Raw genomic sequence first — 60,010 nt, 5'->3', positions numbered from 1 at the left:
ATGTGAACAAAATGAGCTGTAGGGCACACCAATCATCATAGACCCAAAAGAAAAACTCCGGTATGTGGCATAGGAATTTACATCATAGCATGGTTATAGCAAAAGTGAGCCCCAGGTAGAGCTCCCCAGATAGAACATAGAAAGCAACTGGTTAACAAGCTAGTTAGTACATTTGCAAGGAGCCACGATAACCTGCTTGTGGTCCGGAGTGCGCAGTGGTAGACAGATGTGGGTGACTACGAATCGTTGGAGTGTACAGAGGTAAATCAAGAGTGGGGTGTACAATACAAATAGGGTCTAGGGCGGGAGGATGCCAACGTTAAGGAGTTTCTGTTAGGGCTAATGACTTACAACAATAAAGTCAGGTGAATATCACATGTGGGCAATTCAGCTTAGTCGTAATATGGGTCGTGATCCCCTTTTACATGAGCGTAGACTGTGACGATCAGCACACGGGGTATGGGGTACAAAATGATGGGATAGAGGCGTGCGCCTGTTTCGCGATACCCGGTCGAGAAACGGTTACGGGGTAGTCTGGCGGGTATGGGCATGGGTCATCCGTCACAGCGGTCTAGGGATCTGGTTAAGTCAGAGTCCGTCAGGCCGGTCAGCTAACGTGAGTGGGGTAGTATAGTCCAAGATGCGAGGGGTCAGTGACCCTGTGTCTGAAGTCTGGTTATGAATGACAGGTGTCCAGGGTAGGGCAAGGTCTGAGCGGTATCTGGATGGTATTTCAATGTAGGTGAGCAGGGAGAGGAGGGGAGGGGAGAGAGGGTGGGGACGAGGGGGGGGGGAGAGGGATCCACGGTTCCCGGCCCCGTCCATCATGAGGTACCACAGCCATGGCATCCAGGTACGGTCGCACCTCTCCAATCTGCCCTGTAGGGCTGCCGTGAGTGATTCCATGTGGTGTATCTCCCCTATTCTGTCTAGCCACCGCTGGAAGGTGGGTGCACCCTTTTGTCTCCACTGGGCGGGAATCAACGCTATGGCTGCAGTCAGGAGGTGTCTGACCAGGGATAGCTTTTTCTATATCCAGACTGATGAGTGACAAACAGAGCCAGCCCTCTGCCAGGTGGCGCCCATGACTGCCACTATTGCCCTCCAGACACCAGTGACCATCTGTCATCCCATTACAAAGTCCAATTGGTGAGCTGTGATTAATAAGGGCAGAAATGCCTGCTCTCTCAGTGCAATGATTTGAGGAGTTTAAGATCATGGTAAAAAAGACACTATAGGCTCCCAGACCACTTCAGCTCATTGAAGTGATCTGGCTTCATATACCATGTCCCTTAACCCCTGCAAAAGTAATTATTGCGGTTTTTAAGAAACTACAATAATTATCTTCGTGGGTTAACTCCACCTCTAGTGTTCGCTATGCATCAGGACTTTCAGTGTCACCTGAAACCTGATACATTGTATAATGCTTTCCTATGGGGGAAGTACTAATACATGCACGGCGTAAAGTGACCTTTTTTGCACCACAAGAGGGGGGGCTTGACATAGGGGGGGCACTAAATTAACTTTGTTCTCCTGGCACTATAGTTTTCCTTTAAGTAGAGATATCAGACAATATGATGCCAAAGCTTCAACTTCTACCTGGTTTGGGAAGAACAGTGCGTGCCTGATGAAGGGTGTCTATTGGAAATCCCTCCAAATAGATCTAAATAAATAGGGCACTGAGGGTAGCACTAATCTGTTGTATCAGGAGTTTATAAAATTAATCAGTATAGCAAACTGGGCCCGGTGCTTTGCCATGTTTAAGAGATGCAATAGCTATATGATTCTCTTTTTCAAGATATATTCATTAAGGATCTCCCCACGGTCCTCATCCAAATGACTCAGTTGTAGGATTTTTAAGAAGGCCATACCCTGTTATTGACTGTATGTCGGTGCTGTTGTAAGTTTTCAGAAGTGATTGTAGAAAATGTTACTAATGGCTACATGAGAGGTAAGTCCGATCCCTCAGGAGACACAAATGGAAACAGATACATTTATTTATAGGATTGGCCATATGGGTCAGTAATCTCCCAGACCTTCCACATCATCTGAAAAAGTGTTATGTTTGGAAATATATTCTGTTATTTTGTCGATGAATCCTAGGAATCTCACTATGATGGGTCATGGCTTGGAGGCTCTACAAGATCTGTCCGGGCCAAGTCCATGTGCCCGTTCAGTAATGAGAGTGGAAGCGGGTGTGGTGGCAGTCTGGAGAGTGTCTTGTAACCAGGTTGAATGGTAGAATGAATGTCAGACACTTTCAAGGACTCAGGGAAGCTCATAAATCTTAGATTGTTTCTTCTACTTCGGTTTTCAAGATCATCTAATTTGTCTTGTAAAGATGCCAAGGTATATTGTTGTTGTCATATTGTGGATTGCAGTTGGTGTAATTCGTCTTCAGTTGTGCTCTGTCTAGTTTCCAGTGAGGTGATCTGGTCGGAATGAGATTTAAGTAAATGGACTGCACTATCAATAGATTCTTTAATGTGCCTAAATTGTGATTCAAAGATCAATTTAGGAGGTACGAAACCTCTTTAGCTGTTGTTGAGAGTTGAGGCTGAAAAAGGTTGGGAAGGGTTCTCTTCCACATCAGAGTATGCTAGTGAATGGGTTGACGTGTTAGAGAGGTGAGCATTTATGTGTCATGAGAATGGGAGCAGTTGCGAGGCTGGTGCAATCTGGCTGTTGAGGATTCGTTGGGTCAGTGTTATGCTGAAAAGGTTGAGCCTGTCAGTATGAGAGGATGTGGCCTAGAATGATGGATCGGGGTCCTAGGGGTAAATATCCAGGCAACAATTTTAACTATGGGTCATTGAGTAAGGAGCAGTATAGTCAGTATGCTAAGGGGAGGGAAAAATAATCCAAAGGAATGTAAGAGGTATGAAAATGAGGAAGTGCAGAAGCAAGAGATAGGTATGTGTGAAAAAAGAGGAAAGTCATGAAAGAAAAATAGTAGGAGATTGAAAATTGCAGAGGAAACCAAGGTCCAACAACCGGAGTGTGCGGAATTGGTCATTTCCATAAACCGGGTGAAATAGAGGTCTATAGTACTTACCTGTTCATTCACATCTCCAAGTTCAGCACTCTTTATCCGGATAGTGTTTCCATGAAGATGTTAATCCCCCTAGTTGGAACAGGTGGAGAGATAGATGATGATGAAGGGCAGAGATTAGTCCGAACTTAGTAGAAGATAACCAAGATATATACACTAGAGACAACTGAAGGTCAGGACAGCTCTGCGGGTAGAGATAACCAGACTGTAGGCTGGGTCAGTGTGTGAGGGCCACAAAGCGAAATAAAAAGAACAGCTTCAGTTTTGGCCAGGTCAGTTGACATAGGTATTATTGGTTAGGGTTTTGTAACAGCCATTAAAAACTTGATCTGTATCAGGCCATAGAAATAAAGCACTGTGTATGTGTTGTGGGATTGTGGTCACCCTGACAAAACATCCACAGATCCATCAGTGACGGAAGGGATTCACCCTATTTAAAGAACATTGGGGAGAGGGGAAGATAGTCTGTATTTTCATTCAAGGGTGTTTGCTGCATGGTTTTATAATATATTACTGTCCCTGAGGAAGTCCACATTCCATGTTTTATTGATTTGATTGGCATTATTTCTTTTTTGTTATTTTTTTTTTTTTGTAAATCTCTTTTTTATTGAGGCATAAAGTCATGTGGGTACAGAATGTAGAAAGGGAGACAATAAGGTTTTCAAACAATATGGGGGTAATACCATGCAATACATATCATCTCTGTACGGTGTTAGCCTCTTTTTTTGTAGATATTATGTTCATTATTTCTTTTCTGTTTGTTTTTTGTTTTTTCAATCAAGACGTTTGTAGCTGTGAGACTCGCAGGTCTCCATAATGAGTTATACACAATTTAAATCAACATTAACAGTTTGGGCCCGCAGGCCCGCATTGTTGTAGGTTTCGCAAATCACTAATGTCAATTCAGTCACGTTTCTGGTTGGGTAAGTAGTCAAGTGTGTGTTAGCTGTTGTCTCCCCCAGTGTCTGTGTGGTTTGGTTGTGTTTGGGAGTCAGGTAGAGTGAGCGCCACCATAAATGTTGGAGCGTAGTTTGTGGGTAACTTTCTTCAGTAGGTGTGTGAGTTAGCTCCTTCCCCTCCTTGTTTTCCTTATTCCCTTACTGCGGTTGGACCCTCCTATGCTATGTCTGTCCCCCCGAGGGGTTGAGTGAGTTGGTAAGTCCGAAACTTGTTTGGTTCCTTAGATTTCAGGGTTGTATGTAGTGTTGGCGGGGGGTCTACGGTGGCTGGGTAAGCTCTTGTTTAGGGTCTGTCGTTTTCCCTTGTGTTGGTGCGTTCCTGGGGGCTGAGGCAGGAGTGTAGCTAGGTCAACAGGGGGGGGGGGAGGTGGGAGGGGGGTGGGTTGAAGGTGTGTCGGGTAGAAGAGGGGGGTCGGGTGCGTCCTTCGTCCGTCGTCCTCAGTCGTGTTTGTTGTGGGTTGGTCTAGTCTGGCTGTGTCTCAGTTGGCGTTAGTTCTGATGGTCTGTTGGAATCCTTCTTTTGCTGTCTCAAGGATCCAGTGTGTCCAAATGTCCAGGTAGGTCTTATGGGTCTGGTTGGCCGTCATCGTCAGTTCCTCAATTTTCCTAAGGTCTTCCATTTGGCTAAACCATGTCAGCAGCGGGGGTGTTGTAGTTTGCTTCCAGAATTGGGGGAGCACCTGTTTGGCTGTGTTAAGTATTCTAACGGTTATAGATTTTTTGTATTTGGAGTGTGGGACAGTTGTATGGTGTAGGAGCATTGCAGCCGGTTCCAGGGGGGGGGGCGCATCCGAGAACTTTTCCAGGACCTTGTGTATTCCCTCCCAGTATGTTTTGATTTTCTCACAGTCCCACCATATGTGTTTAATGGTTCCCACCTCTTTTTCGCATCTCCAGCATTGGTCAGAGTGTGTTGGGTCAATTTGGTGTAGGAGGTGTGGTGTTTTGTACCATTGTGTTAATAATTTGTATGCTGTCTCTTGAGTTTTACTGTGTGTTGAGCAGTGGTGTGTTAGGTAACAGATGGACTCCCATTCCTTATCCGTGAGTGTGGTGCGTAGGGCCGTCTCCCATTTACCCATGTAAAGTGGTGTGTCGGATGGGGTTTCTAGTTGTAGCATGGAGTATAGATAGGATATTCCATGCGGGAGTGGATCTGGGCTTGCGCTGACCGCTTCTATTGTGGTCAGGCCCCTAGTAAGCGCCGGGCCTTGCGGTAGCGTTCGGATAAAGTTAGTCAGCTGGGTGTGTCTGAACCTGTGCATGAATGTCATAGGTGTCTCCCCTAGTAGGGCTGTCAGTGGTTTACATTCACCTGCTTGGAGGATGTGGTGTAGGCGAGGGGTCTCGTCCGGAAGAATGTTGCGAAGTGCTTTCGGGTCTAGTCCCGGGGGGAAGTCGGGATTATATGTAAGGGGCAGAAGGGGGGAGGGGAATGGCGACATATTGCCGGTCTTGGAGGCTCTCCTCCATACTTTCAAAGTGTGCCATGTGTATACGGACATGTCTTTCCCATCCGCTGCCTCCCGGCCCCAGGGTAGTCCGGAGAGCGGTCTGCCCACTTCTGCCTCCTCTACTGTTTTCCAGAGCTTCCCGACGGTATCTTTTGACCACTCCACGATCCGCAGTAGGTGCGCCGCGACGTAGTATTGGTAGAAGTCTGGGAGGGCTATTCCCCCCCTGTTTTTGGGGCGAGTTAGTGTGGTGAATTTCAATCTAGGTCTACCCCCGTTCCATACGTATTTGGTCATCTCCGATCTAAGGGACCCGAAGAATGTCTTTTGGATCGCTATGGGGATGGCCTGGAGGAGGTAGAGGAGACGTGGGAGGAAGTTCATTTTCAGGACCTGGACTCTTCCCAGCCAGGAGATGTATGGGAAGGACCATTCTCGCATGTCTCTTTGGAATGATTGTAGTGTGGTCGTGAAATTTTCTTTGTATAGGTCCTCACTATGTCTTGTCAGCCATATCCCTAAGTACCTAATTTTGTGTTCGGCCCATTGGTATGGGAAGCTGTTTCGTAGGGGCTCTGCTTGTGTAGCATTTAAACTGACGTTGAGAATGAATGATTTCCCGTGGTTGATTTTTAGATTTGATATGCTCCCGAATTCCCTTAGTTCTTTCTGCAGGTTTGGAAGGGAGATCTCGGGTTTGGTCACCACAAAGAGCATGTCGTCCGCGTACGCGGCGACCTTGTGGTGCACTTGCCCTGTTTCCACTCCGGTGATGTCTGTGTTGTGTCTAATGTGTGAGAGGAACGGTTCTAGTGCGAGAACAAATAAGAGTGGGGAGAGGGGGCAACCCTGTCTCGTGCCGTTGTGTATGGTGAAGGTCTCCGTGGGTGCTCCATTAACTATTACCTGGGCCGTCGGTTCCCGGTAAAGTTCCTCTATCCACCTTCTCAGGTGGGGTCCTAGTCCTGCTTGGGCCAGCACTTCGAAGAGGTACACCCAACAGACCCTATCGAAGGCCTTCTCTGCGTCAGTTGACAGGAGAAGAAGGCCTTCCCTCTTACCTGTGCTACCGTGCATGAGGGTAAGCGCTCTGATGGTATTGTCGCGGGCCTCGCGTCCCGCCACAAACCCCACCTGGTCCGGGTGGACCAGCGATGGGACATGTTTTGTGAGCCGTGTGGCCAGGATCTTGGCCAGTAGCTTGATGTCGCAATTGATGAGCGATATGGGCCTATAGTTACTACATTGTTCCCTGTCTTTACCGTCTTTGGGGATTATGGAGATATGCGCCGCTAGGGCCTGTTTAGGGATATTGTGTCCCTCCCTGACTGCATTAAAGGCTTCTACCATTGGTTGGTATAAGTCTTCAGCATAGGTCTTGTAGTATTTGGTCGGTAGGCCATCCGGCCCTGGGCTTTTACCTGTCTTAGTTTGCTTAATTGCCATCGCTAATTCCTCTATCGTGATAGGCACGTCTATCATGTCTGCTATGTCTGGGTCCAAGGTCGGCAGTGGGTGTTCAGCTAGGTATTTCCTGATCGCTTCGCGCAGGCGGGTTTTCGCCTTTTGAGTATGTGGTTGTGGCAGCGTGTACAGGTCCGAGTAATATGTGCGGATGGTGTTTTGTATGTCTTTCGGGAGATGGTGTAATTTCCCTTGTTTGTCTCGAATCTTGTCAATGTAAGTGTGTTGTCTCTGTTTTTTTAGCATCGCGGCTAGGAGCTTGCCGCTTTTGTTTCCCTGTTGTGCAAAGAGGGCCTTATGTCTTATTGCTTCTCTGTGGTGTTTGGTGTGCAGTAGGGTGGCGAGCTCTCTCCTTAGTTGAAGAAGTCGTGATTGGTGTGTGTTGTCAGGTGTTAGTTTGTTTTGTTCGTCAACCTTGTGGATGTTGGACAGTAGGTCGTTTAACCGTGCCTCGGTCCGTTTCTTCAGTAGTGCCCCCTGTTGTATGTAATGTCCCCTTATCACGCTTTTGTGCGCTTCCCAACGGATTGTCGGGGAGGTCTGTTCGGCCGTGTTGAGTGTGAGGTATTCTTTTATTTTCTCGCCTATGAAGCCCGAGATCTCCTGGTTAGCTAGGAGGTACTCATTGAGTCTCCATTTCGGGTTTGTGGGGCGGTAAAGTGGTGATGTCAGGGTCAGTAATACTGGGGCGTGGTCCGACCAGGTGGCCCCACCGATTGTGACTGTAGTCACCAGGGGAAGGTCGTGGTGCGTGGTATAGACATGGTCTATCCGAGAGTAGGAGTTATGTGGTTGGGAGTAGAAAGTGAAGTTCCTTTCATCTGGGTGGTGGGCTCTCCAGCAGTCAACTAGGCGCTGGCTACGGAGAAGGGATTTGATGTGTTGTAGGTGTTGTGTGGGGACATGGGAGACGCCCGATGAAGTGTCCCATGCCGGGTCTAGCGCAATATTAAAGTCCCCCCCTAGAATGAGAGTCCCTGCCGTGAAGTGTTGGAGCTTGCGTAGTGTCTGTTTGAGAAAGCGCGCTTGTTGTTTGTTTGGTGCATAGATGCATGCGAACGTGTATTGGTGTCCCGCAATTGTCCCTTTGAGGAATAGGTATCGACCTTCGTCGTCGGTCATGCATCCCCCCTCCTGGAACGGCAGCCTTTTGTGTAGGAGTATCGCTGTCCCCCTGGCCTTGCCACCATGGTAGTCGCTGTAATACCCTTGGCTATAGTGATGGTTTGTTAGTTTGGGTCTTGCCCCTTTTTTGAAGTGGGTTTCCTGAATCATGACTATTGAGGCCCTGTGTCTGTGGAAGTCTCGTAGGGCCCCCGTCCTCTTTTCCGGTTTGTTTAATCCTTTAGCATTTATTGTGAGGACACGTAGTTGGTCGGGAGTCAGCGTCATGTCGTGTGGTCGGTTCGTGTCCGGACGGGTTTAAGGGGGGTGTCTCCGTCCGAGGTCTCTGTCTGTCGGGTAGGCACGTCGAGTCTCGGGTGTGTCGGGGAGGGTACGGTCAGAGGAGTGGGCGTTAGGGTGGGGATGGAGGTGGTATGGGGGTCCGGGTGGAAGGGTGAGTGGTGGAGGTGTGGAAGTGCCTCCGGGAGTCTCGTCACTACCTAATGACGATGAGGTATAGGCGTCGGTGAGCCTCACTCCACCGCACCTCCAGAGGTGTCAGTGGGCGGTTCGTTACCTGGTTGGCGCCTCCCTGTAGGGCGTCGGTTGGGCGTCCGGTGTGTCGAGTCGGTGTCCCTGTGGCGCGTCGGGTCACGTGGCTTCCCTATGTGGCTCGTCTTTGTTCGTTTGATATGTGCGTTTCTGTCGTCCCCGCCTCGGGGTGTAGTGGCCTTAAGGCCTGTATGGGTGCGTGTCGTTGAGTGCCTTAAGTCAGCGTGTGGCTGGTCTGTCATGTGTAATAAGGTCGCATTAATATAGCAGTGGTATAACAGGTTACATATCACAACAGGTGAAAACAGGTCTAAACAGTTCTAAACAGTTTGTAAACTTCACTAGATCGTGTACATTTCGCCCCCCCCCTCCCCCAAAACCCACACAATTCCCCCACCCGGTGATTGAACATAACAGGGACGTCTGGGTCAGGTAGTGCTCGAGGTTCTGGGCCTCTCTATCCCGTATCGTGAGTGGCACCCCCGACTGGGTCTATGCGTGTGGAAGGTTGGGACCGAATTATGGGTGTCTGAGACCCAGGGCGGTTTTAGTAGGGAAGCAGTACGGGTGGTTTGGCCACGCTAAGAGGATAATCACCAGGGTGTATGCCCTTTGTTGGCCCCGTCCCCTTCCCACATTCATAAAGCAGATATTCTTGCAATCCCCCCTTCTAGGTCTTCCGTATCACCCGTCTACTCATCGTCTGTTCTACAGAGTTTGGTCGTTTGTTCCTCCCCTCCCAGGTGTGCCCCACCAGCGGAGCCCCCCGCCTGCTCCCCGAGGTTCGTCACAGGTCGGGCAGGCTCCGGCGGTGGGGCCCAGCCGGGATACGGGGCTGCCCTATGTTATGCCATCTAAGGTTGGATAAGTTTGCGAGCTTGTTCTCTTCCCAATAGTGGCCCTCCCCAGTTGGACCCTGTTGTCCCTGACTATTCAGCTAAGTGGTGGAATCTGGAGTCCGGAGCAATGTCCTGGTATCGCATTGTCCTTTATGCTCTGCGGGCAGAACATGTCCGCCTGTGTCTCTAGTTCCCTGTGGCCCTGTAAGTTCTGATTGTCTATCGCCCATTGGGCTGTATACTTGCGTTTCAGACGTGTGGGGTATCTTTAGTCTCTCGAAGTGGGGGTGGGCGACTGTGAGCTTGGTTGCGGTCGGTCTCCCGTGGGTTCCGGAGGTGGAGGGTTGCGGTTGTCTTCTTATGCGTTGGCTCCCGAGGGACGAGTAGCCTGTTGCCTCGTCCTCCGGGTTCTGGGAGGTTGCTGTGCCTGGCGGTGTGTCTCAGGAGCAAAGTTATAGAAGGCCAGTGGGTCCGGCCAAGTCATGTGTAGTGGGGGTAATTGTAGTTCCTTCATGAGGTCCCCTAGATCTTCTTCTTTCCTCGCCGTGAGAGGGCCAGTCGGTGTGGCGATTTGAAGTCCTGTTGGGAAGTTCCAGCGGTATCTGATCCGGTTGGCCTGTAGCACGTGTGTGAGTGGGCGCATGGCCCGCCTGTACGCCAATGTTGCCGGCGATAAATCAGGGTATAGCTGTATGTCGTGGCCATTATGTGAGACTTGTTTCTTGTCCCTAGCGCTTCTCAGGATGTCTTCCTTTTCTTGAAAGTGTTGTAGGCAGCAGATAACATCCCTAGGGGGGGAATCTGGAGGTCCCCTAGGTCGGAGGGCTCTGTGGGCCCTGACAAAGATGATGGGCGTCTCGGTTGGCCTCTGCAGGAGGGAGTTAAATATTTCAGTTAGGGTGTCGCGTATTGGGGCAGTTTGGTCTAGATCTTCTGGTAGGCCCCTAATTCTTATGTTTTGCCGCCTCCCTCTGTTATCTAGGTCTTCAACGTGGAGGGCCATTTGGCGGATTTGGGCTGCTTGCTTCTGTATGATGTCTGCGGCTGTGTTTTGCGCCGCCACCACTTGGTCACACTCTGCCTCCAGTTTGTTTAGCTTGTAATGGATTCCCTGTATATCCTCTCTTAGGGCTTGAAGTTCACCCTTTAAGGAGTTATGTAGTGCCGTGTTGGCCTCTTTTAAGTCGGCTTTAGTGGGTAAGCTGCTAATTAGTGCTACCCAGTCTGGCTGGAACTGGGCCTGGGGCGGATTAATTCCGGGCTGTACCTGTTGTGAGTGTTCGCCCTGCGGTGAGGACGGGCGTGGTAGGCCCGAGGCTTCTGCGCCGCCGGAGGCCTGTGCGGTGTGGTCGGCCGGGGCAGTAAGGTATTGGCGCATACCTGCCGGTTGAGAGTTCCTCGGTGTGCCGGTGGTTGAGGCAGCCTGCTGTTGCTTGGTGTTTTTCCCCATTTTTCCGTTGATTAGTGCTTGTTTAGCGGGTTTTAGCTGCGAGCCTGAAGGGAGCCCTCGTTTCACGCCGCCATCTCGTCCGGCGTCCAGGCCACGCCCCCCCTTTTTTGTTATTTTGTATACAATAAATCCTTTGGGAGTTTCTCTGAACCATAAGAAGGTCAAGACGATGCTGGCCCCAAAACTTTGATCAGGGGAGGTCCCCTAAGGTGCCAAACTCTTATGTTTCCTGTGAGTGCATTTCTGGAGTGCAGAGTTAACTGTGTTTTTACTGTCCGTCACTTATATGGTTTCTTTTTATCCCTTTACATATGCATAGCTGAATCCTAAATATTGTGTGTATCTGCTGATCAATAGGGGGTGGTAAATTGGGAAAAGCCACCTGGGAAGCTGAATCATTTACATAAGTTGAGTACCACTGTATTTGGGTGTGTTTATGGTAAAATGGAATAATACACACCTAATTTGTTTTGTTTTGCATCAGGTAAGTAAAAGTCACCTTTTGCCTGCCCCTTCCCGTCCACAGGACCCCCAGCTAATTCCTTTAAAATAAGATACACTGTATGAGCAAAAAACCCAAACAATACGAATCAGGAGAACTATATAGAAATGCAATTAAATGACCCTCTTTAAAAATACTGAGAGCTTAAAACCAGAAACACATAAATGATCATCACTTATTCGGCAAAACGCGTCTGTCCCTTTTTAATTTTTTTTTTGCGGTTTATGGATCACGGCCAAATCTATGTTATGATGTTCAAGTGTGTTCTTGTTAGATCGAATCTCTGGAAACAACCTTGAATACATGCTGAGAAGGCTGCGTTCACACAGGCCCTCGGTGATCTGCAGGAGACAGTGGATTACCCGCTCGCACAGTTTAGCTGTGAATGAAATTAAACAAGCCGTGGAAATCTGACACTAATTGCTATAGGAATTACAACTTGTCCACCCACCATCCAGGTTTTTTTTTTTTTGTTTTTTTTCTCTCTCTTTTTTTTTTTTAAGTCAAGGTATTTGAAAATAATAATTCCTTGTAAACTCGCTTGAAATCAGTCGGAAACCACACATTACTGGTTTACAGAAAATGCTGGCAAAAAAAAGTTAACTTTTACTCTGGAACAAAACCGGAACAGTTCACGCAACTGTCACTCAATAAAATCTTTGTATTTCTTGAGAATAGATGTAAGGCTCATTCACTAAACACAAAATTCTGGTGAAAGCTGAATTGCAAAAACTAAGCCCAAAAAAATAAAATAAAAGAGTTTATTTGGTAAAATTCTCCAAGTCCGCAGTGGTCACCGCTTGATACTTTCTGCGAGAATTTTGCGTTGATTTTCAATTCACTACAATTTACTCTTTATATATCAGCAATAATTGTTTGTCCTCTCCAAACTTCCTAAAATCGCAACTGCTAAATACTTTGTAACCAACGTCTCACTTTTAGAAGAAGCGCAATTGGGGTGATTTATCAAAGTGTCAAGTTAGAAAATGTGGGGCAAAGTTTCAAAATTGGAGCAAACAAATACATTCCAGTGGCGATTTCCCTCTGTTTTTCCACATTTTCGCATATTTTCTAATCTCAGCACTTTGCCAAATTTCCACCAACTGATCAAATATTTTTGTCACATCAGTTAAAAAAAAAATCCTTAGAATGAACTGAATTCTGCAAATTTCATAGTTGCCAATATTTAAAAAAAAATATATATTATCCGTACTCTTTGTGGCAAGTACACATTCAGATGCACACAAACACACACATGCACTCACAGAGGTACATGCACAATGATACACAGTGGCACACACAGTTATACACACTGACATACTGACACACAGAAAAAAACAAAAACATGCTTCTATGCGCCTTCCTCTGGGCCCTGGGGCGGCTGTGCTGGCTATGGTTCCATTCCTGGAATGCGTTAGAATCCCTGGAACTCATTGTTGTTGGGACAGGAGCCCAAGCCATGGATCTATCCCGGGAAATTCAGGCCAGTTGGCAACTATGTAAAAATCAGACCTCAGGGACGGGTGATGGCATGCTTATTTAGGGGATAAATTATTTTGACGTCACCGATTCAATTACACCATTAAAATGCACTTTCACATGCATGCCCCCATTGCCTTTTCTGTTTTGTGGTCATGTCACCTCTCACATGCTGTGAAAAAGATTAGTTGGCCTGTGGAGGGGCTTGAGAGCTACCTCCAATGCCCAGTAGTTACAGGCCTTCCTATGGACTCAGACACTCAGACAGCCAAACCCAGGGCCGTGTAAACACTACGCCTGACGTCTGTATGAATATTGTGTTGCACAGCACCATCTGCTGGTGAAAGGTCACAGCTATGTTCACTGTGTATATATTTGCATGTTGTGAATGCTGGTAGAATCATATTTGATTTTTATTTGATTATTATTTGATCCGAATTCCCCTACCCTTCCAGATGGTGATATGTTCTTGTATTTTGATATTTTATACTTGTCCCCTTGCTCTGTTATATTTTATAGATTGCTTTGATTGTGTCACTGTAAGATTAACCCTTGGGTTCAATAAAAATATTGTATGGGTATTCTGAGTCATTTGAAAATTATTTATTTCTAGCAAGAGGTGCGACTATTCCGACTATGGCCGCTGATATAGCCTTGTTCTAAGCAAGGGTGTTGATTGACTATGAATACTAGTTTTAGGTTTTTTTTTTTTATTCTCTCTTGTGTTCCTTATTTTTTCCTGTTAATATTGTCTTTTCTACATCCCAGTTGTTTTGAATACAGTTCTTAAAGGGACACTTAAGGCACCCAGACCGCTTTATCTCAATGAAGTGGTCTGGGTGCCATATGTCCCTCTCATTTGTTAACATTGCAGGGTTTAACTGCCACTAGTGAGTGTCATACTGATTGAAAATGCTTCTGCACAAATAGCAGAATGACAATTTTAATCAGATGGTTCTCATAGAGTTTTGCTGCTCTCTTATTAGAAGTAGCAAAGCTGTGAAAGATTTTTATCTGAAAAAGGAAAGCAACTGAACGACCACAAAATATATGTTCACAAGTGGCATGTCAAACCTGGTCCCAACGGTTAAATCATTTTCCACATGGAAAACAAAAATAGATATTGATAAAGATTTTTAAGACATTTGCATATACGGCATCAGATTCCCACACGTAAGTTAAAAATAAGTGCCAGAAATCCGTAGGCACCCTGTACGGAACGTCTTAGAATGACTAATAGAAATTGTTATAATAGATTGCACGCATAGGGCATGGTTTTTAACCCTTTATGTCCTAGATGTTTCACTATTTATCACTTTACTTTGTGTCCATTTAACCACTACTGCAGTGGCTCTTAACTTTTAAGAGATGTAGTAGAAGCATGGAACGGCACTCCAGAAGACATGGTAGGTGCTCAGGGTGAGTTCTAAAACAAAGCACATATATGCATACCGCACTCTTTTATCACTTAAACAAATGTGGTTTGGTCACTCCCATATATGCTATCTTTTATGCAATACATCATCACCTTGATGGCAAACTCTTTATTATCATTTTCTGGTGGTTTCAAGAGCGCGGTATGGATATATTAGTATTACTGTTTATAAAGCGCCAACAAATTCCGCAGCGCTGTACAATGGGACTAACAAACAAGTATTTGTAACCAGACAAGTTGGATTCAGAGGAACAGAGGGGTTAAGGGCCCTGCTCAATGAGCTTACATGTTAGAGGGAGTGGGGTATAGTGACACAGTAACAGAGGGATTGAGACCCTGCTCAGTGGTGTTTACATGTTAGAGGGAGTGGGGTATAGTGACACAGTAACCGAGGGATGGAGGGCTCTGCTCAGTGAGCTTACATGCTAGGAGGGAGTGGGGTATAGTGACACAGTAACAGAGGGATTGAGGGCCCTGCTCAGTGAGTTTACATGCTAGAGGGAGTGGGGTATAGTGTTATGTATTGAGGTTTATGCAGTCCACCTTCCAGTAGATGGCAGCATAGTGAAGTTATGCACTTGTTCTATTGTGTTTAGTCTCTTTGGTGTTATGTCATTATATGTGTGTGTACTGAAGTAAAGAGAAGTTTATTTTACTACAATGTCTGAGAGCCATTTGTGAATATATAACATGCTAATACACTAAACTGGCGACGAGGATGGGATTATAATAAATGGACACTGCAGAATATATATAAAGGAAATGAAATCAGCCTGAGTGAGGAAGTAAAACTTTTTTTTGGAATTCTTTTATCTACAAATATTTCCAGCATGGCTTCTCTGGGACACATGAGGAATTTGATCTGGCTAATCCAGCCTCATGGGACTCATATGCTGACAGGTTAGTGTTTTTCCTGGAAGCTAATAAGGTGGTGGATGCTATTCATAAGAGAGCTGTGTTACTGAGTGTTATTGGGTCCAAATCATTTGATATTGTCCGCTCACTGATATCTCCTGCTAAACCACAAGACTACTCATTTGAAGAAATACTGGCACTGTTAAAACATCATTTAGCACCCACCCCATCTGAAACAGTGAGGCGTTTCCATTTCAATAGAAGAAATCAGAAACCAGGTGAAAGCATTGCAGCATACATTGCAGGACTGCGCAGGCTGTCTGAAAATTGCAATTTTGGTACCAGCTTAGAATCCTTGTTAAGGGACAGGCTTGTGTGTGGGGTGCAAGATGAAGCACTGCAGAGGAGACTGCTTGCAAGACAGAATGTAACTTTTATTATTGCACAAGAGGAAGCGCTCGCAAATGAGGCTGCATATGTCCATTCAAAAGAGATACAATCCTCCAGCAAAGATAACTCACCTGAAGTAAATCTAGTGAAGAAGACTGATGTTAAATCAAAACACTGTTCACCACACACTGATGTCACAGCTCCAGTTAAAGGAACTTGTTAGAGTTGCGGTGGAAAACACAGGCGTAATACATGTCGTTTTCGAAATGCAGTTTGCCACACATGTAAACGTACAGGTCACATACAGACAGTTTGCCAAAGTCAAGCCAGTGGAATTCAGACCAAATATAAGAATGTGAATAAAATACAAACCACAGCGCACTCTTTTAATACTCCACAAACCGTTTCAGATAGTGAAATGACTGCAGGTGTTTACTCAAATGACTATGTGAATAAAGTGGAAAATTCACCATCAGGACTGAAGATTTACACTGAAATTGTGCTTCAAGATGTTCCGTGCAAAATGGAAGTAGATTCTGGGTGCGCATATTCTTTGATTTCAGAAGAGACATTTACATTGTTATGGCCTCATAATTCTCCTTCAATAGTACCTTGTGATATTCATCTCGTGGACTACAACAAACAGGCTGTGGATGTTAAAGGGGTTTGTTTTATACCAGTAAAATATGGTAAATTCAGAGGACATTTACGTTTAATAATTACTAAGGGACAAAGAGCAAGTTTGCTAGGTAGAGAGTGGTTTGAACCCTTAGGAATTTCATTAACTGGAGTTAATAATGTATCCACAGATATTCTACAGAATGTGATTGATAAATTTAGTGCAGTCTTTGAAGAAGGTCTTGGCATGTTTAAAGGCCCTCCTGTTTATTTTGTATTAGATTCAAAAGTACCCCCAATTCGTATGAAGCCTCGCAAAATTGCATTAGCTCTCAGACCAAAAATAGATGCTGAGATTACACGTCTTGTGGAACAAGGCATACTTGAACCCATAACACACCCAAAGTGGTGTACACCCATAGTTCCGGTCATGAAACCAAATGGGGATGTCAGAATCTGTGCTGACTACAAATGTACAATAAATAAAGCGTTGCAAGAGCATCCCTATCAAATTCCAGCTGTTAATCAAATTCTTACTACTTTGGCAAAAGGAAAAGTATTTGCCAAGTTGGATATGGCTCAAGCCTACCAGCAGTTACCTGTGGATGATGAGGCTGCTGATGCACAAACGATAATAACACACAAAGGAGCTTTCCGAGCAAGACGTTTGCAGTTTGGAGTTTCCATTGCTCCTGGCATATTCCAGAATTTAATGGAGGACCTCTTATCTGGACTTCCAGGTGTAGTGCCTTATTTTGATGACGTTCTTATTGGAGCAGATTCTATACAGTCATTGGCTGCACAGTTACAACTTGTTTTACAACGTTTTCTTGATGCTGGTCTAAAACTTAAAAAAGAAAAGTGTGTTTTTGGTGTAAGCAGCGTGGATTTCCTTGGTTACCGAGTTGACGCACAGGGCATTCATCCAACTGATTCTAAGGTTGAAGCTATCCATAGAGCTCCGGTTCCAACAAACAAACAAGAACTGCAAGCTTTCCTAGGGTTGCTTAATTTTTACCATTCTTTTCTGCCTGATAAAGCCACTGTTGCTGAACCTCTGCATCGTCTACTAGATAAAGATGCTCCATGGAAGTGGACTGACGTTCATACTACCGCTTTCAGCGCTGCTAAAAAACTGTTGTCTTCTGACAGTTTGCTTGTACACTATGATTTGGAGAAACCGCTCAACCTCACCTGCGATGCTTCTCCGTATGGCATAGGGGCTGTATTGAGCCACACTTTGAGAAATGGGGTTGAGGCTCCTATTGCATTTTATTCACGGACTTTATCTACTACAGAGAGGAATTACGCCCAAATTGACAAGGAGGCTTTAGCTATTGTGTCCGGTGTAAAAAAGTTCATGACTATTTGTATGGGCGGAGGTTTACTATTATAACAGATCATAAACCTTTACTGGGTCTGTTCACCAGCAATACTCCCACTCCTCAAATAATTTCACCACGCATGCTCAGGTGGTCCCTTTTGCTGAATGCCTATGATTGTGAGTTCAAGTATCGTCCTGGCAAGGATATGACACATGCTGATGGATTAAGCCGATTACCTTTGCCTTCTGACTTCCTTGTTCCTCCTATGTCTGAGGTCCTCATGTTGGAATCCATTCCAAACCCTCCGTTACATGCAAGTGACATTGCTTGTATGTCTGCCAAGGATCCTTTGCTGTCCCGTGTGCTCAACTGGGTTTGGAGGGGGTGGCCAAAATCAAAAGTGGAAGACAAGTTCAAACCATTTGTAGTGCGCCAACATGAACTATCTGCCTATAAAGGGTGCCTATTATGGGGAAACAGAGTGGTAATTCCAAATGCAGGACAAGCTCGAGTATTGCATGCTCTTCATGAAGGACATCCTGGAATAGTTCGCATGAAAGCTTTAGCCAGAAGTTATGTTTGGTGGCCTAAAATGGATGAAGTTATTGAAAAGTGGGTGAAGAACTGTGTACCATGCCAATCTACTCGTCATGCTCCACCTAAAGCCTCAGTACATCCTTGGGAAGTGACTAGGTCACCTTGGTCCCGTTTACATATAGATTTTGCTGGCCCTTTTCACGGACAGATGTTTTTTTAGTTGTTGACTCCTTTTCAAAATGGTTAGAAGTTGTTCCAGTTACATCTGCTACCTCAGTCACAGTCATAAAGATTCTAAGGAGGTTGTTTGCTACACATGGGTTGCCAGATACAATTGTGTCTGATAATGGAACACAATTTACCTCATCAGAATTCAAAATGTTCATGGCAAGTAATCTTATTCGACATGTTACTATTGCACCATTTCACCCATCATCAAATGGTCAAGCTGAGCGTATGGTTCAGACTACCAAAGACTCATTAAAGAGAATTATTGAAGGAGATTGGAATCGTAGACTTGCAAATTTCCTTCTGCAACAACATGTGACACCTTGCTCAAGCACCGGTAGTAGTCCAGCAGAGCTCCTTATGAACCGGCGTCTTAAAACTTGTTTGGATCGTTTACATCCTGATTTGACAACTGAGTTACAAGAGAAGCAAGAATTGCAATTCAATAAGAACTATAATGCTTCTACTGTCAGAGTATTTGCACCTGACAGTGATGTCTATGTCAGGAACTATGTTTCTGGGCCTAAATGGATACCTGCAAAAGTACTTATGGCCACAGGACCTTTGTCATACAAAGTACGAATTCCTGATGGTAGAATATTACGAAGGCATGTCGATCAGATTCGGGAACGGAGTGATGAGATTGTGCCTGCTGCCGGTCCCAGTCATACTGGGTTTTCTGTGATACCAAATGATGTGGAACCACTGGATGATACAGGTCTCAGTTCTCCAGGAGTTGTTATTGAAGAACCAGTTCTGTGCGGTCCATCTGACAGAGCACAGGAAGAAGGGATGGGCACAACTGAAGGTCCAGGTGAAGCAGTTCCAAACACGGTTTTGGGGCGCCCAAGATGAAATATTAAACCTCCCAGTTATCTCAAAGACTTTGAGGTCTAGGGGGGAGGAGTGTTATGTATTGAGGTTTATGCAGTCCACCTTCCAGTAGATGGCAGCATAGTGAAGTTATGCACTTGTTCTATTGTGTTTAGTCTCTTTGGTGTTATGTCATTATATGTGTGTGTACTGAAGTAAAGAGAAGTTTATTTTACTACAATGTCTGAGAGCCATTTGTGAATATATAACATGCTAATACACTAAAATAGTGAAACAGTAACAGAGGGATTGAGGGCCCTGCTCAGTGAGGTTACATGCTAGAGGGAGTGGGGTATAGTGACACAGTAACAGAGGGATTGAGGGCCCTGCTCAGTGAGTTTACATGTTAGAGGGAGTGGGGTATAGGGACACAGTAACCGAGGGATTGAGGGCCCTGCTCAATGAGCTTACATGCTAGGAGGGACTGGGGTATAGTGACACAGTAACAGAGGGATTGAGGGCCTGCTCAGTTTGTTTACATGTTAGAGGGAGTGGGGTATAGTGACACAGTAATAGAGGGATTGAGGGCCCTGCTCAGTGAGTTTACATGCTAGAGGGAGTGGAGTATAGTGACACAGTAACAGAAGGATTGAGTCTCTGCTCACTGAGTTTACATGTTAGAGGGAGTGGGGTATAGTGACACAGTAACAGAGGGATTAAGCGCCCTGCTCACTGAGTTTGCATGTTAGAGGGAGTGGGGTATAGTGACACAGTAACAGAGGGATTGAGGGCCCTGCTCAGTGAGTTTACATGCCAGAGGGAGTGGGGTATAGTGACACAGTAACAGAGGGAGTGAGGGCCTGTTCACTGAGTTTACATGTTAGAGGGAGTGGGGTATAGTGACACAGTAACAGAGGGAGTGAGGGCCCTGCTCAGTGAGTTTACATGCTAGAGGGAGTGGGGTATAGTGACACAGTAACAGAGGGATTGAGGGCCTGCTCAGTGAGTTTACATGTTAGATGGAGTGGGGTATAGTGACACAGTAACAGAGGGAGTGAGGGCCTGCTCAGTGAGTTTACATGCTAGAGGGAGTGGGGTATAGTGACACAGTAACAGAGGGAGTGAGGGCCTGCTCAGTGAGTTTACATGTTAGAGGGAGTGGGGTATAGTGACACAGTAACAGAGGGATTGAGGGCCTGCTCAGTAAGTTTACATGCTAGAGGGAGTGGGGTATAGTGACACAGTAACAGAGGGATTGAGGGCCCTGCTCTGTGAGTTTACATGTTAGAGGGAGTGGGGTATAGTGACACATATCAGAGGGATAGAGGGCCCTGCTCAGTGAGCTTACATGTTAGAGGGAGTGGGGTATAGTGACACAGTAACAGAGGAATTGAGGGCCCTGCTCTGTGAGTTTACATGCTAGAGGGAGTGGGGTATAGTGACACAGTAACAGAGGGATTGAGGGCCTGCTCAGTGAGCTTACATGTTAGAGGGAGTGGGGTATAGTGACACAAAAGGTAAGGATGAGAGTAGAAAAGTAGGTTGGTAAGATAGTAGTATTCACTGGGGGGGGGGGGGGGGAATTATGACTGTTGCAGGAGAGGAATCAGGGTGTGGGGGAGTGACAGCTATTAACAGTTTAATTGATATGTTTTTCTGAAGAAGTAAGTTTTCAATGATTTTTTGAAGGAATGAAGACTGAAATCTAACAGAGAAAATATATGACGTTTGTATCATTTTATTGCTTAAAGGGACTCTCCGGACAGAGTAGTTTACTCACCTGGTGCCTTGTGAAGTCAAAATTCCGAAATAGGCGGGTGCGAGCAGGGAGCAATCAGACCATTTGGAAGCGTCATTGCGCCCTTGTGCGCATGCGCGGCTTCGCCGCACATGCGCACATACTTCATAGGGCGGCATTCATGTAATTTTGAAGTCCTGAGCGCACTACCGCGCATGTGCGCGGTTTGCACGGCCGCGGGCTGAGCTGACTGACAGCTCAGCTCGCGGTCTTTGCCCGCCCCCTCTCCTCTCTGACAGGCTGGAGAGAGAAGGCGCGCACACATGGGCGTCCGCAGGGGGGGGCAAGGGGGGCCCCCCCCTGGATTTTTCAGCTTGTTCTGCTAATTTTCGTGTGAGATTTAAAATGACTGCAATACCGGCGCCGGCCAGTAGGTGGCGCTGTGTATGGAGAGAGACAGGGATAGGAAGCTGCATCTATCCCTGTTTCTCTCTGCTGAGTGAAACCTCAGGAAAACAACACATGCAGCCAGAGACAGCCTACAGATCAGGTAAGTGAGGGATGGGATGAGGGGGGTTTAAAATAGCCTATAGATTAGGGCAGTAAGGCATGGGGGGGGCAGCCTATATATTAGGCAAGTGAGGCATGGGGGGGGCAGCCTATATATTAGGCAAGTGAGGCATGGGGGGGCAGCCTATATATTAGGCAAGTGAGGCATGGGGGAGGGCAGCCTATAGATTAGGGGAGTGAGGGATGGGGGGGGGCAGCCTATATATTAGGGGAGTGAGGGATGGGGGGGGGGGGAAGCCTATATATTAGGGGAGTAAGGCATGGGGGGGCAGCCTAAATATTAGGCAAGTGAGGCATGGGGGAGGGCAACCTATAGATTAGGGGAGTAAGGCATGGGGGGCAGCCTATATATTAGGGGAGTGAGGAATGGGGGGGGGCAGCCTATATATTAGGGGAGTAAGGCATGGGGGGGGCAGCCTATATATTAGGGGAGTAAGGCATGGGGGGCAGCCTATATATTAGGCAAGTGAGGCATGGGGGGGAGGCCTATATATTAGGCAAGTGAGGCATGGGGGAGGGCAGCCTATAGATTAGGGGAGTGAGGGATGGGGGGGCAGCCTATATATTAGGGGAGTGAGGGATGGGGGCAGCCTATATATTAGGGGAGTAAGGCATGGGGGGCAGCCTATATATTAGGGGAGTAAGGCATGGGGGGGCAGCCTATATATTAGGGGAGTAAGGCATGGGGGGCAGCCTATATATTAGGCAAGTGAGGCATGGGGGAGGGCAGCCTATAGATTAGGGGAGTAAGGCATGGGGGCAGCCTATATATTAGGGGAGTGAGGCATGGGGGGCAGCCTATATATTAGGCAAATGAGGCATGGGGAGGGCAGCCTATAGATTAGGGGAGTAAGGCATGGGGGGCAGCCTATATATCAGGGGAGTAAGGCATGGGGGGGGCAGCCTATATATTAGGCAAGTTAGGCATGGGGGGGCAGCCTATAGATTAGGGGAGTAAGGCATGGGGGCCAGCCTATATATTAGGGGATTAAGGCATGGGGGGGCAGCCTATATATTAGGGGAGAAAGGCATGGGGGGGGGCAGCCTATATATTAGGGGAATAAGGCATGAGGGGCAGCCTATATATTAGGGGAGTGAGGCATGGGGGGCAGCCTATATATTAGGGGAGTAAGGCATGGGTGGGCAGCCTATATATTAGGGGAGTAAGGCATGGTAGGGCAGCCTATATATTAGGGGAGTAAGGCATGGTAGGGCAGCCTATATATTAGGGGAGTAAGGCATGGGGTGGGGGGGGCAGCCTATATATTAGGGGAGTAAGGCATTGGGGGGGGCAGCCTATATATTAGGGGAGTAAGGCATGGGGGCAGCCTATATATTAGGGGAGTAAGGCATGGGGGCAGCCTATATATTAGGGGAGTAAGGCATGGGGAGGCAGCCTATATATTAGAGGAGTGAGGCATGGGGGGCAGCCTATATATTAGGGGAGTGAGGCATGGGGAGGCAGCCTATATATTAGGGGAGTGAGGCATGGGGAGGCAGCCTATATATTAGGGGAGTAAGGCATGGGGGGAGCAGCCTATATATTAGGGGAGTGAGGCATGGGGGGGCAGCCCATATATTAGGGGAGTGAGGCATGGGGGGGGGGGGAATGAGGCAAAGGGGGGCAGCCTATAGACTAGGCCAGTGAGGCATGGGGAGGGCAGCCTATATATTAGGGGAGTAAGGCATGGGGGCAGCCTATATATTAGGGGAGTGAGGCATGGGGGGGGGGGAATGAGGCAAAGCGGGGCAGTCTATAGATTAGGCCAGTGAGGCATGGGGGGGGGGGCAGCCTATAGATTAGGCAAGTGAGGCATGGGGGTGGGGTGGGCCTAAATGAAGAGTCAGCAAGTAGCAGGAAGGGTCTGCAAGGAGCAGGGGCAGCATGGAGCATGAAGGGTCTGCAAGGGGCAGGAAGGGTCTGCAAGGAGCAGGGGCAGCATGGAGCATGAAGGGTCTGCAAGGAGCAGGGGCAGCAAGGGGCAGGAAGGGTCTGCAAGGAGCAGGAAGGGACAGAAGGAGCACAAAGGTAAAGGAGCAGAAAGAATCAGAAGGAGCACAAAGCTAAAGTAGGAGAAGGAGCAGAAAGGAATCAGAATGAGAAAGGAGCAGAAGGGCGCAAAATAAGCAGAAAGGAGTAGAAAGGTAAAGGATCAGAAGGAGCCAAATATAGAAGACAGTGTCAGAAGAAAATAAGACTGTCAAATGAAGGAGAAGAAAAGGAGATTGGAGCAGGAAGGACAAATGAAGTGAACCCTCCACTTTATTCTGGACACCACATCATAAGGCTTTGGTACCTGGGGCTGGCAGGGAAACTCTGGACCTTCTCATCTCTCCAGGTAAAAAAAAATATAATTGTTAATGTGTTCACTTTTATTTACTGAGTGTCAGGAAGCACAGAGTGCCGCTGGGTAGGGGTGTTGCTGATTGGCTAGAGCGGTCAGCTGGCACTCTAAGCCAATCAGTAGCTCCCCATTCATAAAAAAGTTTTAAAAAAGTTATGAAACGGGAACTGGCGATTGGCTTAGAGCATCAACTGTCAACTCTAGCCAATCAGCGGCACCCATGCCTGACGTCAATCTGCACTTCCTGACACTCCGTTTCAGATGCTGAATACCACTGAGGGACCTGGAGCTGGAGGAAGCCTTTGGGGTTAAACCATTTGAGAGCAGTTTAACCCCTTAAAGGAAAGAGCACCCAGGGGCTTCCTGGCATCATAGCATTTTCATTTAGATTAAGTTGTTATGGTGACTAGAATGTTCCTTTAATTTGCTTAAAGGAACACTATAGTGTCAGGAATACAAAGAATGTATTCCTGACACCATAGTTGTGAAAACGCTATTCACCCTGGCTTTATGTGATAATGACTATGCTCCTCCCCTTCATGACACTGTCAAAAAGGGGCCAAGTATAGATGTCATTACAATTATGCCCTCCCCCTGGAAAAATTCCTGCGGACGCCCATGCGCGCACACAGTGCCTTCTCTCTCCAGCACACGTCAGACGTATTTTAATATGTCTGACGTGTACAAGGCCTTTTTAGGGCCCTACATGATAGGAAGTCCCTCTGGTGGCCGTCTGAGTGACGGCCACTGGAGGTATTCCTATCAATCAATGTAAACACTGTATTTTCTCTGAAAATACAGTGTTTACATTAGATTGCCTGCAGGGAGCTATAGATCTCACCTGAACAAATGCATTAAGCTGTAGTTGTTCAGGTGACTATAGTGTCCCTTTAAATTATGAAACAGAGACAGCTGAACCGAAGACTTCCAATGTACACAGCAAATGAGTGAGTAATGCATTTAACTTTCATTCATGTGGATTTATCTCATTTTCATTTGGGGTAGCAGCACATTTTTTTATTTCGATATCCAGAGTAAGTTTTAGAGTAGCAACATCTCGTTTTAAATAGCAGGTCTCCTCTTGGGGTGTTAAAATACAATTCCTCAATTTTCATTGTTAACTCTGAGAAGGTTATTAACGAACGTGAGAATTGAAGTGCATTCAAAATGAATTGAAAGGGAAGTTCATATTTAAGGCCAAAGTAGCCAAACTAGACTAGAGAATAAATCCAGTTTGGCACTTTTGGCTTGAAATTTGAAATTCCCTTGAAATTCGATTTGAATTTTTGACAATTTTCCCTTTTGTAAATTACCCTGTTAAGACTGTCTCTTTTTCTCTGTGACCGGTGTCACTTTTAGTCCGGTGGAGGAGGAGAGAAGGACAGCACTTGGCCGAGGCTTGACTGTAATTAGGAGTCAGTGAAGATGAAAAACAACGACTTGACTTAAATCTTAGGAATAAGGACTGTGGAAGAACAAGGGATAGCTACCTTTGGTTTCCTAGATAAACTACATTCCATTCATTAATGGCTGGTTACCTTCAATTGGAAATTTAGTTTAAACGATCTCGGAGGTAGAAGCTTTGTTAAGGTCCAAAAATACCCAAAATGTGGTGACCCCTCCGAAAAAGGAATAGTACCGCATGATGGCCCCATACTCTTCCAATGATTCTCAAAGAGAATGACTTGATTAAATGCTTCTGATTGGCCAAGTGCAGATACTGTCACGTACCCGCTATAGGTCTCCAAAACTTTTTTATCAGACGCATTTGATTGGACTGAGGAGAGAAGACTGTCCTGGCGCTGAATTACTGGTAAGTTTAATGGATTTTGTAAAAAACGTTTTCACTTTTTTTTTTTTTTTAAATTCTTTATTTAAGAAAGGACAGATACAAAAAGCCTGTTCACAGCAAAATATGAGATCATTCCATCCCACAGATTTAAAACATTCAAAAAAAAAACGAAAACTTTTTACAGAAGAAGAGAATAAATCAAGAAAAGAAAGGGTCGTAACATTCTGTCTTAAATCTTACATTACTGTATATAAAAACATATTATCAGCAAAACTCCCATCAGTTGGCCTCATGCCTGTATGAGTAATTGTATAAGTAATAAATATATATATGCACAATGTGGCCCGGGAGTCTATTGGTTCCCACACCGCTATTTGAAATTCATATACAGGCAACAAACAAAGATCAGTAAGGGGGTCACACGAAAAGGAAAACAGAGGAAAGGAACAGAGGGGTGGAGAAGGTCAGAGCCATGGTGGTCAGTTTGATGACTAACTCTAAGCTCTGATAATCAACTCAAGTTCACATATTCCTCCCAGATAGACCAAGTGTTAATATTTCTGTCTTTGCTTGCTCTTTGTCTGTTCTTCATTGTTGATTTTTAGGTTCTTCATTGTTGATTTTTAGGTTCATTTATTCTCTGGCACCTTGACTCTTAAGATGAACGTATTTCATTAACAGAGCAAGCTATAACCTTTTAAAACACAAAAACCTTTTAACTATCTACCATAAATTGTAAATACCTCAATACGTTCCATTCTGTTCTCCAGGTTTCATTGGAGGCACCAACTGTCTTGAGGATTCCAACCTTGATTGGAACCTCCAGTCTACAAGTGGATTGCATCCTCTTCTCCAACTCTTCTCCAAAAGTATTACAGCACCCACACAAAGAATATAATCACAACTTTATTCTTTATAACACGGACAATAGATAATAATAACAAAAGACAATAATACCATACTTGTACCTTAGAACATTGTATGTATTTTGGATACCCTTGCAGCAGGAGGAAATAAAGTCACTTGATAAATATTACTGTAAGCAGCAGATGACACAGGCAAGACGTCACAGTAACAGTCCTAATCAGTTAATGTTATTACCAACTGTGTTACAGCTTCATCTTCGTAAGAGGACAATGAAGTAAACGTAATCTAGACAATCACATGACACGACAAAACAAAAATTAAATATATGTACAAACTATAATATATTATTTCCTACATGTTTGTTGGGTTTCCAGTTTTCGTCTGGTGACAATGTACCACCAATAACATGACCTATGTTGTTTTGTAGTAATCTAGGGGTTGGACTCTATTATACACCGGATGAACATGGTGTCCTCTTTAACATAGTTATATGTGGGTGAGTGAAGTTTGGCGAGAGGGCAGAACAAAGGGCAACCACTGGCAATGTTCATGTCTGCTACAGGTCGCTGAAATGAGGCAGACGTGTAATCGGGCCGGAAGGCGTCAAGTATGTGCTCTCGATTGCTCTGGTCTAGGAGCATGAAAGTGACCTGGAAAAGTAGACACCAAAGAGTAAAAATTAACAAGCAGTGATCAAAGTAATTATAGGACTTTTTGTAAAAAAATTAATGTAATGATAAAAACAAAACAAAGGCACAACATGTTCTCTGTAGTGAGCCGAATGACTGGGTGCACCAAAAGGCACCTGTAAAGGTTTAATGATATGGAGGCCCTAATAATCTGGCTTCTGCTGTTTACAATAATAAGTTCAACGGTTATCCCATATATCTAAACCCAGACACAGCTTTGGCCAATATTGGCTCTCCTAGTGTGAGATGCTCATTGTGCAGTGAAGGCTCTGAATAACCACATCCACAAACATACCGTTTTCAGAAGTTGTCATTGTGACAGATCACCATGTCCCTGAATTATTGTTTTATATTGAATGGTTCGGTATACGAACACCACCAAAACAAATTACCCCATTTTATTCGTATACCGAACAAAGTACCGAATGGACAGACCACCCACAACAGTCGTGTGCCGCTCATTGACTACTTGACCTCATTCAGACCTTCACAAACCGATTAACCCTAACATTCCAAGCGGTCGGCTGGGTGGCCGCCATTCGTTTGAACGAAAACAAGGTGGAGGCCATCTTTTGTTACCCGACCCCCTCCACAGGAAGCTTACCCGGTCGTCACCCGTCAACAGGCTCGCACCACGGCACCCCATATCGACTCTGAGGCTCAGGTAAGCCCGAACCCCCCTGATCACACTGTGTTACCCTGGGCTGCCCCATTAGAATTTGGTAGCGAGGTCGCCCTGGACCCGTCCCTACAAGTTTACAAGGACCGGATAGATAAAAACCAGACTGGCATAGAGGGGGAGAGATATGCTTGGGATAAGGGGTTATTATACCGGTATGCAGAAAAGGTAGTAGCCGGATCGATTCCCGTACCCATCAAACAGTTAATTGTGCCTCAAAAGTATAGACAAGAGTTAATGCGAATCGCCCATGACATTCCCCTGTCAGGACACCTAGGGATCAGCCGAACCAAACATCGGCTGCTGCAGAATTTCTTCTGGCCAGGGATATCACAGGATATTAAGCAGTACTGTAATACCTGCGATACCTGTCAGAGAGTGGGAAAACGGGGGACCGATACAAGGCCAAACTACACACCCTGCCCATAATCGAAGAACCCTTTAGCCGGGTAGCGGTAGACATCATTGGACCGCTGAAACAAAAAAGCCCGTCTGGCAAGAAATACATATTGACCGTAGTAGACTACGCCACTAGATACCCCGAAGCAGTAGCCCTGACGAATGTACATGCTGAGACCATAGTAGACGCCCTCATGCGCATATTTACCCGTATGGGGATCCCCCAGGAGATCATTTCGGATAGGGGTACCCAATTCACGGCCGAGGTCACTCACCAGCTTTGGAAAGTATGCGGGGTCCGAGCTATCCTTAACTCCCCATACCACCCCCAGTCCAATGGCCTCTGCGAACGGTTCAATGGAACACTAAAACAAATGATCCGCACGTTCGTAGCAACCCAGAAAAACTGGGAGCGGTTCTTACCCCATCTCCTGTTCGCCTACCGAGAGGTGCCCCAAGAGTCCACGGGGTTCTCCCCTTTCGAATTGTTATTCGGAAGGCGAGTAAGGGGACCCCTAGATCTAATCAGAGAACACTGGGAGGGGGGAACGACCATTAACGGCACCCCTATCGTACCCTATGTGTTGGAGTTTCGGAACCGCTTGGAGGAATTGACCCGGGCTGTGCGCAATAACCTCCAGGCGGCCCAGACATGCCAGCGCCAATGGTATGATAGGGGAGCCAGGGACCGCAGTTTTCAGGTCGACCAGAAGGTACTAGTCCTACGACCCGTCCCTACTGACAAGCTGCAGGCTTCCTGGCGGGGCCCATTCAAGGTGGTAGAGCAGGTCTGCGATACCACCTATATAATTGGCCCCTGCGCCGGGACCGGAGACAGACGCATGTTCCATGTGAACATGCTGAAACCCTACCGCGAGCGCACAGAGGAAGTATCCGCCATCTGCGCCTCGGCTGCGGAGGACACAGATAACCTACCCCTCCCTGACATGCTAGCCCGAGGAACCCTGCAAGAGGACCTAGCAGCTGTACAGTTAGGAGAGCGCTTAAATCCTCAGGAAAGAGCTCAGGCCCAAAGTCTAATTAGGGAAAAAGGAGCCACTTTTTCCAACCTCCCGGGATATACCCCGTTAGCTACCCATCGAGTAGAAACCCTAGATCCGACCCCGCTCCGTCAACCGCCCTACCGCATTCCCGAAGCAGTGAGGGGGAACATGTACAAGGAGCTGAAGGAAATGCTGCAGTTAGGGGTAATTGAGCATTCGGATAGCCCCTGGGCATCCCCAGTGGTACTCGTGCCGAAGCGGGATGGAACTACCCGCTTCTGCGTAGATTACCGGAGGCTCAATGATAAAACCGTATCCGATGCCTATCCCATGCCCCGGATCGACGAGCTATTAGACAAAATGGCCAAGGGCAAATACTTAACCACAATTGATCTTTGCAAGGGTTATTGGCAAATTCCTCTAGCCGAGGACGCTATTCCCAAATTGGCCTTCGTCACCCCATTTGGCCTGTACCAATTCAGGGTCATGCCATTTGGAATGAAGAACGCCCCGGCCACATTCCAGAGAATGGTGGACCGACTATTAGACGGGTTTCAGGAGTACGCTTGCGCTTATTTAGACGACATAGCCATCTTTAGTTATTCCTGGGCAGACCATCTGGACCATATCGGGGCAGTACTAGACCGCATCAGAGAAGCCGGACTGACCCTCAAACCCAGTAAATGTCATATAGGGATGGCAGAGGTCCAATATCTAGGACACCGAGTAGGCAGCGGCCACCAAAAGCCCGAGCCAGCCAAAATAGAGGCCGTAGCTAAATGGCCAACCCCCCGCACTAAAACCCAGGTACTAGCCTTTTTGGGGTATTACCGAAAGTTCGTACCTAACTACAGCGCCCTAGCCAAGCCCCTTACCGACTTAACCCGCAAGAACCTTCCTAAATTAGTAGTATGGGCCCCAGAGTGTGAACAGGCATTCCAACTCCTAAAAAATGCTCTTGTTAATGCCCCTGTGTTAGCTGCTCCCGATCCAACTAAACGCCTTCTCGTTCATACAGACGCTTCAATGTTTGGATTGGGAGCAGTACTGAGCCAGATCGGAGCCGATGGCGGTGAACATCCGGTAGCTTACCTCAGCAGAAAACTTTTACCCAGAGAAGTAAGCTACGCCGCCATCTAAAAGGAATGCCTTGCCGTGGTGTGGGCCCTCAAGAAACTGCAGCCCTATTTGTATGGGCAAACATTCTCGCTGCTCACAGATCACAACCCGTTGGTCTGGCTGAACCGGGTGTCAGGAGACAATGCCAGGCTGCTGCGCTGGAGCTTGGCGCTGCAGCCATTTGATTTCAACATCCAATATCGCCCGGGGAAGCTAAATGGAAATGCCGACGGGTTATCTCGACAAACTGAACTGGACAAGTGATCTGTGGGCACTCCTCCAGACATCCTCAAGCCGATCCGGCTTGTGTATGCTGGCTTGGTTCTGGGGGAGCATTGTGGCAGAAGCAGCCACAACAGACTGTTACACCAAATGCTACGTTATAACTGGATTGCATGTACGGAATGTTACAATGTAATTTAAATGCATGTTCATGTAATCGGTTCCCGAATCAGCAACTCTTAGCCGGTTCGGGAACCGATATAAGTACCGAATGAAAGACCACCCTGTTGGGGTCGTGTGCCTCACCTTAATGGAAGGCAACAATGTTGCAAATGTCCGTAATTGGGTTTGTGGGTGGCCGCCGTTCGCATAACGCCACGTGGCGGCGGCCATCTTAACTCCCGAACAGCGGTGTTTGGTCGTCGAGCGTCTGGAACTAAAATCGGACACTCGACTACCCAGACACCGCTCAGACCTCCAGCACCACGGAATCGTACGATTCAAACTACCGAACGGCCCGCCGTTCGGTAGGATGAATCCCCCAGACTAGGGGATTCATCCGAACGTAAGATTAGAGCCGGATGGCTAAAATGTTCGGTACTTTTTGTTCATTGAAATAGACCGACCACAGGGCCAGAATCCATGGAGCTGTTTTCGGCTACCGAATCCCTGTGGTCGGTCAAATCTTTAACTGTCTTTAACTCCCGAACCCCTGGTCTGATCTGGGTGAATTTTGAGTATGTTGCTCACCCAGAACAGACCTACCAGGGGACCCCTCATTTGTCACCGTACCCCCTGTATTTAGGGGACATCCAGAAACTGGGGGAAAACTCTGTTCCCACTAATGAGTTTAATTGCTAATCTAAGGGGAGGAGAGGGAGAGGAGGTGACCACGATGGGATTGGATATTTTAAGTTACCTCCCTTGCATGGGAAAAAGACATAAAAGCAAATGTGTGAATAAAGCTGACAGTTGACCTCCAAGCTATGTGTCGTCTAGTTCTTGGAGGGAAGGGATTGTAACTACGCTACCTGTTTTATACCTGTCTTGGATTGCTGTTCCTGTCTACCAGCGGAGCTACCTTGGATCATACCTCTACTCCGCTACAATAGGTTTAGAAAACACAGAGCTATTTATTAATCTAACTCTCAGTGGTGCAAGAGTGTATCACAAAGCTTCAACATAATAAAGCTCACAGTAATGTACAGTGTGTGTGAGTGTATCACAGAGTTCCCCAGCAAATAAACAGTAACATATTTTTCTAATGAATTGTAAAGAAATATTATTACTCTAAATTACAGGCAACATATTGAAAGGTTTAAAACGCAATATGAGATCATGCAAAGCCGAGAACTAATTACTGTAATTCTGTTAATTTTTAACACGGGAATTTAAGTTTTTTTTTTATTTCCCGTTTCACAATGTTTAGGGAGAGTCAGAGATTAACTATCTGTCAGAAAAAGAAGTGACTGTGTGGGATATTTACCTTGTGCTTGAAAGGCCAAAATAGAAAAGCATCATATTCCCCCTTCATGACGGCGAAGAAAAGAGAGACATGAGTACCCCTTCCTGCTCCGTCTCCATTTAAATAAATCCTCAGACACGCTTTATAGCCGTACTTCGTAGAGTAGAATGCTGGAAATCAGAGAATGCGGAACACTTAGTGCCCAATCACAAAATCATAAAATATTGCTAAACTTGCATCGATATTAGCATTGCAGAGACTAGTTTCCACAACACTCCCAGAGTGCCTTGCACAATATGCAAATGAGCGCAATGTCACTTTTACATTTCCAATCCTCGTTTCTGTAGGTTCCCTTAGCGACATTCTACTCTGCTCATCAAAACCCAACAAACCATCAGGGCTATTCATTAAATTGAGGATTTAGAGTGAATTTCAAATTTAGAGGCAATGTAGCCTTTGGATAATATAATTTAAAATTCAACTTGAATTCTCTATTGAATAAATCTGTATATATTTTAATACATAGAACTCTATCATTCTATGTTGAAGAATTTGTTGACAGGTAGGGAGGGTCCTATCCGTTATCCCTACAGTAAATATGTTTATTAGATGGAATTTTACTGACTTTTAATCTATACTTCTATACTGAACAAAATTATAAACGCAACACTTTTGTTTTTGCCCTCATTTTTCATGAGCTGAACTCAAAGATCTAAGACTTTTTCTATGTACACAAAAGGCCTATTTCTATCAAATATTGTTCACAAATCTGTCTAAATCTGTGTTAGTGAGCACTTCTCCTTTGCCGAGATAATCCATCCACCTCACAGGTGTGGCATATCAAGATGCTGATTAGACAGCATGATTATTGCACAGGTGTGCCTTAGACTGGCCACAATAAAAGGCCCTTCTCTCTGATCCTTGACCTAAAGAAGTACTAGACGCTAGTAGCGCATATCCTGAACGTCGGCCACTACAGCCCATTCCTAGCCACACCACTGCTGTTGCTTTAAATTCATGTGCATTCCAGTTAAAACACACTTTCACAATTTGTGGCCTTAGTACCTGGAGAGTACAGACTGGTGGATTGTCCATTTATAGCATCCTGACACCTCTGAGTTAGATTTGTAATTCTCCATACAAGCACCCCGTCATACGTTGCTTGCTCAAGTGCCTGCAGACGTAGGCTAAGCTCGTTTATCTGGACATTCTTCACTGCCAGCGCTTGGTGATAGCTGTCAATCTGTTCAGACGAAGAATATGTCAGTGCTTACTTGGGATTGAAAAAAAAAAATAAGGGAATATTTTTGAGATGTAAGTAAAAGAGTAGTCATCGGATCAATTGTTTAATTTGATTATTTGTACACTTTAAAAATAGTATAGAAGCTTACCTCTTGACTTAATTAGTATGATGGGAATTTGAAGCCAGTTTTGTAAGGCCACAAATGACCTGTCTCTGCTATTCGTTCTGGTATGCACTAACTAGTGAATTAGGAGGATCTGATGGGCAAACTGAAAAATTCAGGGTGAAATGAGCACGTTAGGAACATTTCCAATCCAGTTAAACTGAGATGGATTTTCATCCCATGTCTGCTATTTTAATCTAAATTCAATACCTCATTTTTGAACGCGCTCTAATTTGCTAATATGTAGCAGAAAATTTGCGCCAATTTGTTTATTAAGCCTCCTTGTATATATTACAGGAGTGGCTTCCCCCCCGGGATAGAATAATAAAACTTCAATAAAGTATGGTTACATGGGTCCCATTTTAAAGTTGAGAGACTTACAGTCATGGGCTTCCCTTCCTCGCTGATTTATATCTGATTGATACCTGAGCTCCGGCAACACGTGTTACAGTTAATTAAATAAAAATAGTCTTCGATCAATCATCAATAAGGGCTGCAAAGGATGTCCATACATACCAGGGGGTCTAGCCCTTGAACTAGTATGGAAAATGTCAATATCCAATAGTCAGGAGGCATTCCAGTTTAGGCTTGGAAAAGGGCCAATTTCTGCTGGTCTGCTCTCATTAAAAGTATTTACATTTCTTTTCTCTCTGAAATACGTATTTACAATGTTATTGTTTTAATCCACCGTACCACGTGGCCACTTAGGGGGCTTCATCTAATATAAATTGCACACATTTGAAGAGTTACTCCAAGCATCATAACAACTACAGCACACTGTATTGGTTATACGTCTAGGAGTACACTTTTGCTGTTGTCCGCTAAGGGGGCAAACCATTCTGCTAAGGTTTGCCTCATTCCTGAGTTCTGCCTCTAATTGCGGCTGTATAGCATTTGCTTCTGCAAAGTTGTCGATTCTGTCAGTCATTCATTAAGTCACTGAATGACCCTCCGGATCATGCACAGAATTGACATTAACAAATGCTGCTGCAAGTGGGTTCACACCCAGCAGCAATATACTATTTTGCAGTATGAGCAGCATTTGAAACTGAAATGAATACAGGGTCCTTACGCCATGACCACTTCAAATCACTGGTCAGTGGTCATAGTGCTTTGAATAACCCTTTAATGCTTTCTTGGCTGTACTTTTTTTTTGCTATACTAATTGCCAAGTTCATTAATACAAATATGTACAGTAAGTAATTTTGGGTCACTCCCCAAGGGTGACATTTTATACAATGCCCTTGGTGTTACTGCAATGTTGCCTAATTTCTTTGCTAAATGTTGAGAATGTTCACCATTGTGTCGAACACGTCTTACAGATTTTACCTTGTGCTCCATAGCTCTCATTTTTCTCTGCCTGACCTCGTTTTGCTCCCTCTCGGACGCGAGCTGTGCATGCATGTTTTCCATCTCTCTGTTCAACACGGTGAGAATATTCTCGGTTACTTTAATTCTTTGTTCTAGCTCATCTGATTGCTGATGAGAGGTATCCTGCAGATAAAAAAAAAAAATGAATGTCACCATCCCCAACCCAAATCCAAATTTAGACCTATTTTTGTCTATGTGCGAGGAAAAGGATCCGAGGCCGCAACCCAAATGTACCTTTTGTTTCTTGCTTCCCTGTTCTGCCACTACAGAAAGTAGCAATGCGAGGTGTACTGAGCTCGAGGACTTTTCATGTTCCTTTAACTTCTCTTTGGTTCCCTGTAGAAACAAGGTTGAAATGTAATTGAATTCTTTGTAAGCAGAACTGTAACAAGGGTATATACTAAAGTGAAAACTCAAGGTGATTTTTTTTTTATTTAAAGGGACACTCCACTATCCAAACAGAAAATGAATAAAAATCAATGTTTAGTAGATATATCTCCAAATTAAAACATGCATGCATTTTGTTATGTATTTTGTAATTGGGGGTAAATCTACAGCTTGTCTGCTGCCTTTGCAAACCCTCCCCTTCTAACCCGCCCAGACTTTCTGAGGCTGTCCAATCACAGACTTCCCAATGCAGCTCTATGAGAAGTCTTTACAAGGGCAATTGCTGCCTCTTGAGTTTGGCTTCAGCGAGCTAAGAAAACCAGGAAGTTAAATGACCTGCTGTCTGCTTGAAAGCCAAGGGGGTGTAACCAGCTTAATTTATAAGAGTGTCCGTTCCTATTAAAATCTGCAAACTGAAAAAGAGGACACATTCTTCACATTCACATTCTTCATTTTAGCAAGCTAAAATGCTTTAGATTTTTTTAAGGTCAAAATAGGTGAACTGGAAAAATTCAGCAATGTTTGTAGTTTGGCTCATCTAGCCTTATATTTGAAGTTTACTTTTTCCCACTTTAGCAAATACCCCTGCATATTAAATTGTACCTGTTATAATATGCAAACACGTAAAGAAGAATTACTATCAAATGTATAGATTTTTAAGAAATTAACCCTTTTCAAATATGATCTCTCCCCTCACTTTTTAATCAGCTATTGATATTTTTTTGAGAGTGGAACATGAAATATGGGGATCACTGAGATATGTCACCTTGTCACAAGAGATTCCTTGCCCTCGAGGGTGTAGTTGGTGGAGAAGTTCAACCTCTCACCCATCAACCGTTTTCTGGGCCAATCAACTTCTCCACTTTGTGCAGTCTTATTTATGTACCCGTCCATGGGGGCATTCTATCTTCTGTGAATCTCTTTGCAGACCGCTATAGAAAATGTCACGGTTGATATATTCATACTTCATCTCCCAATATACCCAGATATGCCCATAGTAATCTCCAAAATGGGAGGTTGACTTGGTGGAGACATTGGAGGTGGAAGACTGGTCAGACTTTGTGACCAAACAATGGACAATGTCAAACATATTGTTTCAAAGGTATTGGTGCGCTGCTATATTCTTCACTATAGGCTGGCTAAAGTTACACTCTGTATGGTTTCCACTTGATTCAAGGGTGAGAAGACCTTTTTAGGAGTCTATCACAGTGTTTTGATGTGTGTCTCATCCCATACCCATAGGTTGAACTTCTAAACTGAGTCTCTACTCTGGCTTCCCTCTCTAGGTTTGCACACAAGCTCATCTTCCAAGGTCAACCCTGTATTTGACTTGGTGCTAGAAGTCATCTTGAGAGTGGTGGAGAAGTATGACCTGTTAAAGCTGCTCTAAATATATGTTCTAAATAAAGATGTGAAAATAATGTAAAAAAAGCCAAACAAATGTATGATAATGTCTGCATTAAAAAAAAAAAAAAAATAAGGGAAAAGACCCAGAGTAAAACACACTTTACTTGCCAATGCAATGCCAGCCTCTTCCCTTTACTACAAGGCCTGCCATCTCCTGTGGGTTATGGAGTGGTACAAACGAAACATACACAAACTTTGGAAACAAGCGGAGAAGAGTGAGGCAGGCACACCCGTCGCATTGCTGCCATGGCTACCCCCTGGAACGGTGGGAAAGGAGGGGATAAGCTCAATGCCTTGCAGGTATGGCACCGTACCATGGGGAGACATGTAATCTTGACATACCCCTTCCCCCCTACTTCCCCTGACAAACAACGTGAGGGAAGCGGAGGGTGCTGTCTGTGTCTGAATGTGCTGAGGGTCTGTGTCTGAGGGCGCTGTGTGTGTGAGGGCGCTGTGTGTGTCTAAGAGTGCTGTGTGTGTCTAAGAGTGCTGTGTGTGAGAGGGTTCTCTCTGTGTCTGAGGGTGCTCTGTGTGTTTGTGAGGGTGCTGTGTGAGTGTGAGGATTCTGTTAGTGTGAGTGTGAGGGTGCTGTTAGTGTGAGTGTGCTGTGTGTGTGTAAAAATGTTTATTTAAATATGTATTTATTTATTCTTTTAGCCTGGGAGGATGTGGAGCCATGCTGCCATTCCTGGTGGTCTTAGTGGTGAGAGTTAACCACTGCAGGGCTAGAGTTCTCTCTCGCGAGATTAGAGCGCTGCCATGGTAACCTCGGCAACGCTCCGACCTCACGAGAGGAACCCGGCAAAACTACTGGCTAGAGCACCCCGAGTGCTCTCCTACCTCCCTCCCGCCGCATATCAGTGCCTGTGGGCGGTGAGGGAGATCTTTGATCTCCCCACTGGCCCATGAAGGCACATAGCAGGGCTGGCGCTCGGATAGCGCCGGCTCTGCATGGGCTGACAGGGGAGATCCTGTGATCTCCCCTGCCGGCCTCGGCCCATGGCCATCGTGGCCCGATGGCCATTCTGGTCCTGATCATGGTTCTCCCAAATAGAAGAGCTCAGATCAATTCCATACCAACACAGCAGGCACACACCAACCATATATAAATACATGGACACACTGGCTGCTCTCAACTAGGCGAGCAGATTTTGCAGACAAACTACAGTATTGAACAACATAGACAGACTATGACCTTACTTCCTGCAACATTGCATGACATTGACAGTACCCCAACATCCTTCCCCCCTTTTACCCACTATCCCTAATCCTAGACCAAGGTTAAAAGTCGGCCGCCGGGACCCGATTGAGAGCTCCCTGTGACGGCTCCCATTTAACGGGAGAATGTGGAACACCGTTATAAGAGAACACCGGGACCCAAGACATGCTTGGTGAATTCAATAATATGTACTGGGGAATGATACAGGACCTGCAAGTCCTCGGTTGAATGGGGCCTGCGAGTCCACATGAAAACCCACCATATCAAACTATAACTGTGCTTTAAATGTTATGCTCGGGACCTGTGCATCCCACATTGGTCTGTTACTGCAGAATATACTCATGTTAAAACCAGTAACTTTTATATTTACAAAAAAAAAAAATAATAGTGCAGTCAAAGTTGACTTAGATTTGCACTTACCCGATACGAGCATCCGACTTGAGAAAAAACACACGTCTCTTTTCCAGAGCCAAGCCCATTCTGTAACAATACAAGAATTTTAGAATTCGTAGCCTTACATTTTTCTAATTCAGTTTGATTTATTTTGCTGATGTGTTTTTGAAATGAGATTGGCACCAACAGAATTCGAAAGTATTCATTATTGTTATTAATTATTTATACATATTATGAAAGATTTTTATTCCTTAATACTGTGTAGAACATAAAGATTAGATTAGAGCATTAATGTAGGCATTGCTTATTAGCAAACTAAGGGGCATTTCTAGGTGGCAAAAGGACCAGGGGTTTCAGCCCAAGGGTAAATGTTATGGCCTCTCCCCTATGTATTGACTGAATACCCTCCTAAAATCATCCCTATACCAAGTCTAATCTAAAACGATAGCATGTTATATAAATCACAATGTCAAACAAATTGATGTACAGGAACACTTTAGTGTCAGGAACATAAACATGTATTCCTGACATAGTGTTAAACAAACTATTTAGGTACCCCCCCCTCCTCACCCCCCACCCCAGATTACACAGTGTTTTTACTCACCTATTCTACCACACCGTGCCAGTCTCGCCACTGAAATCATCAAATTTCATAAGAGCCAATCCAATGCATTCCCATAGGAAAGCATTGAGAGACTATTGCACATGCGAGTCATTCAGCATCTTCTCATAGAGATACATTGAATCAATGCATCTTGATGACAAACTGAGAGACTGCCACTAGAATTGTTACTGGGCAGCAATGTGAACTCTGCCTTTTCTCTGAAAAGGCAACGTTTGCATTAAAAAGGCTGCAGGGACGAGGGGCGGGGCCTGACCGCCGGCGGGATCAGACGCGCCTCGTCTGAGCTCCCGCTCCAGGGCCCAACAGACGGTGCAAATTGGAGGTAAACCGGGACCACCAAGCCACGCCAAATCCGCACTGGCCCCCAGGAGCTGGGGCGAACCCGGAAACTGACTACCCAGGTGCCGACAGTAACCCGACTGGGGCCCGGAGCTGGATGGAGCTTGAGCCGGGTTGAGACGGCCGCTCTCTCGGGTCTCCGGCCGGGGTCGTGCTCCCCCCCCCCTCTGGACCGGGGGGGTCATCCCGGTCTGCAAGGGCATCGAGCAGTGGGTCACCTCGGGGCCTAAACACCCGCCCTGGCGAGAAATGTTCATCGCTGACAATCAACAAAATGGCCGCCGCACACCAGCCATGTGCGAGAGCTGCTGGACCGATCAAGCTGAGTGGGGGGACACCATCATCAGACCACCAGGATGGCTTGACCCAGACCCCTGCTGCAGAACAAAGCTGGCAAGACTAAGGTACAGGCTGTAAGCAAGTATTAAGGGGAATCCACAAAACGGGACCCTATTTAACCGCCCCTATACAGCAGATCCACAGAGGTCACTAGACCGTAGCACTGCCAAACCTGACAAGACAAGTCAGAGGGAACAGTGAGACACCCACCCTGCATCCATCTAGACATGATACATCCTACCAACCCTGTCCCACGAAACCACGACTACCGCTACAAGCCAACGAACAGCGCAGGACAAATAACAACTGCACCACCAGGTCACAAGCAGCACTCAGCAGGCAAACGCAGAACAGCAAGAGCCACAGGAGACCCTCCCGCTGGCCAGCCTCGGTGCCGACGCAAGCACAGACGACCCCACAAACCCTGCTCAACTTAAATGGACTCATGCAACTTTGCTCAAACCCAGGGACATTGAACTATGCTCACCCATAGTATTACTAACTCCAACTGTGCTCAGCCAGACACACTGCATTCCACCCATACAGCATGCTTTACACACTATATTAAGCGAGGAAAACAATCTAGAATGCCACACTAGCAAACATTAGGGCTCAGGCACCCACTTTGACTCATGACAAACGTCACCACACTTAACCCTAATGTACAAACGTATAAAACATTGAATTTGAGGCATTCCAATAATCTGCTAACACGATCAAACTAGAGCCAATCACTCAGTGCCCAGGGCACACACGTCAGTATAGATAACCTGCTAAGCTATGGAGATTTTCTCAACTACTGACAAATAACACTCTACTAGTACTATCCGTTTGATGTTTGGTATTACACCTTAAAAAATGTGCACAGTTACTCATGACATTACATTGTATTTACCTGTCAACTAAATTCCTGGCGATAGCTATTGTGGCATGGCCAGAAAAATGTTATCTGTATAATCTATGCACACAAAAATAAAGAATTAAAAAAAAAAAAAAGGCTGCAGGGACAGGCTATAGACACCAGAACATCTACATTGAGCTGTAATAGTTCTGGTGGCTATAGTGTCCCTTTAAGTATTACATAAACCTCTATTTATAAACCCCACATCCACTGTAGCAAATTCAAGCCATGCAGTGCTAATTAACCCCGCACCTCACTGCATTAAAACACTACTCCCAGAGGAGTACCACACTGTGCTGTATAATTCACTAGAATATGGTGCATTAAAGGGATACTGTCACCAATTATATAACTAGAGGTGTTAGTTCTCTCTCACTATTACAAAGGACTCAAGACTAATAATTATACCTGGGGCTTTATATGACCCCACCCAGCCCCGTTAGCCTCCCCCCCACAACGCCCACGCTCACTTTCTACCAGGGGACACAATTTCTGTGTATACCTGCCCTGTTTTGTTTCTGAATGTTTATTTTCTTTTGTTACATGATGTACTGCCCTTGGCGTCACGGAAACTCCATACCTCATGTTTAATATGCTGCTGTTGTGTCAAGTTGTGAAAAACCAATGAACATTTATTCACTTTAGAGTTACAGCAAACACAAGTGGGTTATTGTGACATTGAAAGGACATTCAGAGGTAGGTGTTTTCATTAGTTACTTTAGGTTTTTGTATCAGATTCTTCAGATAACCGTATCTCTTCTGAATAGCAACACCCCTATATATAAGTGTATCTCCCCTAATAGAATCTAGCACACAATCTAACTGGTTGAAGCCCTCAAGTGTCTTCATATAAGGCTAGGGCCGTCTTTAACGCAGGGCAGTTACTCCTGGGGGGCGAAGGCAGCTGCTCTGTGGGCCTAGCTCTCCTCAACAATTTTTTTTTCCCCCGTCCTCTAAGCAGTCCCACCGGGTGGCCCATGCACTTAGGGCCACCCAGTGGGCTTGTATCAGCAGGGACCCTTGCTTTTTGGCAGTATGGGAGGAAGTGACAGTCGCAAGTCACTACCTCCCATAAAGAGAGCAGCTGCGCGGGAGGGGGCAGGAGGAGTCGTGTGGGAAGGAGAATGCAACAGCAGCGGCAGTGAGCCTCAGGCACCACACTGGACCCCATGGAAGCCACCCTCCAGGAAAAGGTAGGAAACTGAAGGGTGGGTTTACAGAGGTAATTTTTACATGTGTGTCAGTATGTCTGCGTGTTTGTGTCAGTATATTTGTGTGTGTGTGTCTGTGTGTTAGTATGTCTGTGTGTGTGTGTGTGTGTGTGTGTGTTACTATGTCTGTGTATGTGTGTGTGTGTGTGTCAGTATGTCTGTCTGTGTTTGTCAGTATGGCTGACAGTATGTGTGTATCAGTATATCTGTGTGTGTGTATGTGTCAGTATATCTGTGTGTGTCAGTATGTCTGACAGTGTATGTGTATGTATGTCTGGGTATGTGTAAGTATGCTTGTGTGTGTCAGTATTTCTGTCCTAGTCAGTATTTCTGTCAGTGTATGTGTGTGTCAGTGTATGTGTGTGTCAGTGTAACTGTATGTTGTCAGTGTGTGTATCTGTGTGTTTATCTGTATATAGTCAGTGTGTGTATCTGTGTATATGCATGTGTGTCAGTGTGTCTACCTGTGCATCTGAGCACCAACATTAAATACAAATACAGCCCTCCATTCAAACTTCAACATTACATACAAACACACCTCTGTGTTAAACACCAAAATTATATATAAACAAACCCCTACATTCAAAAACCAACACTACACGTAAATGCACACTTGCATTTAAACTTCACCACCACATACAAATGCATTCACAAAAACATACTCCATATAAACACATGCTTATATTTAAACACACAAACACGGCTCAGTGCTAAATACAACGCTGCAAACATGGGAAATTGGTAGAGCCCCAGCTGTCAAAGCATTGTTGGAGTTGCACAACAGATAGGGTTCTACCTTTTGTCCAACCTTGCAATTGGGGGCCCAATAAAAATCTTGCACCAGGACTTTTTCTATTTTAGTTCCACCACTGCGTTGGGGTGGATGCCGTGACTGCATGCCAGTGAGTGGGGGGAGGAGGCATGGTCTCAAGGGGCCCAAACAAATGCTTGCCCAGGGTCCAATCATTATTAAAGACGGCCCTGTATAAGGCCCTCGTGAGTGCTCATGGATGTTGCAAGTTGTGCATAGAATGTCCTGTTTGCAGTGTCCTTAAGTTGGTTGCTTCCCCCAAGGGGCATATCTTACACCATAGACAGGAAGCATATCTGAAATTCTATGCATCATTAGCCTATCCTGTCCAGTCTACGCCATTGCTCTACCCCATTCTTGCTTCCAGTTAAATAAAAAAAAAAAACTTTTCCCTGTTAGAGGTACAATACTGGCTATATTCCCAAATTCTCTCACCTTTCCTGTTTTCTGACCTTCTGATCCCCTTTTTGGACACACGTGTCTCTTTAGTGGTAAAGAAAAACAACAGTTACGATTCGGCAAAAGGGACATGACACAAAAATGTATTACAGAGCTATTCGTTATCGCAGGACATTATTATTTGTAAACACGTAAACAGCTCAAAGAAACGAGGCAGCTTATTCATTAAAGAGTGGATTCGCAACTGACATTTTCTGAACCAAGGACAACATATCCAAGTCTGATGTTGGAGTCATTTCCCAAATTAATTTTGTTTCTGTTTTGGTTTTTAATACGTTCATAAAACTGTCCTGTGTTGGATGTTTTCAGTGTTTTTTTTTTTTTTTCCTTTATTTTGTAGAAAAAAATTGTAGTACGTTTGAGAGGCAGTTAATTTTGTCGTCAAATTTCAATTTAGTTTTAGTCATAGTCTTTTGACTATCAAGCAATTTTAGTTTAAGTCGTATTTTAGTTATCTTAATTGTTTTAGTTTTAGTCTAGTTTTAGTTGACAAAATTAACACGGTTGAGAGATGTATTCACTGAACTACAAAATGTGCACAATTGATAAAGGAATTGCAAAGTGAAGATGAAATGGATGAGCTGGGGGAATGGGTGAGGTGGATACATATTCTTGTTTAAATACTTTGGCCTAAGAATTGTAATTCTCTTTTAAATTTTCATCAATTCTTCACAATTCCTTTGTGAAAATTAGCATCCACAGGTACAATTAGAAACTGATGGTATAATCAGTCGATCAAGGAAGAATCCAGGCTGGCAAAGTGTCATGGGAGTTGAAGTTCCAAAGCAACTAAGGATTTTTCTACTTTGCCCATGTCTGCTTTAGAGTGTTGGAGACACCTCCAGTGGCCATTCTCAGATGGCTGCTAGAGGTGCTTCCTGGGGCAGTGCTGCACTGTGTGACAGACATTTAGTGTCTCCACCCTCTGCATGGAGACACTGAACTTTCCTCATAGATATGCATTGATTCAATGTATCTCTATGAGGAGATGCTGATTGGCCAGGGCTGTGTTTGGCTTGTGCTGGCTCTGCCCCTGATTTGCCTCCTTGACAGTCTCAGTCAATCCTATGGGGAAGCATTGTGATTGGCTCAGGACACAACTTGTGATGATGTCAACCAAGCAGGCAGATCAGGGGCAGAGTCAGCAGCTGCAGACCTGAATAAAAGTTAGATGTTACTACATTTAGGGAGGCAGGGGGACTAGATTGTGTTTTTAACACTATAGGGTCAGGAATACATGTTTCTGTTTTGGCCCTATTGTGTTCCTTTAAGGCCAAAATAGCTTCCAGTTTTGCTTTTTTTGTGCTAAAAGAAATTAACTTCTAATTCAATTTGGAATCCCGACAGTTTGGACATTAGCGAATAACCCCAACCATGTTTCTCAAACTATCTTTACATCAAAGGGTTAAACTAATTTGCAAAGTTATAAAAGTTCTTTCAGAATGATAGATGCCAGTGAAATCTTCTCATAACCTGAAACTAATGATTGTATCAAAAGGATTTTGCACAGTGTCACGTCTAGGCCTGACAGGAAGTTAAATGAGGTGTTATATGTCTCTGGGCTGAATGACACAGAAAAATATCCCCTATAACTCCTCTTGACCTGGAAACTTTGTAGACTGGGAAAGTCCACAATTATTTCATTTCTCATTTTATTATAGTCAAATGTTTTATTTTTATTCTAGCACGACTGACTTTGTGTAACACCAGCACTTTTTCCTATACACATATCCCTTACACCAGGGCTGCGTAGAAGGCATATCTCCAGATATTGTAGAACTACAGCTGCCTTAATGCTTTGCCAAAGTTTTCAATTGCACAGCATGATGGTATTTGGAGTTCTACAACATATGGGGATCTATCATTTGTCCACCATACCTTTACCCCGTGCTATTGGATGGTATGTGATAAATGATACCCTGTCTGCGCTTCTGGAAAATCCACTAAAGAACAATCTCAGCACCATCATCACTACATTTCCTTGTAGTGGTTATGGTTCAAATAGTATTTGGGTTCAATATCAGTAATGGTAGAGGATTAGGCATCTACTTTTGGATTCCTGTTTAATCTATTGGTCTGAAAAAGAAGAACACAGTCCCGGTGGTCTTCAAATTCCTGAAATGTTGATGATTCTGATGCATTTCTTAGTTTAGTGAATAAAGCCCTCTTTCCCATTTCCACCAGTCAATGCCTCCACAAGGGATGAATGTATAACAAGTAAAATAAATGTATATTTACGTTCTTACTGGCAACTCGTTAGGGCGAATCCTCTGAGAACATTTTGGACACAAGTTGGTTTTATTGTTTGGACATTCATTTTCCAAGTGGTCGGCAAGATGTTTTCGTCTGACCATTTGACCACAGCCAGTGTGACACTGGATTTCGGTGTAATCACAAAGATTCCTGTGATCCTGAAAAACACGGGGTGTGATTGGAAGTGCAACAGATCAACATCAACGTACGAAACATTTTTGAGAAAAAAAGAAAATGGAAAAAAACTACATACAGAGACCAGGAGGACTCATTGGTAGCATTGTAATCTGATCTTACATCAAACTATGTGACAGTTATTGTAAGTAATGCATCCAACGCGTTTTTCTTCTTACACTGGAATGCGACCAAGAGGAAAAAAACAAGGGTTTTAATCAAAGACATTTTTAGGGAAATCACTTTCTAAAATACGGGTTTGGTTTTCCCCTTTTTGTGAACATTGCAGTCTGAACTTTCCTAATCTTCAGAAACCTATTTTTAACGTTCTTAAAGATTGTTGACAACTTAGAATCTTAGTTTGCTCATATTACGTAAGTCTACAAAAATCAACGTTGTCAGCAACAAATGCAATTTTTTAAGTGCAATTGTCATGATAAAATTACTGGTAGCAATGCCTCTAGGGAGTCAAGCCCAGGTATGTTATCATTGATCACTGACACCATACCACACTTTATGGGTCTGCGACCTGTATAATCGCAAGTTCCGGCAATAAGCCTTACTATCTTTCCCACTGTGCCTTTGTTAGAGTGTTGACTTGATGAAGAACCCACCACAGTTCCTGTCCGCCCCTTGAACTCACAGCACTGATGCCCAAATACTTGCATCTTTAAGTTTATGGTGGGGCTAGGCAATCTTCCGAACTCCAGATACTGTGGACTACATATCTCCTGATGCTTTGCCAGGGATTATGGTTCAAGAGCTTTACAGGAGATGTAGTCCATAACAGCCAGAGTGCCAAAAGTTGCCTACCCCTGGTTAATGTATTAAACAAGGAATGAGCTCTCATTTGGTCAGGGTACATGGTGTTAAAATCACAGAACCAAATGAGTCAGAAAGAGAGTCACTTCCAGGGGTAGAGTCCAACTCCTCATCATCTTTAAACTTCACCGGACAACTTGGAGTTCAGTATTTGTATTTAAAAAAAATAAAAAATGGAACAGCCTGGTGTAAATAGTGCAAGTTACATAGTTAATTTTGTATAATGACACATCATACTTACATCATAGTCCTTCAATACCCCGGCCCATGTGCATTCCGAGGTTGCGCAGTGAACTTTTAATTCCGAGATCTCTTTGTTAATGGCTACGTCGCTGAAGGACTGAAAGAGGCAAGAACATATCTCACACTTTGTAGGGAAACAATGTGAACATTTCCAATAGCTTTTGAGCAGGGGAGCTCTAGCGAAAACAAGAATAAGCTTGGTTTCCATTAAATTTCCCATGATGAATCGCTGCTCAAGCTACTAGTCATTCTGAGACCCTCACACAGTGCAGAGCTTCGTGATCCAGTTAACTTAACAAAGCCAGAGCCATGCATAAAGAAACACTCCAGACACTATAACCACTACACTGCTCTTATGCCTCCCATTGTAAGTAGTCAAACCGCTTGATTTCTTACCTGGGGTCCATCAGACTCCACTCTCCACCTCCTCTCAGCCTTCAAGAGAACTAAAAGCTTCTAATTAGGAGCTTCTGAGCTTTACCCTGCAGTAAAGGGCCAGCTCATTTGCTGAGAGTGTCATCTGACTCAGGGGCCTGGCTGTCGAGCTGAATGGATGCCAACTTACGCAGCTCCGGCCGGAGAGCACACCATCTGCTCCATCTATTTCCCGAGAGACGGCTCATATGGACTGATTCTTGAAATATTTTTTTTTTTAGTCTATTCGCCCTGCAAAGCATGCCCCTGTTGTTTTCTGAAAGTTTGATGAAAATCTCAAGTTATTCGACCTAAGGCCTACCACACCATATGGGTCTACTTATTGCTCCTGAATACTAGCCTGGACTGTACTGTGAACCCAGAGCAGGGCTGATATGCAGAATTCCTGCAGCATGGAGCTGTGCGCTTTAAACAGGGTTTAAACATTCTCCCACCCTCCCTTTGTTCTGGGATTCTGGGTCTATGTATATGTTTTGCTAGACCTCCTGCCTAGCTGTCTCCTTGTCTATTGACAACCTGTCTTTTGACAACAATTACAACTTACCTGCTTCCATAATCTCCATTTGGAGGGTGTAACCTTCCTTGCAGAATCTAAAATTAGCTTCAGAACCTGTAGTGGGCCAGCTTGTCGATGCCTCAGATGGTGGACATGCAGCTTGGCACTACCCCTGACTTTCTCATCTTTGCCTGAAAATATTACCCATGTCGCTTTGCGCATGTAGGCCAGGTGTAGAGGGCCAAAGTCGATTGCACGCAGTTCTGTGAGGGACACTGTGGGCACCATAACAACGTTATCAGAATGAAGATGTAATGGTTTGAGGTACCAGCTTTTCTCAAGGAGTTAAACCATTAGTGAATGCTCTACGTCCACTGTAGTCCAAGGCTTGTCTCAGGAAGCCTCGGACAAGGATGCTGCTGATAGGCTGGGAACTGATGGGTGCACCGGAGCATCAAAAGGACTGAGCAGAATAGAAGCGAAGAAAGAAGTGGCTATTTTGGTCAAAATTTGCAATTCCCAATATTCTGAAAAAACCCTCTGCATTTTGGGGGCCCTGTGGGTTCTATGTAACTATATAAATATAGATGATAAACAGCAGGGAATTTAACAACAAGCGACATACCTTTTCTTCTATTAACACGCATTCTTCTGACAGAGATGAAGGGTCTTCTCCTTCCCGGCATTTTGGACATATAGTCCGGTTTGTGCTACTGTTCCAAAAAAAGAACAATTTTATTTTGTTATTCAATATGTAAGGTGTCTAGAATTAGTCATAGATAATAGCTCACACAGTGACACAAATTGACAAAAAAAAGTAAAAAATCTATTTAAAGCTAATTATAGAATGTAAAGCTCCTGAACGAAAATAAACACTATATCATGGAAATGGTCAAAACATAAATTGTCTTAAAGCGGATGGTGACAGACAATGCCTGATTACTCCGACAGTGACATTGCCACTACAGGTCCGGTGGGGGAAGGTAAAGGTGATATTTACTTACTTGAACCTTTCCCTCGCGGGATCGGCCATTTTGATTCAGCAGGTCCACTTTGGAGTGCATGTGCAAGAGTACAGCATTGAGGTCTATGAAGGATCCCGCAAGACCGCAGGATCCTACACAGACACAGCCAATTACCTGCAGCCGTCATTGGTGACAGCTATCGGGATTGACACTTAGACTTCGCCCTGAGTCTAAGAAAGTCAGGCGGAGGAGAAATACAGAGGCAAAGCAGTCCCTTCTTTCTCTCTGTATATCTCATGACTGGGTTCTGGACTCTTTTTCAGGGGTGGTGACAATTCCACTTTAACTAGGCTGTATAGGGGGCATTAAAGGGACACTATAGTCACCAAAGCAACAATCTCATAGGTAGATGCATGCTAAGGTGGCATTGCCCTTCTTCTGATCTCCAGTCAGATGAACTCAAGGAGGAAACAAAAAATAAAAGAAGAGGCTTCAAGTGTTATAAGTTAAGATGGATGTGAAGTAAACAAACACGATTGCTCACCTTATGAAGAGCCTCTTTAACCTGGCTCTATGTGATAGAACCTGTATGCCAATAACATGGGACACAGACCCTTCTTTAGTGTTGGAGCAGATGATGTTTGGAATCCACAGGACGAATTGATAAGATGCAAATACAAATTTATTAAAACATTAAAAGTTAAAAACAAATGATAAAATAAAGTAAGTCCATGGGCACTTCTTCCGAGACGCGTTTCACAGACTACAAACTTTCTTAATCTCTGCTTTTATTTTTTCCTTCCTCCTTGCGTTTATCAGTGAGATCTGAGCCTGTCAGACCTGCTCCATGCGAGTGTATCCGTTATAATTTGAATACACTCTATTTAATAAAAATAAATACAAAATTTTAAAAAAAGTTACACTATATTAAACCATTAATATTCCTGGGTTACTCTTACAAAAAATACAAAAAACTAATCTTTTTTTTATACGACATAAAATGAAACCAAGAGTTTCTATATGAATGATGCCGCAAAAACTTTCAGAAGGGTTTTTTTATGTAGAAAAGGGAAGGGAAGGTCTAATATATGTTTAATAAAATGTGCGAAGTGGGACGAAATTTTATTATAATTATTAATTGAGTTATACACGCATATTTATTTACATTTTTCTTATTCTGTTATATATGTTTGTTTATCTACAACTTTTAATTAATGAAAATGTAAAAAAAAAATAGTTATAAAACGGAGATTAACTCAATTAACTTCTAATTCTTAATATGATTTTTTTTTTACAAATTAAAACTTAGTAGTTGGTGGGTTTATATACTGAACAAGAAACTGACAATCAAAAGGCAAATTACCGAGGTAATTTCAGATGAGTAGGTGGAGAGGGGACAACTAATTTGACAGAGTGAATAAATCCCTTAATTTGGGGATACATTATTCTGATAATGTATGTACACAAGGAAAGGACACTACAACACGTAAAGAAGGGGTGACAATGGGCACCCCTGCCGAGTCCCATTAGTAATGCTAAAAGGCTGTGACCTAAACAAGTGTTTGTAACTCTACCAAGCAAGGGGAAAAAAGTTCTGGTACTCTCCCCAACTGGGGGGGGGGAGGGTAAAAATGTTAGAGTTACTTGCCCAAATGGGGGGTAAAATGTTCGGTACTCTCCCAGATCAGGGTGAAAAAGTTCAGGTACCCTCCCAAATAGGGCGTAAAATGATCAGGTAGTTTACTAACTCACGGAGAGAAAGTTCAGGTACCCTCCCAAATAGGGCGTAACATGATCAGGTAGTTTACTAACTCACGGAGAGAAAGTTCAGGTACCCTCCCAAATAGGGAGTAAAATGATCAGGTAGTTTACTAACTCACGGAGAGAAAGTTCAGGTACCCTCCCAAATAGGGAGTAAAATGATCAGATAGTTTACTAACTCACGGAGAGAAAGTTCAGGTACCCTCCCAAATAGGGAGTAAAATTATCAGGTAGTTTACTAACTCACGGAGAGAAAGTTCAGGTACCCTCCCAAATAGGGCATAAAATGATCAGGTTGTTTACTAACTCACGGAGAGAAAGTTCAGGTACCCTCCCAAATAGGGAGTAAAATGATCAGGTAGTTTACTAACTCACGGAGAGAAAGTTCAGGTACCCTCCCAAATAGGGAGTAAAATGATCAGATAGTTTACTAACTCACGGAGAGAAAGTTCAGGTACCCTCCCAAATAGGGAGTAAAATTATCAGGTAGTTTACTAACTCACGGAGAGAAAGTTCAGGTACCCTCCCAAATAGGGCGTAAAATGATCAGGTAGTTTACTAACTCCCGGAGAGAAAGTTCAGGTACCCTCCCAAATAGGGAGTAAAATGATCAGGTAGTTTACTAACTCACGGAGAGAAAGTTCAGGTACCCTCCCAAATAGGGAGTAACATGATCAGGTAGTTTACTAACTCACGGAGAGAAAGTTCAGGTACCCTCCCAAATAGGGCGTAAAATGATCAGGTAGTTTACTAACTCACAGAGAGAAAGTTCAGGTACCCTCCCAAATAGGGAGTAAAATGATCAGGTTGTTTTCCAACTCACGGGGAGAAAGTTGCTTTCCCAAATAAAAAGTTTTGATATTTTTTTAAAACTTCTACCAGGGTTAAAGGTCAGGTAATCTCTTCTCCAGATGGGAAAAAGAAAGTCTTCCAATCAATCGTAAACAGTTTAGGTACTTTCCCAGTGAAGAAGGAAACAGTTTAGGTAACGCATTCAAGAAGGGAAATGTTTGGGTGTGACTATAGCTGAGTTGAGGGAATTGTTCCAATGTAGGTATTTTAAAAGACATTTTGTTCAGTTTTACATTCACTACATTTCAGTGTTCAATAAATAAACCTCACGGTGTTATTATCACATCTGTGAGCTTGCAGGAAGTCATACAGATTTATTCACTAAAGATAGAATTTAAAATATTAAGATGTAAGGCCAATGTAGCCGAGCTGTAAGCATAGCTGAATTGGAGAATTTTTCTGGTTCAACTGTTTCGGCCTTAAATTTAAAATTCAGTTTGAATTCCCAGCAATCAATTTCATTAGTCACATTTACTGGTGCAGCTGTGATTTTCACTTTTCCCGTGATTTATTTGAGTTGTGTAATATTGGACAAAGCTTCTCATACGTGAGTGCAACAACCAAAAGCCGTGCAACAGGCTATGCCAGTTTCCGTCTGCACAACGTAAAAACAAACACAAACATTTCACTGAACGAAGAAAGTAAACTAAAAAAAAAAAACAAAGATAAACAGCAAGTCAAACTTCCCGCACCCTCACCCCAAAAACAAAATTACAGACAGCAAGGCACAAAGTGTTTATTGTAAAATTCCAAAATTAACATATAAACAAAACTAATTTCAAAAGCAAAAATGCATACATCCCAAGTGTCCCTATGTAGGAGGGACAGTCCCTATTTTCCGCCCAAATTCCTATATTTTACCCTAATGTCCCTCGTTCCTAGGAGCTCCATATTCTTGGTGTGTCTGAGTGTATAACAGAGCTCCACAGCAATAATACTCCCAGTAATGTGTCTGAGTGTATAACAGAGCTCCACAGCAATAATACTCCCAGTAATGTGTCTGAGCGTATAACAGAGCTCCACAGCAATAATACTCCCAGTAATGTGTCTGAGTGTATAACAGAACTCCACAGCAATAATACTCCCAGTAATGTGTCTGAGTGTATAACAGAGCTCAACAGCAATAATACTCCCACTAACGTGTCTGAGTGTATAACAGAGCTCCACAGCAATAATACTCCCAGTAATGTGTCCGAGTGTATAACAGAGCTCCACAGCAATAATACTCCCAGTAATGTGTCCGAGTGTATAACAGAGCTCCACAGCAATAATACTCCTAGTAATGTGTCTGAGTGGATAACAGAGCCCCACAGCAATAACACTCCCAGTAATGTGTCTGAGTGTATAACAGAGCTCCACAGCTATAATACTCCCAGTAAGGTGTGTGAGTGTATAACAGAGCTCCACAGCAATAATACTCCCAGTAATGTGTCTGAGTGTATAACAGAGCTCTACAGCAATAATACTCCCAGTAATGTGTCTGAGTGTATAACAGAGCTCCACAGCAATAATACTCCCAGTAATGTGTCTGAGTGTATAACAGAGCTCCACAGCAATAATACTCCCAGTAATGTGTCTGAGCGTATAACAGAGCTCCACAGCAATAATACTCCCAGTAATGTGTCTGAGTGTATAACAGAACTCCACAGCAATAATACTCCCAGTAATGTGTCTGAGTGTATAACAGAGCTCAACAGCAATAATACTCCCACTAACGTGTCTGAGTGTATAACAGAGCTCCACAGCAATAATACTCCCAGTAATGTGTCCGAGTGTATAACAGAGCTCCACAGCAATAATACTCCTAGTAATGTGTCTGAGTGGATAACAGAGCCCCACAGCAATAACACTCCCAGTAATGTGTCTGAGTGTATAACAGAGCTCCACAGCTATAATACTCCCAGTAAGGTGTGTGAGTGTATAACAGAGCTCCACAGCAATAATACTCCCAGTAATGTGTCTGAGTGTATAACAGAGCTCTACAGCAATAATACTCCCAGTAATGTGTCTGAGTGTATAACAGAGCTCCACAGCAATAATACTCCCAGTAATGTGTCTGAGTGTATAACAGAGCTCCACAGCAATAATACTCCCAGTATAGTGTGTGAGTGTATAACAGAGCTCCACAGCAATAATACTCCCAGTATATAGTGTGTGAGTGTATAACAGAGCTCCAAAGCAATAATACTCACAGTAATGTGTCTGAGTGTATAACAGAGCTCCACAGCAATAATACTCACAGTAATGTGTCTGCGTGTATAACAGAGCTCTACAGCAATAATACTCCCAGTAATGTGTCTGAGTGTATAACAGAGCTCCACAGCAATAATACTCCCAGTAATGTGTCTGAGTGTATAACAGAGCTCCACAGCAATAATACTCCCAGTATAGTGTGTGAGTGTATAACAGAGCTCCACAGCAATAATACTCCCAGTATATAGTGTGTGAGTGTATAACAGAGCTCCAAAGCAATAATACTCACAGTAATGTGTCTGAGTGTATAACAGAACTCCACAGCAATAATACGCCCAGTAATGTGTCTTTAACCCGTTACAGCGTTCTATGGCGTCCCACATTAAGTGGGCTTAAAAGGTGTTACTCTGTAACTGTGTGCGTCCTCCCAGCCTCGGGGTATCTGCCTACCCTTGCGATCGGCTTCAGGAGACTGCCTGACCACAAATGTAATTGCACTGACAAAGTACAATATATATCACATATTTTCATTCTACCTGTATTTTGATATTAATAAATATCTCAATAATTAAACAAATACACATATATATATATATATATATATATATATATATATATATACACATACACACATTTATATTCTACATATATATATATATGTATTATTTTTACATAATTGTAAGATTTTATTAATTATAATTGGTACCTGAGTCCAGACAATTTAATTTGCAAGCCCTTTATTTGACCCTGTTATTTTCCAAAACACCTTAAAACCAGTACATGTGGGATATTGCTGTACTCGGGAGACATCGCTGAAAACAAATATGTGTTGTAAAACATATGATATCGTCAGGAAAAGTGCAGTTTTTGTGTGAAAAATGCAAAAACCAAATATGAATGCTAAATTTGACCAGGGTTTGTCACTAAATGGCTACTAAAAAGATTGGACACTCCCCGTGTGGAGCTATACAGTCTCAAAAACAACACAGGCCCAGCAAACCAATCAGGCAAATTTCAATGTGCAAAAACGGAAAAGAGGAAAGCTCTACATTTGACCCCTGTAATGTTCCAAAACCCAATAAAACCTGTACGTGGGGGACACTGTTGTACTCGTGAGACATTGCTGAACACAAATAGGTGTATTTTATTGTAGTTAAAACCAACAGTATTATGGCATTCACATTTAAAATGCAATGGAGAACTTGGAAAATAACATTTCTTAATTTCTAACCCTTTTTTTTAGATTGTTTTCATATTAAATTATGTTTTATATATAAATATTTGATGTGAAACAAAAGCCCTGCTTCTCATGAGCAAAATTATATATAATAAGTAGGGGTGCACTTAAAGGGACACTATAGTCACCTGAACAACTACAGCTTATTGAATTTGTTCTGGTGAGTAGAATCATTGTGATTGGATCAGACTGTCACTTCTGATGATGTCAGCAGACAGCTTGTTTTTTTCTGAGGCAAACAGCATGCAGATCTAAAGCTTCTGGCTTGAATACAGTAAGATGTTGCTATATTTATGGGGGCATGAGGGGCCCAGAGTGCTAGATGGTGGCTTTAACACTATAGGGTCAATAATACATGTTTGTGTTCCTGACCCTATAGTGTTCCTTTAATTTGAAATAGATAAATTACGTTTGAACAGACATATATCTCAAATTCTAGGGTTTGTTTACATTTTGTTTTTATCAGAATGTGTACAATTGCCTCTGTCCTTAAGGGGTTAAGCTACAACAAATGTGTTTAGAAGTGAGTCTGTGTAAATAAGATACATTGTTCTTAGTTTAAATTACATTTTAGTTGCATGAATTGTTGTTATTAAGTTACCAATAGTGATGTCCCGAACAGTTCGGCGGGAACTGTTCGCCAGCGAACATAGCGTGTTCGTGGTCGCGAACACGCGCGATGTTCGGTCCGCCCCCTATTCGTCATCATTGAGTAAATTTTGACCCTGTACCTCACAGTCAGCAGACACATTCCAGCCAATCAGCAGCAGACCCTCCCTCCCAGACCCTCCCAGCTATGTTCGCAGGCGAACGGTTCCCGGCGAACTGTTCGGGGCATCACTATTGGTAACTTAATAACAACAATTCAAGCAACTAAAATGATAGATTTGAGTCTAAAATAAGGACTGTCCCCACCCAAACAGGATCATTTGGTAGGTATGACAAATCACAGCTCTAGTTTCCATAACTGTAAATCTAACCGCAACTCCCACAAATACAACTCAAAGCTTCCATAACCCTAGGAAACTGAGGGCACTCTAGGCGCGGTGGCTGTCCCCACTATCAGTCTCAGCCAGGCTCAACCTCTGGTACTTGCTCTCCGTAGCATATCTGTGAAATTCCCTAAAACCTGTAGCCTTAGCTTTTATAACTCACTGTCTCTGAGTCTAACACCCATAATTCTAAGGCTTCAGAATCTCCAGTTCTCACTAATCTAAACTTCCATAGCCCTAACTCCCATTAACCTGAGCTTAATGCTTATAATGCCAACATAAATGCCCTGGTACATCCCCTCGTTATGTGTCAAACCATTTTTGAGTAGTTTGAACTGAGGGAACACCAGGAGGTCGGCACATTGCTACAGGAGGAGTTTTTACATTTGAGCAGTCTCAATGTTGTCTATATTGTGATGGTACTAATAGGCTAAGAGTGTCAGCTGACACTTGGACAAAATTGATATTATTATTGAGGAAGTGTAATTCCTGGATCAGAAATATGGCCACGTGGGTTAGTCTCTGAACAATCGGAAATGTTTTGATGTAGAACTGATTGGTGGTGAGATTGATTCATTTTTGTAACTTTTTAAAATTATTTGTAATTTTTTGTTTCTTTACATACATTTTATTAATTCATTACCATGACCTGTTTAATGCATTACGAAAATAACATGTCGCTTGTTACTTGGAGTGGCCTTTTCATTTTATCTCCTATTCATGGCGCTCGTACCTACTGAACCTACTAGGGGTATTCATCAGCACAGAGAACTGTCAGTGCAGATTTACAAACAGCACAAAAGCAAACTGCACATAAATTAAGGGTGTGACACACACTATCCATGCGGACAAAGCAATGACAACACGATCAATAAATAGCAGACTCACAGCTGATCACCTAGCATTCAGAAGCAGAAAGCATGGCTGCTATACTGGACATATCCCATGACCGACTGACCGACCGACCAACCAACCAACCATTTTACTGCCTACCCTCTGGCTTAAAAATAGACAGTCACACAGACGGACCAATACATAGACTCCATCTCTCAAATCGATATATCTCTCACTATACGTGATGTTGCTTTCTGCTTTGTAGATGTTCTCCTCAAATAGATAATATTTGTACCCATATCCTCCTTAAATCAATCCAAGGTCCTATCCTTCTAGATTCAATCTGCTAACTCACTCACAAGGTTTCACAAGCTCCTGAAAACAAACCATTTTCGATATTCTGTACGCATTTTATAAGCATTCTATAACACTCCATAACAACTCCTGAACATTCCATCCTGGGTCATCTCACCTGACCAAATCACCTCAACCATTTGCTCCCAATGAACCCATCACCGCAATCCTTGCAAGTTGTACAACAGTCCTCGTCTGATTCCATCCGATTCTTAATGTTCTATACAATTTCACAATTTGTGAAACCGTTTTACTTACTGTTTGTTTACAATAGTTTTATTCTCAATTTGACTGTATTACTAATCTACGCAAATGGCAGTGGATAAACCAGTGGTAGTCAACCTTTTTTTACCTACCGCCCACTAATGCAACTTTTTGGTTGAAAAAATTTCCTTACCGCCCACCAGTTTTCGCGCAAATGCGGAATATTTTTTAGAAAGGAGGGTGTTTTACAAAAAATAAATGTACGTACATTTATCTTTTTATTTCTACTTAATGCAGGTTTATAAGGTTTTTAACTTTATAAAGTTTAATGAGAAAACAATAAAGTAAATTGAAATTACCTTTACTAGTGATTAATGAGATCCTTGAGGTTGATGCTGCGAGACTAAATATTTGATATCTGGTTCGATTTTCGTAAGGAACAAACGAAGGTCTCTTTCAGTGATATTCAGACGACTTCTCTGTTTGCGCATAATATGATTTCTCATATTATCTCTCTATGATTTTTCTTGTGCGTCAGCTCATCTCCTCTCCCTCCTCAATTCCCCTCCCCACCTTTTTTTTCCCCTTTTTTCTATTTTTTAACCTTCCTTGTAGCAATGCCCAGTAGGAAGGCTGAGCTAGGTAGCCCACTTACTATATAGTCCACTATAACAGACAGACACACGTACAAGACACACGTACAAGACACACGTACAAGACACACGTACAAGACACACGTACAAGACACACATACAGACACACATACAGACACACACACGACACACACACACGACACATACATACACACACGACACATACACACACACACGACAAATACACACACACATACACACACACGACACATACACACACACACGACACATACACACACACACGACACATACACACACACGACACATACATACACACACACACGACACATACATACACACACACACGACATACATACACACACACAACACACATACAGACACAAATACAGACACATAGATACACACACACGACACATACATACACACACACACACGACACATACATACACACACACACACACGACACATACATACACACACACACACGACACATACATACACACACACACACACATACACACACACACACACGACACATACATACACACACACACATACACGACACATACAGACACATGACACATACAGACACATGACACATACAGACACACACAACACACATACATACACACACACATACATACATACACACACACACAACACACATACAGACACAAATACAGACACAGATACACACACACACGACACATACAGACACACACGACACATACACACACACAGACACACATACATACATACACACACACACGACACATACAGGAACACAGACAGACACACATACACACAAGACACATACATACACACACACACAAGACACACATACCAACAGACAGTAACACATACATACACACACACAAGACACACATATATACAGACACACACACACACACACACAAGACATACATACAAAGACACACACACACACATTATATTTAAGTCACCCTCCTGTTTCCTACCTTTTAGATTCAGGAGGGTGACTTTCCCTGGGGTCCAGTGGTGGCTCAGGTGGATGGGAGTCAGAGTTCCCACTCTGACTCCCTGGTCTTCCTCCCGCGCGGCTCTCAGGGTTAGCTGGGAGGAGTGATGTGCAGTCACTTCCTCCCAGCTCTGCGATGTCATCACAGGGGGCCCGGTCGCGCTGTTAAAGCGCCCAGCGCTGACCGAGCCCCCTCACAATCCACATCCATCGGGTGGCCCTGACAGCATGGGCCACCCGATGGACCCCTCCATATGCAGCCCCGGCGGTTTGCCGCGCGGGCCGGAGCCGCAATTTGTCACGGCGGTACCCAGTCGCAGGGGTACCGCCGGCTCGCACCCGCCCGCCCGTCCGCCCGGTCGTGAGGTCGTCAAAACCTGGAAATCCCTACCGCCCACCTGAAATCCTAAAACGCCCACTAGTGGGCGGTAGGGACCAGGTTGACGACCCATGGGATAAACAAATATATAAATACAGAAATAATCAATCAATAAATAACTAAAACAATTCCATTCAAGGAAACACTACCAAGCCACATATTTAGTCTTCTGGGTGACACATCTTCAGTGCTAGAGGCTTGTTAAATAAACTGTGAGTTCTGGAGAACTGATGAAAAAAAAAAAAATTTAGGCCAAACTGAGAAAGATTGTTCAAAATTTAATCTAAAATGTTTTAATTTTTTTATTTTTTTTATTTCTCCACAGTTCTCGATTTAGTAAATAAGCCAAGTATTGGGTTACATTAAAGCTGACGGATGGGGTCTACAAACCTGGCCAGTCGAGACAAGCACTGAGCGCAGTACCTGTGACCGCACATCGTCTGCACTGCTTTCCTCAAGATGTTTTCGCAGTGGCAACAAAGATATTTTCTCTCTGGTACATCATTGCAGATAATCTTTGGGTAGCCATAGTCATTCATGTTGGAGACTGCGCTTTAAGTCTGGATACGTTTTTTCCAAAAATGTTAATCCAGTGAAAATGTAGAGAAATGGGCTGCTTACAAAGAAAAAATGGTAAGAGCCGTATCTACGAGAAAACTTAAAGTAACTGACCAAGTTGAGAAACTAATGTAGAAAGCAATCCCTAGTTACAGTCACGTCCTCTGACAGTCCCCTGTTGAAATAAGCAGAAAACGGAAAGTACACATGAATTCCCCTTTGTACTTTGTAATACTCCTTAGTATCACAGGGGAATTTCTGCTTTTTGTAATTTTAGTTCCTTGCTGCTTGCGTCTGTATAGAATCTGAAAGCGAAACAAGATTACTGCTGTAGTTCAGCAAGTGCGAACATTCTCTGCGAGCTGGCTCGAGATACAATCAGATCTTTATTTCAATTTGAGTTGAGTCATTTAATTCGCTAATATCCAGCGAAAGAGCTGAGAAAGTTTCGCAAGAATTAAACGGGGGGGGGGGGGGGGGGAAGGGGGGGGGACATGAAAAGCGTGGCACAGTGATAGGAAGCAAAAGCAATGTGTGTAATGGGAGTGGGCAAACTGTGTATGATGGGAGTAGGCTGTCTGTGTGTGATGGGACTGGCACACCTATGTATGATGGAAGCTTTGGGCATCACTTTTTAGCTACAATTTTAATGACAGGAAATTTGGTCATGTGAGCGTGCATGTCTGTGTATGTGTGTACACACACATATACAAATAAATAAAAACATATACATATATTACTTTTTTTTTCTCTAATGCAATTATTAAGAAAACCAAAATAAAATCCTGCGCACGTTTATAAATAGACTCAAATTAAACATGGAAGCAACATTAT

The 60,010-nt window shown here is 44.0% G+C and overlaps 1 protein-coding gene across 1 annotated transcript; it reads right to left on the bottom strand.

The window, feature by feature from the left end:
* Positions 1 to 26,394: 26,394 nt before the first annotated feature.
* TRAF1 (TNF receptor associated factor 1) lies at positions 26,395 to 59,452 on the bottom strand. The gene is made up of 11 exons (XM_063431584.1): positions 59,009 to 59,452; positions 47,862 to 47,949; positions 46,304 to 46,402; positions 45,060 to 45,224; positions 42,790 to 42,837; positions 38,156 to 38,215; positions 34,957 to 35,058; positions 34,681 to 34,845; positions 33,011 to 33,188; positions 31,967 to 32,115; positions 26,395 to 27,018 (listed from the first exon to the last, which is right to left on the bottom strand). Exons 1-11 carry the CDS (start codon positions 59,155 to 59,157, stop codon positions 26,800 to 26,802), a joined length of 1,422 nt encoding a protein of 473 aa, XP_063287654.1. The 5' UTR covers positions 59,158 to 59,452; the 3' UTR covers positions 26,395 to 26,799.
* Between the last annotated feature and the right edge of the window lie 558 nt (positions 59,453 to 60,010).

Source organism: Pelobates fuscus, chromosome 9 (genome assembly GCF_036172605.1).
Source record: "Pelobates fuscus isolate aPelFus1 chromosome 9, aPelFus1.pri, whole genome shotgun sequence".
Taxonomy (NCBI): domain Eukaryota; kingdom Metazoa; phylum Chordata; class Amphibia; order Anura; family Pelobatidae; genus Pelobates; species Pelobates fuscus.
This window is presented reverse-complemented; position numbering and strand designations above follow the sequence as displayed.

Excerpts from the sequence above, each read along its gene's own strand:
- TRAF1 (XM_063431584.1), bottom strand. The coding sequence starts at position 59,157 with ATGAATGACTATGGCTACCCAAAGATTATCTGCAATGATGTACCAGAG. Across the intron at positions 33,189-34,680 it reads TGAGAGCTATGGAGCACAAG|ATTGACAGCTATCACCAAGC; the intron begins GTAAAATCTGTA and ends TCGTCTGAACAG. Across the intron at positions 32,116-33,010 it reads CACCAGTCTGTACTCTCCAG|CATTCTACTCTACGAAGTAC; the intron begins GTACTAAGGCCA and ends TCTGATTTCCAG.